The sequence below is a fragment of the Triturus cristatus genome, chromosome 6, assembly GCF_964204655.1.
Source record: "Triturus cristatus chromosome 6, aTriCri1.1, whole genome shotgun sequence".
NCBI lineage: Eukaryota > Metazoa > Chordata > Amphibia > Caudata > Salamandridae > Triturus > Triturus cristatus.
In genome coordinates, this window is record NC_140589.1 from 1,326,695,283 (window position 1) to 1,326,767,371 (window position 72,089).

Below are 72,089 nucleotides of genomic sequence, written 5' to 3' on the forward strand. Positions count from 1 at the left end.
TACAGAAAAGGTTGGAGACTCCTGTTGTAATCCAACAAAGCGCTGGAAGAAGTCACCTTCGAATGTGGGATGGGGAATGGAACACTTCTAATGTTGTGTGGTGAAAGGGTTTCTCCATGGCGAAAATAATTTGTGGTGCTCAGCAATGATTTCTCCTCGGCGAAAATTATTTCTCCGTGGAGAAGTAAAAGTCCAACTGCAAATGAGGAAATGTACTGTGTGTACAGCCTGCGTTTGGAAATAGTATCGTCCATAAATGTTACATGACCAAAATGTCACATAAAATATCCCTTAGCATGTCGGCAAACTAGGAGTGTGCAAAATTAGTGTAATTTTCTTTTTTGCATAATTTTGCAATATTTTACAAAAATTATGCAAAATTACGTAAAATACGGAGCTGGAATTTAGCACTTAACTTTAGCACAAAAGGAGTCTTCACTTTCACTTTGCATGTGAAGATTCAATGTGTGCTAAAAAAAAATGTAAAAACAAACGTACCTCAAACATCAGTTGCTCGCATTCTGGTCATTCGTATTTTTAGGTCTCGCTGAGATAGCGCAAGCTGTCTCTTTGAGACATTTTGTAAGTGGGTTTTCAAAAGTGCTTGTTTTTACTGCACTTCGACCTCTGGGTAAATATCACAAATCATTTAACGCGGTGTGTGAGGCGGCAGGAGTGGCTCGCTGCACCAATGCGAAACACAGCTCTTCCCCTACTCTAAACCTTTCTTGTTCCTGCATATTTTATTTTGAAAACCGCCTCTATTATTTACATTGTTTTCGAAGGCTGCTGGCATGGAGGCGCCGAGGAGGTTGCTGTTTTACTGGCTGATTACTGTAATAGTGGATAGGATTCATGTTTAGCATTATCCTGCACATGTCCAAAGCCCGCGTTTGGAAAGTGAACTCGGATAAGCAGAAGCATGCCGATGCTTTCCTGTCGCTGCCCTCTTTTTTGAACTTAGAGGAACACCATATTGATTTTCAAAAACATGGAACTATTTTGATTAATAGCAAAACACTTGTGTTATTTATCAGGCTACCCTGTCAGGCTGCTGACAAATAGTGGAGATCCCTTCACTAATTTATCACGCTGCTAGGACAATAAAACATATTTTTTGTTTTATCTGATGGAGAAAAGGTAGCCTGGTGGGACATAATGAGTTTTCTAACTGAAAACAAGCAGTGGAAAAGCCAGTAGCTCTTTCCTATGTGATATCGGTGAGCTTTGCCAATGTCTTTTCAGCCATGCTGTAGAGGCAAACAGTTATAACAGGAAAAAAAAGTTATGAACATTTTTTTGCTGCCCGCATCATAGCAGTGTTTTTTTTAAAATAACTTTTATAGCATTTAAAACAAGCATTGGCATAGCCAATAGGTCTCACCTTTGGGACCTTATAAGTGTTTAGCCATGCAACAGTTGATGTTGTTGCACCAAGGATATTGTGCTGCATAACTAAACACTTATAAGGTCCCAAAGGCGAGACCTATTGGCTATGCCAATGCTTGTTTATTTTGTATTTCATTTAATGATGGCGTCCATGCGTCTTGTTGTGCGTGAGTAGCCCAAATTGTTGTTTTTTTCTGAGAAAGGTGCCCACTCCAGTGCTCCTTATTCAGCTCGCCAACAAATAATGTTGGGCACCACAAGATATGTACGTGACCAAACAGTGAGAAATGGCATAAGGCACCATGTGATGTTTAAGAATAACCCTGAATTTTATACCGTACCAAGTCGCTTATTAGTGGGCCAGCACGTGACACTGTATTGGATTTTCATCTGCCATGATGTGCAAGGTGGTGGGAGTGCACATCTGAAATCATGTTGGGTTTGGTTCAGGAAGCACGGACTTAAGGCTGTGTTGGCAGGAGAAAGAGGGACACTGTTTTAAACCCCTGTGAGCAGAAAGGCACATACGGCCCTGTTTGTCTCCCCTCAGGGTTTCCGACTTTATTATTCAAAATACAGTGGTGTGAACTGTAGGCCCGACTACTAGTATAAAAATGCTTCTGTGTATTGTATACAGGGCCAAAGTTTTGGAGAGTACGGGGCTTGTCCAAGGATGTTGCTATCAGGGATTGAGTTAAGTTTCGCATCACCAAGAGGGGCAGACTGTGCATTTTGTACAATGTAAGGAGCTATTGTTACCACTGTGATAGACTTTTCACATAGCCTTTCATCATTCTAAGATTGGTAATGTAAGAACCATTTATTTGAGTAACAGTAATGTGTATGTATGCATGTACATTAGTATATGTCCATAAATGAATGCATATCTGTAAATATGTAAATAGACATGTATGTACTCATGTATATTAGTATATGCCCATATATGGATGCATATCTGTACATAAGTAAATAAACATGTATGTACTTATGTATGTATCTATATTTACAAATGTGCCTATGTACATGTATATGTGTGTATGAATGCATTTACAATCATAATTTATATAGCACAAACTATGGTAAGCACATGTACAGTGCACATGCAAATATTGCCTATTTTTCCAAACAACTCCATTTAAAAAAACATGGGTAAAAGACATTGTCATTTACAACGGCAGTAGCCAAAAATCTCGAAAATTCGAGACCTATTGCATTGCAAATGCTTGTTCTTGCCACTATATATCTGTATGTCGATTTACATAAAAGCATGCACAAAATTGTATGTAGGTATGCAATGCAGCAAGTGTAATATATTGCTTTTGACTGTTTTTGAGTGTGGGGAAGAACTTCGACTCAAGAGAGGCTTAGTCTCCAGCATTGGTCTCACCCAGAGGAGTATTCCTATCTCATCTGAAAAGTACACTAAATCATCCCACTGTTTGTCACATTTAATTCTTTAACTCCTTAATGCATTCTGTGCAGAAAGCAAACCTTTTTGCTACTTTTTTTCCCAGTACTGGCAAATCTAATTTAGTAGGGGTTTCTTCATGCAAGACATGTAAACTGCATTTGTGAACACTTACATCGGTTAGCACATGAAAACCAGACATACTGGTTTTGTCAGTGCTTGTTATGAAAGAATGATGGCCCTAGGTTGCTTTACATAGTACTGCCCAGTAGTTTAAATGTGTCTTGGGCCCATTGAGGGCCCCGGTGGGCTCCTTATAATATTCCTTGGTAGTTAAACAGGGCCAGTAGCAGGGCTGGTCTTCTATCGCTTCAGGGTAGACCTCCTGTAAGAAACTGGATTATTAATTGGGTGGGTGATTACCTACCTCAAGGCATAGTCACACCCTTGTCAGGGTGAACTATTAAAACCACTAAATGAACCTGACCTCAACCCTCTGTTAGGTATGGCACACAGCAGACAGGATTAATTTAGGGCAATGTGGAAAGTATTTATTCAGTGCTAAAACATAATAAAGTCAAAATGCAATACAATAAAAATTCTAACTCAAATTCGAAAAACAGAGCAAACTTAATAAACAAAATAATACCACTATGACAAAAGTCCAATATGGGGTACTGAAGGTATGAATTTGTAAAGCTTTAATTAGGAATAGTGCAGAGATGCATAAAGTGGCAACACTAGCCAATAGACAAGGTAAAACGGGACAAGGCGCAATTTGACACTGACCACGATGAAATGTGGGTCAGATATACCAACCAGGTTCATCCTGGTTAAAGATTTTACCTTCTGACTTTAGTCCTTGAAGTCCAAATCGACCACAGCAGTACACTTCTAAAGCCCACAGGACCTCAGGGAAGGCACAAAAGCTCACAAGGTGTGAGGCAGAGGCCAACAGCAAAATCCAGTCCCGGGCCAGTTACCACTAGTCAGCTGGGCAGTTGCAGGAAAAAGTTTCTTGTACCTTGTTGTGTCCTTGTAGCTTCAACAGGAGGTCAGCCTTATGACCCTTGGAATACACTTCTTTGTTCTGGATACAATAAAGAGCAGGCCCAGTCCTTTCGAGCTCTTCTGAGGTCGCAGATAGCAGGTTCAGTCATCTTCTGATCTTCCTCAGGTCCAGAAATGCTCTAAAGTGAGTGCTTGAGGTGCCACATTTAATTCTGACACGAGCAACTGTGTGGGAATGACTCCTGGACAAGCCCTAACCGATGGGGTAAAAGTTCTTGTGTCTAACCCTGCCCACTTTGGGCATTTTCAAGAAGGTGGAAGTATTCTGCCGCACACAACTTGGGCTTTTAGGCCTGGAAGTGTGTGTGGGGAGGCTATAATGGTACTGCTATGCCCTCCCACACCTAACACAAAAATCCAGCTTGGGTCCATCACTGCACCCACAATAAACCTAGAGACAGAAATCTGGTGGAAGAAAGCAGGGTTTTCCAGCAACCAGACAGTACATACACAAGAATTTTTTGGCATCTTGTCTTCCCTTCCTTTCAAGTGCACTCCCTGTGTTATATGTTAGCCCCAGCAGACCTGTCAAGCAGGATGTGATACTCCAGCAGGCTTTGGCGCTGTAATGTCAAAAAAGACCACTGTGCTTGGAGTCTGCCTGGCTGTGGGAACAAACAAGGATCCTGCCCTAGTGTCATGCAACATTTGCCTGTGACAGGTAAAGCCTCTTTAAAGTTAATCTAGTTCCTGGGACTAACTCCACTGGTTATCCTGTCAAGGGAGCAACAACATCTCTCCACAACCAGGCCCTTATTCTCTGCTCTGGGAGCAGTTTTAACAGCTCTTCAAAAGCTAATAAATGGCTGTCAGAAGGGAGAGAGCAAATGCACATTTAGCCTCCAGTAACTTCAGGTAGTGAAAATGTAACTTTCTAAAAGTTGCTCTTTCTCAATATATATTACAAATCCGACTTCACCATTGAATTGGATTTTTAATAACTGAAAAATATTTGTCGATTTTGTTTTCTACCAGTCCCATTCCAGAGATGCAGCATTAGGATTTTGAATCTGTATTTTGGTTTTCTACTTGGACAGCTAGCCTGCAACAGTGAAAACTAGTTTTGGGGTGCTAATCATTGTAAGTACATGTTAGCCACTACATTTCTACATGTCATTCTTTTAAATACCATGCATGCTGCCTTCTCAGTGAGAAGGGATAGAAAGGGGTGACTTAATAATATCTATAAGGGAGGAGGAGCCTAGCGCGCAACCAAGATGGCCGCGTAGGTGCGAGGCTCCCGAGGACCTCCGCGACCTCCTACGTTTATCCTGTCTTCATCCTGCATCGGTTGAGGGGACTGTGTCGGTGAGCCTGAGCCGAGGTGGTACCCGTTTCCCGTTCTCGAATCGGACCTCGGGTGCCGGAGTGAGCACCGATTGAAGTTTGCGGCCTCCTTCGCTCCTGACCCCGGACTCGCGTTTGGGGCGACCCGGTGGCAAAGTGAACAACAACGGCAGGCTGGGCCTGGCGAGTCGCGTACCCCGCACTTTCACTTTCACTTTCGCGCCCCCTTGCCGTCTTTGCAAGTGGGATCGCGGCGCTCTTTGTGTTGGGGTGGCCTCGCTGGGTGACCCAGCCTGCCTGCCTGCTGTGGCCCGCTCCGCCGTCCTGGGGTGACCCCCCGGACCCTGTGGCCTTGATTGCTTGCCTTTTACTGCGTGGCTGGTGAGGGGGTGAGACCCGCGACGATGGCCACGAAACAAGATGGCGATCGGTTGAAGGCCAAGTCGACCCGGCGTGGCACCGCACATCAGGCCAACATCATGGACCGCTACACCCTCCCGAAAGGATCTCCCGGTGGACCGCACAAGTCCTCTGAGTGCCCTCCGGATGCCCCGGATTCGCCCACAGAGTTGACTCTGCAAGACGTCATGGGCGCCATTGCTGAGATGAAGGCCTCGGTGGGCCAGCGGTTTGACACCTTAGCCCATAAAATCGACGCGATCCTAGTGGATGTCAACCTGGTGAGGGCTGATCTCTCCAAAACCAACGACCGGGTCGATTCTTTGGCCCACACCGCGTCGGGCCTCACGACTGAGGTGGCGGCCCTCCAAACGGAGGTGCGCCGACTTCGTCAGGCGAGTGTGCTTATGGATCGGCGCCTGGAAGATTCCGAGAGTCGGGCCCGGAGGAATAACATCCGCATCATCGGAGTACCCGAGGGACGGGAGGAAGCGGCGGCGGATCTTTTTGTAGAGGACCTGATCGTTACCCATCTCCAGCCTAGGGGACTGAGTAAATTCTTTGCAGTGGAGAGGGCCCACAGAGTTCCCGGGGGAAGGCCGAAGGTCGGAGCCCCTCCGCGGCCTCTCATTGCCCAGATTTTTAACTTTCGGGACAGGGACGCGATCTTGCAAGCCTCCAGACTGCAAGGGCCGATGAAGCTGGAAAATATGGAGGTGAACTTTTATCCCGATTTCACTCAAGCGGTCCAGAAACAGAGACTGAGTTTCCTGGGTGTTAAGCGCCGGCTCCGGGACATGAACTTAAAATACGCCATGCTCTTCCCGGCCAAGCTGCGGGTAGAGGTGGATGGTCGCACGCACTTTTTTGATCGTCCCGAGGCGGCCGGGGACTGGCTGGACACTCTGTCTGGGGGTAGTGCTCGGGATGGTGGGGGGGGGCGGCGGGAGGAGTCGGCCTACTGGATCGGGACTGAGGGGTGGATATTGGACCTCACTCTGGATGATTATGATGCCACTTTCGACCAAAGCTTCTGTCTTTGTTCTTTCCCCTCTTTTGGAGGTTGTGTGGGGTCTAGAAGGGGTGCTCTTTCCTCCTCTAGGGGGTCTAGCTAGTTTCACTATATAGGGGCGACAGGCACACTGCAAGTTGGGGGGGCTGTCTGGGCTCATGCAGGGGTGCAGGGAGGGGGGAGTTTTGTTGGGGTGGGTGGGTTGGGGTGGGGTGTTGTTCGTTTCTACCACAAGGCAAAAACATCGTTGTATCATTTCTAAGGTGCTCTCTGGGGGACGAGTGATGGCTTCTGTTTATGATGGGGGGTAGGGGACTGAGCTTGTTGTCCTGGAATGTTAATGGATTGGGGCACAGGATAAAACGAGGTGTGGTCCTGCAGTTCTTGAAGCGAATCTCGCCCGATATAGTTTTTCTGCAGGAGACACACCTCATTGGCAACTCCTTTTGTGCCATGAATAGACGGGGCTACCGCCTTGTGGCCCATTCGGGCTTCACGTCTGGTTCAAGGGGTGTGGGCATTATGGTTAAGAACTCGCTCCCGTTGGAGATTGATGAGGTGCACCATGGCGACAGGGGACGTTACACGGTTTTGGTGGGTAGAATGGAGGGCAGAGTGGTCGTTTTTGTGTCTGTCTATGTCCCGCCGGGGCTGCAGACGACCACCTTTGCGGATCTGGGGCGCCTCCTCCTTGGCCTTCCGGAGGGGATTCTAGTGGTGGGGGGGGACTTTAATGCTGTGGTTTCCGGAACTGTGGATCGTCACCCCCCTAGGGATCTCCCCCGTGCCCAGGCCTGGTTGTCTGGCCTCTTGGATACCTTGGGGCTGGTGGATTGTTGGCGTTTGAAACATCCCACGCAGCTGCAGTACACCTTCCATTCAGGGGCTCATGGTAGTCTCTCACGGCTAGATTATGTCCTGGTTCCGGCGGCGCACGTTGGGAGGATAGGGGAGGTGCGCCATTTGGCACGGGGTATTTCGGACCACTCTCCACTCTTGTTGCACTTTGATATTCTTCCGAGGGGAGAGGGTAGGGTGGTCCCGATTAATCCCTGGTACCTGCGTGACCCCACCATTCGCGCAGAGCTGGTTAAATCCCTTAAGCGCTACTTTGACGAGAATGTGGGGTATGTGTCATCAGCGATCTCATTGTGGGAGGCGTTCAATACGGTACTCAGGGGAGAGGCCTTGTCCCTTATTTCCCATTCCCGGAGGCGCGAGCGGGAGGAGGTGACTCGTATTGAAGCGGAGATAACCGAGTTGGAGGGTGATCTAGAATATGGGGTGACGGATGACAAATTACATGTTCTTCGACTCAAGCAATCGGCTTATAAGGCCCTCGTCACGGAGGCGGCCAGGGGCCTCAGTAGAGAGCAACAGGGGAGATTGTATGATGTGGGTGACAAGGCTGGTAAATTGATTGCATGGTTGGACAAAAAGGAGAGAGCAAGTCGAGTTGTCCCGTTGATTGAGAAACAGAATGGTGTGTGTGTCACTGAACCAGAAGAAATTGTCGCCTGCTTTGCAGACTATTTCCGTGGGGTATATTCCCCGGTGTCCTCCCGCTCTGAAGAGGATTCCCACGCCCTGCTCAGGGATATCGCGCTGCCTTCCCTTTCGGAGGAGGACAGAGTGTCGTTGGACGCTGCTCCAACTTCCGAAGAAATTGCCCTCGCCATACGATCGGTCGCTTCCGGCAAGGCCATGGGCCCTAATGGTCTTCCCATCGAGTTGTATAAGTTGCGGCCGGATACGCCGGCGCCACATCTCCGTGCTATGTTCCTCGCGGCCCACTTGGCGGGTTCCCTCCCGCTAGACCAGCGTCTAGCTACTATCGTGGTTATCCATAAGGAGGGGAGGCCACGGGACCGGGTCACATCCTATCGGCCTATTTCGTTATTGAATGCAGAGCCCAAAATCCTCGCCAAGGTGTTGGCCAATTGGCTGGTCGGTGTAGTGTGTGACTTGATTCACCAGGATCAGTCCGCCTTCATCCCTCATCGCAATACAGCGCTTAACCTGCGGCGTTTGCATGGGGTGCTCGCCCGTGTCCCGTTCATACGAGAGCCGGCCATTTTGGCGTCCTTGGACGCCACTATGGCGTTTGACACGCTTGAATGGCCCTATATTTGGGCGATGCTCGCGAAGTTTGGGTTTGGCCCAGGATTCATCAGTTGGGTAAAATTGTTGTACTCTGGCCCGCTGGCGCAGGTCGTGGTCAACGGTAGAGTGTCGGCCTCGTTCGAGCTGGGCAGGGGCACGCGGCATGGCTGCCCGTTATCGCCGCTCCTTTTCGCGCTCGCTTTGGAGCCCCTGGCGGAGTTGCTGCGGTGGGAACCTTCTATTCGTGGTCTCCGCTGGACCCCCGAGTATGAGGACCGCGTATCTCTATATGCTGACGATATCCTCCTGTACCTGGCTTCCCCACGTAAATCACTGATAGTGCTGGTTGATGTATTGCATTCATTTGGTCTTAACTCCGGCCTTATCATCAACTGGGCTAAATCGTGCGTCTATGTTCTCTCTGGGGAGGACCCTATCCTTCCGCGGGGCTGTCCTATCCAGATCGCCCCGCAGGGATTTCGGTACCTGGGTGTCTTCATTACCCTGGACGCGAAGGCCCGATATAGTCAGAACTTGCTTCCCCCCCTCCAGCGCCTGAAGGAGGATGTTGCGCGTTGGAGGCGCTTGCCGCTCTCGCCGCTCGGCCGGGCGGCATTGTTTAAGATGATGTCACTGCCGCGTTTCCTGTACGCTCTGCAGAACACAATGGACGTCGTCCCGGTGCGCTACTTTCGCGAGGTGGAGAGTTTGCAGCGCCGACTGCTCTGGGAGGGTAGACCGCGTATCGCCTTGGCGAAGCTGACGCTCCCGTGGTATGACGGGGGGATCGCCCTCCCGGATATCAAACGGTATTATTGGGCCTCCCAGCTGGCTGCGATTAATCACGGCCTGTACGGGCCCGCTCTAAACCCGGCTTTTGAAATGGATAAGATTTTACTGCCGGGTGGTGATTATAACCGAGCGCTGTACTCCGGCTCGCTTGACGCACGTCTGACGGGCCCCACTCGTGTCATGGTACGAGTGTGGCACGCGGCTAATGTGGCGATGGGGTGGAAAGGTCGTTTGACCCGGGCGTCGCCACTATACGCATCTGAGCAGTTGGGCTCCCTGTGGACCTCGAAGGGCTTTGAAAAGTGGGACATGATAGGCATCAGCAGGGTGGGTGATCTCTGGACGAGGGGGGGATTCAAAACGTTTGAGATGCTACGGACAGAATTCCAGTTGCAGGACAGGGAGTACTTTCGGTATATGCAGATCCATCATGCGCTATGCTCCGTATTCCCGGACGTTGCCTCCATCCCGGAGTATTCCCCTCTGGAGGATAGAGTGCTAGATGGACATGTACCGGACAGCACAATTTCATTGATCTATAAAAAACTTATCAATGACCGCTCGGGACTGCTGACTAACCTTCGTGAGGCATGGGTGGCCGATGGATTGGAGCTGGATGACGAGGACTGGGTATCGGCGGTGGCCTCCCCGAAAGAGGTGGCCATACCGGCCCGCCTTCGCTTCGTCCAGCTCAAGGTACTCCATAGGGTCTATGTCACGGGGCCAAGGCTACTGCGTATGGGATATGCTGTAGACGGGCTGTGTAAGCGTGGGTGTGGTTCTTTGGGGACCTTTTTCCATATTTTGTGGGAATGCCCGGAGGTGGAGCGATTCTGGCGTGGTGTGTATGAGGTCCTGCGGGTAGTTACGCGTGTGTCGCTGCTGCCCGAAGCGAGGAGATGCCTGTTGAATGTGTGGGAGCCAACCGACTACTCGGTACCACAGACGCGGTGGGTGACTCTGGGATATATGGTGGCCAAACGCGACATAGCTCAACTGTGGGGTTCCCAGAGGTCCCCGACTGTCTCGGCATGGAAGGATAACATGGATTGGTGCATGTTTCGGGAAAAAGTGGTGTATGTTGCGAGAGGTAAGCCTGGGACATGGGTGAACGTATGGGGCCACTGGAACGCCTACCGCGGGGGAATCTGTACCCCGCCGTTATTGCCCGATCCGTCACCGGCCCCATCCCCTTAGCCAGTCTATCTCCCCGGTCCCGGGCACTGAGTCCACCTAATCCCAGTCTTGCCCTTTTTCCCCCCCTTGCTACTCCTATGGATTGGTAGGGTCCCCCCCGCTAGGGGAGCACATGCTGCTGTTTCCGATTGTGGGTTGCCTTGTGGATTTGTTCTTGTGTTGTTATTTATATTAAAATGAAACCGTTATGTGTGCTCGGATGGTGTGGCTACCACCGCTTCTAACTCCTGTGCATTTCCCTTCGCCGCGGCATGGGCGCTATTGTTTGTATCCAATGCTCCTCTTGCTTGCTAGCGGCCGGCCTGAAGGTTGTAGGCCCATCTCTGTATATTTTTTGAATTTTGTAATAAACGGTTTCAAAAAAAAAAATAAATAATAATAATATCTATAAGGGAGGTTTTGACTTGTCAAAAGAGTTTATTTTGACTCACAGTTAAATATGGGTGTATGCCAATTTTATCATGTTGAAAGGAGGAGCACAGGCATCTTATCACTGGTTAGCACAGAGATCTATAGCCAGCAAAACAATCAAGGTAAAAAATCTGTGGGTATACCGCGCAGAAAATGGTCATTCTTATAACTTCATATTAGGGGTGTGCGAAATTCACATAATTTGTTTTTGCGGAACCCCACTAAAAATTCCTCAAAATTTACTGGAAGTTAAGTGGATTCCAAAATGGGCGTTAAGCACTATATTTAACTTATAATAAATAGCCCCAAAAACACAAGTGCTACAAAGAACAGTCGCTTGCGCTCAGGTTTTTCACGTTGTTCCAATGCTCTCACGCTAAAATTGGCCATATATCGCGATGGCATTATTTTGTGAATTTCACCTAACATGCTTAATGTGAAATTCTGCAAATTACATGAGATTACACCAATGTAACGGACATTTCACCTGGGCCTACTCCATACAGTGCTCCCTTGGGTAACACACCATAATGATGAGCAGCAGCATTTTATTAACTGATCATTTGCCCATACGTCAAACCTCATGCACCTCACCCAACATGTCTCAAGTAGGCCAAACTATAAACTGCATCGTTTGTACCTCTTTACTGCTCATTTACAAAGATTGCAGTGCAGACGCTAAGAAAAGCTACAAAACGCAACATGCAACAGTAAAGTGAAAAACAGAAGGTGGCTTTCATTGGTTCGGATGCCAGCTGCTGTTTTAACCTCAGAAGCTTTGTTTGTCTTTGGTGAGAAGTGGAATATTTCCTTGGGGCAGAGCAACTGGTACCACGGGAATAGCCAAAGCAACCAAGATAAAGTTACGTTTAACGTAAGCAAACCTACATGTTAAAAAAGGGTTTGCAAACCTCCAAAATATTGCCTGCCAGCTAATTTCACCAAGTTGAATTGGAGCCCACAGAGATGCAAATTGAAACTCTACTCATCCAGCACACACAATAATACAAAAAAACCTTTCCATCCCACCCACGGCGATGAAATGAGTCCAGGAAGCAACTAAAGCGGGCGTTTATTCAGTGTTAGGGCTTAACCAGAGCCGAAAGAATAGCCCTGTTTGTAAATAGGTTTTCTTTAGTCTGTGGGTTTCTTTTTTTTGTGGAATATAGGTTTCTGGCTGGGACCTAGAAATACGTGCGCATGTAACATTAACTAGTTCTGGCAAAGTCTAATGGTCTGTCGTTAATGGTACAACGTGTGTGAACAGCACTTGCCTTTACTATGCTAATTAATGCACACAAACAGCATCCGTGGAGGCCACCATGCAAAGAGCAGGTGAGCAAAACCAGGACTGGGACCACTTTCTTGGGTGAGTCCTTGACAAGGTGTTGAGCAGCTTCTGTCAGTGAAGGCAAAGCTCAAGAAACTGAAAGTAAAGCATTTGCTAGTATTGTATTGTACTATACCATTTGTATACCGCCTATATACCGCTTATACCTCTATGAGGGGCGCTGAAGCGCTTGCCAAGGAATAATGTGGCCTTCTACATTTAACTGAGAGTTTTGAGAAATAACTGCTAATTTTGTTCACCGCTGTGCGTTGTAAATGGAATGCATGGTTCAGACGCATTCGCTGTTCCACCCATGTTGTTAAGGAACGCGTGGGAAAGGAACACGTGGTTGTGTCATACAACCCCTGCCAGCTTCTACCAGCAACGGTCTAGGGGACACAAAAGATAATGCCACATAAAAAAAGGCAGCAATAAACATTGGGAAATGCAGCAGCACAGCGCCAGCCTTTGCTAAGATAGCGCCCTGGGCGTGGGCGGAGAGAAATGTGGCACCCTTGCTGATGGTAGTGAATTAAATGAGGCAGCAGGGGCTCCCTTTTGTGTTCAGTGGTCAGTACCTGGATGAGCAGGGACTGGCACCTGAACACAAACATCAGCTGACCTCACTGGCGTAACGAAAGTTGAGGGGGACCCCCTTCAAGGTACATGAAGGGGCCCCCACTCCATATTTAATATGGAGCTCACAGTCCTGAGTACGGTGCTGAGGGGGCCCCTTGCTGCTCAGGCCCCCCCCCCCCCCGCACCGCGGGGGCTGCGGGGGCCTGTGTTATGCCCCTGGCTGACCTCCCCCAGCTCACCTAAATCACCGGTAGCTTAGCTGCCTCATGCAGCTCATGGTTTTGTTGATGTGTGCCAGCAGGGGTCAGAGGGTGAAGGGAGAGAAAGGAACGGGGCTAAACCATCTTCTGCCATATCATAATGAAGTACTAAATCCACTTTAAACTAGCAAATCTGATAGAAAAGAAAAGGTAAGGACATTGACAAGGCTGGAGCAAGATGAGAAGGGTGCTCCTGTTGGCATAACCTTACTACACACCGCTCCATGCGCCCCTCAGAAAATTGGAGAAACGTAATTTATACTGCATTAGGTTTTGGACTGGGTGTGTAGAAATTGTTGTAGGGTTATGGTAATTAGTCTGGGAGAACTGCATATTCAGTTGGGTAAGCCATAACGTCCATGAGTTTGTGTCACTCAGGTTTGCGGTTGTAGGGTTGAAGAGGGTCACATGCTTGAGGGTGCTGAAGCATAATGTAGAAAATAAGTGTATGGGGTAGAAAAAAAGAACCACAATTGGGTAATTAAGCCTCCTTTTGGTGAGTGGTGCTAAAATGGAGAGGGTGTGGGTTACAGTCATAGTTGTCGACTATGAAACTAGGGAATCAGGTTTGAGTCTCAGCGTCGGCTCAACATGCTGTGAGTCTGGGCATAGCACTTAATCCACCCGTTCCTGAACAAAGATGAGTGTGACCATCTGTAATGTAACTGGTGCTCATGGAAAGTGCTCCAATACTTTCGATTTGATTTTACACAACATAAAACTGCATAAAAATGTATAGCGCGACTCTCTGGGAATATCTTGTTTTGCACCTCCAGCACAGATCCAACCTTTTTCTCTATTCCTTGTTTGCTGCAGCTTGTGGTTTGGCTTCTGCTTTCCCTCATCATCATTCAAGACTTTCTCTTTGATAGCTTGCTCCTCTCTGCATTTATTTTTAAAGAGCCCTGCCATTGTCTTAGGGACCTCCTGAAATTGACACACAAGAGGAATGTTGTGTTTGTTCAAAGTTTTAGGTGTTTGATGCTCGCCATAGTCTTCTCATAATACCTTTTGACTTTCTTCAGATTTCTACAAAAGTATAAGATGTGATACAATTGGTTCAAAATGGAGTTCGCTTTTCTAAAGAATTTCTTTCTCTATTTTTTTTTATTTAATCAGTGTTATTCCATCCCCCTACTCATTTGCTCTTCTTATTTCTGATGTGCACTGTGTGCCGCCCCTATCCCCAATGACACTTTTCAATTGAATGTATCGCTTGCCCAGAATCACAGGACTGAGAAAGACTGGGTAGTAGTGGTGTGGCTATCGCACCTCCTATTGATCAATGTAATTGTGAGTACGTATAATGAGGAGAAAACTTTGGTTTGGTGCTTATATAGTATCATGCACCCTACTACCAGGGATGGAAACAACAGTGGGCCGAAGGGGTCCACTGCATACATCAATCCTTAATGAAGATGCCATAGCACTCAGGACAGAATAGCGGGATGTTGAACCGACGCCGAGACTCAAACCCGGTTCCACAGTTGGCAGCTCTGAACATGCTAGAGGGAAGTAGAAAGAAGCCACATGAAAGCTCAGCTCATTAGGGGCTAGAGGTCCTGGACCTTGAGCTGAGCCAGAGCCAGGGTTTAGGTTTGAGCCTGCTTCGAGCTTTCAGTTGCCCACCATCCTCTATAAACAGCAATGTGTAGAAATCAGGTATCCATGAATAATTATAATTTGCACATCAGTAAGTAAAGTGTCTTGAATTGTTTTGATGCTATTAAAAAAAAATTCCATCTCACTTCAGAATTACAAAAAAGTGCCTTATTTGTGGAGGGTGCTTAACTTCTGATATATTTTGAAATATTTGTACAGTTCATTAACTAGGTATTTAAATGTTGTGTATTAGAAATAAATAACACCCCACAGCCTTTCCTTTCACACTTCCTGTACTCCAGCAAGATTGTCACATAGTTCACTTTTAAAAAATCCTCTCACTTTGTAGTGACAGAATGAAAAGTAAAGACCAATCTCCGTGTTAAAAGAATAAGCAGCACCTTGGCAGAAGGCATAGCCTGAAATGTGGCCTCTGTCTTTGAATACACAGCAAACATGACCATATAAAGACACAGTTTAAATGTATCTTTATTGCTCATTCACCTTCGGAACTTCAGCCTGTTTGTTTTCTAGGGGTGCTGCTGTACCCCGTGTCTCTTCATCCAGTACCTATGGGGCGACTGTCTTTCTAATGGCAGATGCATAAAGTGTTAAAGGCTAAGTGGAATGCGTCCAAACGGATTCGTAGTTTTAGGGGATGCTCTTAGACCTCTGCCACCAAACAACTCCTAACATATGCCAATTCGATATTCTTTCCAGGACAGATTTCTAATTTGATGCCAACATGTTTTTATCTGCTCTTTTTCCCCAGGAATTTAGAGAGCCTTGCTCGTGGCAGATGTGAATTTCATCTCCAAACATTGCAATAGAAGATCTCGCAGGGAATGTACTAACACGAGAACCCTCCTGCTTACTTTTGGATGGAAATTCTTTTCCAGGCGTTGTGCCATTTGTGGTCAATGTTTTATACAAACCCAAGAATGCCACCCGCTGCTATTCTTTCCTGTTCTTTAATGTAAGTGGTCTCAGTTTGTTGCCTGAGGCTACTCGATCATTGTTTGCACAACTACTCCCTTAAGGTAGCACATGTGCCCCCGGCAGACATCTTGTGCCTTTCTTGTTTTCTTTATCTGGCTCAATGCCCAGGTGTCACGCCATTCAGCGGCTACTGTACGTATTCCCAGACTGTGCCCAGGAGTAAAGAGACAACCATACAACAGAAGGCTATAAGGCATTGGTTCCAGCTTAGGAACAACTTGAAGGATCTTTTGCAGGTCACTCGTAATTCACACTTATCTTCGCACTCTACTTCTCGTTCAGATGGCGTTTTGACCTCAGCTGAACTTGTGCCATTGTGAGGCCTTATCTTAGGGTTGTAGGGAGGGAAGTGGTACAAGGTGGCATCTAGGCTGAGCACTGGTGAATAACACTGGAGTACCAGGACATCCAGTACTGGTGCACTACAGCTGGATAACCAACTGACACCCATTTTAGGTCTAGATAGACAAGGAAGCTGTCTGTATCACATACTGTCAACAGTGATTTAAAAGTATACATAGAGTTGGCTACGCCAAGTGGTGTATTACTGTCTTACCTCATGTTTAATGTACCATTCAACCTTCTCTAGAGTGTTTGCCTTGCACTGCCCAAGAGACTATTTTATATCAGCATGTATTCACTTATTTAGCTCATATGTACATGTTATATAGAAAACATTTTATTTTACTGCATTGACTTTTGACGATGTATTTGCCAGGGCAGTGTGAGCCTGCTCTAAAGATGGCCACTACATTGTGATTCCTTTTCACAGTTCGGGATTACTTGACTCCAAAATGTCCACCTTCATTTCATAATATCTCTGCTCAACTCCGATACCCTACTTACTGTGGCTGTTGTGCGGCATGCCCGCTGCATATACGCTCAGTGTACCTGGCAGCTCAGGTGGCCAAGTTCAAGTGTATGGCCAAGTTCAAGAGTACAAGTGTAATGTGGTGCATACCTTGGAGAAGTGTAGCTCACTGGTTAGAGGAGGCATACCCTGAAGCAGAGGTCAGACCCGGGACCAGGGTTTGATTCCCGACGCGGCAGGGTCTGGAGCCCAATTGTCCACGGACTCAATAATTCTCGCTTCGGTGCCCACTCTAAGCACGAGTTCACACTATGCAGCTCTGGGCAACAAGCTTGCTTAATCTCCACAACGGCCCCCCCGCGGCGGGATGCCTGGCTTTCACCTTGGGGATGCCCAGTACGGGTTATCTCACAGGGAAAAACCAGGATGGGTTCCCAATGCAAGCGCTGAGATGCCCCAGGGTAAGTCAAGCGCTATATAAGAACTCACATACGCATACATACATACCTTCTTTACTGCATTTGACAGGTTATGGCCACTAAAGTGTATGGCCAAGCTCAAGTTCAAGTGTAATGTCGTGCCGAATTGCCTTGCAGCCTTCGTCATGTTGATGCCGCTAAAGAGTGATGCTGTAATAATTTTATATCCAAAAAGTATACTGTTACTCTCATGTTGGTCCCTGGTGAATTACCTGGTTTGTGAATATAAAGGCTATACCATGAACAACATGCTCTGATTCTGAGAGTTCTTGGGAAATTGGGAGGAGTGAATGTCACGTTGTGCGCGTACTATGCTCTGTGCTTATGACTCCAGCTCACACCTTCCTGTTTCTTACAATGCCTCTTCTGCTGCTGTTCGGCTGCATATTCTTATTGTATTGTATTTTAATTACATTTATATAACACTTACTACTCCTGACGAGGTGTCGAAGCGCTTTTTCGGCGAGTAACATGCTACTCCGGAACCCATAAAGGATTTGTGGTGAATCAGTATAGTGAAAAACGAAAGTAATTTAAGTTATGGATATTTTAATCAGTTATGTGGATTGAGAAGTATAGTGGAGGGATAGAAGAGAGACAAAGGTTTGCATGTATTTATAGACAACTGAAAAGCCCCCCAATGCTGCCCTATTGTTCCTTCCCATTGAGCCATTACCTTCATTTCCATTATCACCACCATTACCACCACCACCATCAGAGGTACTTTAATGTCATTCCTCATCCCGATTAAAGGGCTGTGCTGCATCTCAAAAGTGTAAAACCTTGCTTGCACTTCCTCTTGTCCCTTTTCTTTGCATGCTCCTTACATGTCTCGTGTGTTGCCTATCGTTCCAATCCGGTGACTGTCTTCAGTTAGATTTCCTTCTTATGCGGTCATCTTTTAGTCTGACTTTACTCAAGGTTCCCTACTTATTGATGTACCAAAGGCCAAAATGAGCGAAATATGCTAAAATAAGCTTGGAATGAGAGCAACTACTCTATAAATGTCTGAAGCTTGTCCTGTCGAATGGGAACCCCAAGACAGCCCTTCTGAAACGTTTTCCACCTTATGGGTTTATCATTTCAGTCCAGGTAGTGACTATTTGATGAATATTTGATGGCCGGGCCGGATTGGCCATAGTGGGCATCGGGCCTTTCCCCCGGGAGGCTGGAAGGGTGGGGGCCGGTTTTTCATCCGTGCTGCAATATCGGCCCCCAATAACAAGAGCAGCAGTGCTTCACACTTGCACTCCCCACCCCCTTCTGGGGGTTGGTCTGACAAAAATGCCAGGGCTGCTTTGGGTTCCCTGTTTGAGGTAGGTACTGCTCAGCAAGTATTTGCTGGCTTATCTTGCTAACCACTTTCAACAACCCGTACAGAAAAGCACACGCTTGCTAGATTCTCAGCTCCATCCACTTAAGGCAGTCCTGTCCAATTGCCTCCATCCATGTTGGAGTCAGGCAAGTACTAATCCTAACATGACTGCCATACTAGTGTAAGTAAAGTGCTAATAATAGTAGGTTTAAAGTTCAGTTACTTAAAAGCATTGCAATGAACAATAACATGTGGAATGTGAACAAATTCCAAGTCAGAAGGTGTTCTAAACATTTTTATATTTAACAAAACAGCATTAAAAGCTGTAGTCATGTGAGCTGTCTTAAATGGACTGGCCAGAATGTCTTTTGGACTTTTAGCAGTTGGCAAAACTCCAGGCCCTGACAACTGCTCCGGTGCCTAATAAAAACAAAGTGCAATGTGCAGTGCTTGAAATGGAAAAATAGAAGTGCTGGTACTCTCCAATTAAACGTATAGCATTTCTCTTGAGAAGTGCCAGTACTCAACGTCTCAAAATAAAAAAGTGCCGGTACTCCGTACCGGACAGTACCGGCCCATTTAAAGCACTGGGTCAATGTGCAATAAAAGATAAACAACAACATTTATCAGCAGGTCGTGGGCACGCGGTCTAATGTCCGCACCTAAGGCAAGCGCGCAGTTTGAATTACACCTTTAACGGTTGTGTTAGAGCTGTCAACTGTTCCGGTGGCTAGTCTAAAGCAAAGTGCGAAATGCAGCGACAAAATGAGAGAATTTATGAACGAGTTCAGCATTAAAGATAGCGCTAATGCAGATAGCTGCTCCCATGACTTATAGAAACAAAGTGCAAAGTGCAATGTGTGAGATAGCAGCAAGTGTTACAAAAGTAGGGAAAATAAATAAACAGCGGTAAGACCTGGAGCATTACAACAAAAAAAACGCTTAGATTTGGAGAGCAGTGACTAGAGTAAGAACCTATAAAAAGCTTCGACCTGTAGCTAAAGTCACAAGGTGCAGAGTGCAGTGTGAAAGATGGCAACAGACTTTGTGCTCACGCCTCAGACAAACACCAAGTTCACAATTTATTTCCAACTTTGGAGCTAGTACAAAAAACTGCTCCAATAGCTAATAAGAGCAAGGTACAAGGTGCGACCAATAAAATAGCAATAAAAGTTTCATGGACAGAGTCAGCTGTAAACGAGTGAACGAATAGACATCCCTGTTGGCAAGAACATGCACTGAGCTTCCTTAAGCTGGAAGTGATGTGATAAGAAGGCGTGCCTTTATAGCCTGTGGTGCTAGCGGTCAGTCCTGTGAGATACACGGGCAATCAGCAGGGGCCGCACCAGACGTTGATGCTCCCGGGCATAACTTCTAAACTGCTAGAGCCGCAAACTTGACCAGCGAGATGTCCAGAGTGGTGTTGTCAGGGTTAAGGGCATTGATAATTGCCTGCCAGCATGAACGTGTGCCTATTTTATTCCGTTCTGATTTCAGGAGTTTTTTCCATTCTTCAAGCAAGGCTAAGCTGCTACAAACAATGTGTGGAAAAGATCTGTTGTACTTTCCACAGCCTCTACACGCTGTTGGTTCCAGAGTTTGGCGTCGCTTGGCTATGTCTTACAGGAACTGCCATTCCCGAGCCTGAGGGCCATGAATCTTGCTTGTTTATATTGTGGGTCTGTGCAGGACAGGTAAAGCTGGAATTTGCCTGGGTTGGTATGAGTTGATAACTGCCCATGCATGACTGCGCTTTGCTAGATCATCCATGTCAGCCTTACGGGAGATCACTCGCTTTTTGATGCATTGTTGAAAGGCATTTTGGCTCACGTGGAGTGCCCAGAGTTCTCCGGCATTCAAGATCCCGCAGCATTCATCGAAATACAGAAGATGAGATCTCTTAGTGAGCCGAAGTTTGTGGCAGAGATTTAGGAGCACACCTGCCCTTGCCATCCGCTGGTCGAGAAGGTTGAGTTCCAGCCAGATCTGGACACCTTAGGATGAGCTACGCAGTCATAGAGCAGGCTTGTAGATCTTGGTGAGCAATTTGTTTAGAATTTTGCTGTCCTTCCCCAGCAAGAATTGGCTACCGCAATCCAGGGATGGAATGATTTTTGCCCTCATTACCTTCAGGAGCGGAACAAGACTCATCCTCCACAGAGAACTTGATAGTTTTGAGAAGGATGACAGGAGGGCCAGGGCTTTGATTTCTAATGCCTCCATATGTCGAACAAAGGAGCATCTTGCATCAATGGTGACACCTATATATTTGTATTTCATTCCTTCAAGATCTTTCTGTCATTGAGGTACCAATTGCCAGGGCCGGCTCTAGGGCGGTGCGACCGGTGCAACCGCACCGGGTGGTGACCTTAGGTGGGGGCGTCGTGTTTGCAAGTATATAATAGTTTTCAAAGCACCTTCTGCCAGCGTTCTGGCCTCCAGCAGTTTTCAGCCGTCAATAAAAATGTCAAGATAACTCCGTAATTCATTTTCTTCCTACAGAAAGATCGCAGGTTTGACTAGTGGACTGCTGACAACGCCGAACCTGTTTTGAACGGGGCCACTCACCGTGTCCTTGGCATCCCGCGGAGGGTCCTGCTGCTCTGCCGTGTCCCGCGCCTCTCTCCCGCCGTCGCACACCAACGCGACCGCTGTGTGGGGAGGAGCGCCAGAGGGGACTACAATACCCAGGGTCCCCAGCGTGACACAAACCGGAAACGGAGCTGTTTGCGCGCCGGAGGCGCTATTTAATCGAACCTGCCCTCGGAAGAGTGCTGACTGCTGACAACGCCGAACCTGTTTTGAACGGGGCCACTCACCGTGTCCTTGGCGTCCCGCGGAGGGTCCTGCTGCTCTGCCGTGTCCCGCGCCTCTCTCCCGCCGTCGCACACCAACGCGACCGCTGTGTGGGGAGGAGCGCCAGAGGGGACTACAATACCCAGGGTCCCCAGCGTGACACAAACCGGAAACGGAGCTGTTTGCGCGCCGGAGGCGCTATTTAATCGAACCTGCCCTCGGAAGAGTGCTGACTGCTGACAACGCCGAACCTGTTTTGAACGGGGCCACTCACCGTGTCCTTGGCGTCCCGCGGAGGGTCCTGCTGCTCTGCCGTGTCCCGCGCCTCTCTCCCGCCGTCGCACACCAACGCGACCGCTGTGTGGGGAGGAGCGCCAGAGGGGACTACAATACCCAGGGTCCCCAGCGTGACACAAACCGGAAACGGAGCTGTTTGCGCGCCGGAGGCGCTATTTAATCGAACCTGCCCCCCGCGTCGCGGGGCCGCGCGCGGGCTAAGCCCGGGCAAAGGGCGGGCCCTCTTAGGCCCTCAGAGGCCTGAGGAGACTGGACTGGGCCAGAGACGCTGGCCGTATCATTGTGTATGCATTGGACATCGTAAGCACACTAGCGCTATTATTTATTACTACATAGACAGCTATTTTTCAATGTTATATGTCGATGTGGGTAGGCTTGATAGATACAATAGATATTGGCGCTCCCCTTTCATCGTCTTAAAAGGAACTCTATTGTTTAACTATCATTATTATTATTATTATTATAGCAAATAGTTAAATACATCTAAAAGATTGTTATTATCTATTTGTGCTTAGTTACCCCGATCATATTGATATGATGTCACGTGGAACTAGAAGCAGTAAAGCTGTGTCAGGTAGTTCCAAACTCACTGGAACTTTAGATGATTTTATAGTTCGCACAAATACACTAATAGATCAGGGTATTGTCCTTATGGAAAGGAGGGTTTCCCAAGATCTTGCCTTAGCTAAAAGGTCTTCCATGGGTCACATTGCTACAGTTCGAACCCCCGAGAAAATCCCAATCAATTCTAATACACTACATGTTAATGCAGAGGCTCATGGTACTACCAGTGTAAATTCTGATACTCAAGACTGTAGTACTACTGATTTACAGGAGCTGGCAATTATAGAAAACACCTCGGTAGCTCCCCAGTCAGATAGTCAGATAACTGACAATAACATTTCAAGAAAAGGGATAAGGGAGGGAGCAATCCCCAAAAAAAGTACAAGTAAGCGATTCCACAAAAAACACCCCGCTACCAGAACTGCCAAGGCTACAAAGAGCAAAGAAAATAATAGATCCAATGTAAGCGCAATAAGGGAAAGACAGGGCCAAAAACCAGGGAAAGGAGGGGTTGTCCTTAAGACATTACCCATGAATATTGTAGACGATAGCTTTTTAGACAATTCCCTAGCTGATATTCTTTCTGTTAATTTATCAGCTGATAGTACAGGCATAAATATAGGGAATGAAGATTCCCTTATATTGACCTTGTCAAAAATATTTAAGAAACTGCTTATTCCTATAGAAGAAAGATTAGATGGGATAGAAAAACAACTTATTGAACTGAGGAAAGAGAAAAAAGACGAATACACCAACAAGCAAAAAAAGATAACTCAGATACCAGCCCCTGTTAGCATTGTACAGGTATCTAAAAAACTTGACAATGATGTAGTAATAGAAAGGAGTCCAGTCCCCAAGGGCCCTAATACCAATCCTATCATTACTGATGTGGGTGGAAAAAATGTAAAGTCCATTATGACACGTGGAACAACAGTTGAAAAAACGGCTCCTTGTAGCACGCCTAGACACACTGATGACAACACGCATATAGAAAAGCGCAGGAATGTTAATCTACCTCCTGAAGCATGCGATTATGTAGTCATTTTAACTGGGGTTCCGGAACTAGATCCATCAGTTCTAGAACCATATGAGGCGCTTAAAAACAAAGTCTCACACTGGTTGAATATTAACCATCCATTACCACCAACAATAAGAAGCAATATCCTAATGGTAGAGAGGGTTCCTTGGGTTGGCAACAATAGGAAAAAAATACAAGGGGACTGTGTGATTGTATCATTTGAAGACCCTCGGTCAGTAGGACATATCTGCTTGGGAATCCCAAAGAATAACGGTTCATTGATTGTAGCAAGACCCCTGGCTTATTTTTATCCACCAATGAAATATGAAGACAACGCATGGAGTTGGTTAAGAGATACAAAACAATATAGAGATGGTAATGGGTGTGAGTTATTTGGAAATCCAAACACCAAGAGAAGAGAAAGGGAGGGGGACGATGGTTGGACCATAATACAACGTTGGGCCGGGAGGCCCCGATATGTCAATTCGCAGTTTCATGGAGAATGGACGGGTCCACAGTTCGCACAACCCTTAATTCCATGTTTTAATAGGTTTAGCGGACTGGAGGCTGTTGATTGACTTCCAGTACATGGGGAAGGACATAAATCTCAACCCTGTCAATTAGTCCCACCCGCTACATTACCCGCGTCTCCAACAAGCTCCCTTAGGACACCTGATTTCCCAATTCGCTTACCCCAATTATTACCAATTGGTACACAGGGCGGAAACATCATACCCAAAAAAAAATTCATGGCAATTTTAGAACCAGTACCCAAAGTGGAACAAATAAAGCATCATGAGGCAAATGATCATATTAGTAACAGCTCAGGAATACCGATGACATTAGGTAATTCCTCATCGGTTATTAGCTGCAGCTTAAACCAAGGTCCTTCTATGGCCAAGATTGTGTCATGGAATGTTGCAGGAGTGGGTTCTAAAATAAGTGACCCTGAATGGAACCTTTATATAAATTCCTTTGAAATTTGTGCCCTACAAGAAACTTGGGCTACGACATCCATGTACAGGGTTGGATATAGAACTTACCAGTTGGAAGCAGTTCCATCAGTAAGAGGCCGTCCATCAGGAGGGCTAATAATATGGGTTAGTGTGTCCACTAATATAGCCATACAACAACTAAGAATTGATTCTCTAGACATACTTGGTTTGAAAATGGTTACCGATGATAACCGGACGATATATCTTTTTAATGTATATAATAGACCATGTCCAACACACAAGGAGTCACCATGTATCGATAAATTAGAATCAGTACTGGATACTTTGGGCCCGGAAGTAAGCGTGATCATATGCGGGGATATGAACTGCAACTTTGAACCCATTGTTGGAATGAACAATTTGTATGAGGATGAAGATAATGCTAATGGTATACCATCCTTAACTAGTAATGGGTCAGTTATAGGAACTACCCTAGCTTTCCAAATTACAAGGGTACTGGTAAGCCATGGACTGAGGGCATGTAATGGGCGTTTCCCCTCTGACAGCCCCAAGGTACCGACTTTCACGAGACGTCATTGCCAAAGCATAATTGATTATGTTATTATTTCCATGGACTTATGGCCATATATAAAAGACTTGATGGTCAAAGATAGATTTGATAGTGATCATCATTCCCTGGAAGTCAGTTTTGTAAAGAGCTTAATAATGGGACCAGAAGTCAAAGAGGGAGGACATCAACCAGTCCCAGATAATGTTATATTAAGCAATAATCGTCGGTCCGTTAAATGGGCTTATATCCTGGGACAAGAAGACCTAGTGGCAAACATCTATAACTGTCTCTCTAAAGTATTCGATACCTATAATCCCTCCGAAAGTGAATCTGGTCAATTTCTTAAATTACATAAGGAGTTCTTTAAAGAACTATTAGAATTCATGACCAGAAGACCAAAAAAAGGATCGGGTGCTGTGAAATTGCAGCCTATAGGTAAACCATGGTTCAACAAAGAATGCCGAACAGCAAAATCAGCCTTGATAGAGTCGGTAAAAATTAAAAACTCTTTGGCAATTAAAGAAAATAGGAAATTATATAATAAGGTGCTGGCCAATGCAAAGTGTACATGGGACGAGGAACTGTGGTCATGTATGCTGATGGCAGCTAAAATGAAGGACCAAAAGCTATTTTGGGAAACAGTGGCTAAGGGTAACCAAAGGGAGAAGGGCTCAAGAGAGGTTTTCCTTGACGAAGTAACCTGGATAGACCATTTTACGAACCTGTACGCCGACCAAGGGGCTGAAAGTGTAGTACAGGAAGATCATGCTCTGTTGCTTGCAGAGGCTGAATCGATACATATAGTTTTTGATCTAGAGGAAACAGAATTAGCTATTAATTCTGTCAAATCTGGGAAAGCCCCTGGGCTGGACAAAGTACCAGGTGACCTGTTCAAGCACGAACTTGATGTCTGGGTTCCTTATCTTAATCATTTGTGCAATACTGTTGCTGCTGGGGAGACAATTCCGGACACATGGAACGGGGCGGAAATTATTACTATTTTTAAAAAGGGCGATAGAAGCAATCCTGCTAACTATCGCCCCATAAGTCTTTTAGATATTACTCAAAAAATCTACGCTAGGCATATTTTAAACCGTATAAATTCCTGGTTGGAAGAAGAACAAATTTTAACGAAATATCAAGCAGGTTTCAGAGTAAAAACAGGAACCACAGACCAAGTCCTAAGGCTCTGTTGCTTGTATTGGAAATACGTTACTCTACGTAAAGGTCATTTATATGTGGCATTTGTAGATCTACGGGCCGCATTCGACCTTATACCGAGAGAACTTTTGTGGGAATCACTGAAATCTCAGGGGCTCCCGCTAGGCCTACTAAAATTGGTTATTGGTTTACACAAGGACAATTACGCAAAGGTCAGGTGGGGTCCTACTGGGGAACTTACAAAAGCTATCCCTATAAAAAGAGGAGTACGCCAGGGGTGTGTACTGGCGCCAACCCTATTCTCCCTGTTTGTCAACGATATACCATCTTACATGGAGTGTAGTGATAACGACGCACCGAGACTAGGGGGCGAACGGGTTTCTGCACTTTTGTTCGCAGATGACACCATCCTCATTTCTCAAACACCACGGGGCCTCCAAAATTTATTAAATAGATTCCAGTCGTATTGTTCCTTGAAGGGCCTAGAAATCAATACTAAAAAAACGAAATACATGGCACTGAGCCCACATAGGAATTTTAAGAAAAATTTAATGCTAAATGGACAGAAGCTTGATTATGTGCAGAATTTTATATATCTAGGTGTCTCTATAGACTCTTCTTTAGCATGGAGACCGCAGTTAGAAAAGAACAAGATTATTTTTAAACAAAACTGTCTACCAATTCTCAAAAGGCACAAAGAATGCTTGAATAAGGCTGTGACCCCTGCCCTAGAGATATTTAAGTATAAAGTACAATCAGCGGTACTATATGGGGCGGAATTATGGGGTCCTGCATGTAGAAATACATTTGAAAGCCATGAGAACAAGTTTCTTAGGGGGTTGTTAAAAATATCTACAAATACCCCACTAACACCACTTTTATTGGATCTAAACCTGAAACGGACAGATCAACATGCAATATTAAGACCATTATTGCTGTGGGTTAGATTGTGGACGACCCCAGAACTAGTAAATTATAAGAAAGGCCTGAAAGAAGTTATGGATCTTGATAGTTGTAACAAAGTTTATTGGTTCAAGCATGTAAAAAAATGGTTAGGCATGATTGGACTAGCCCATTTTTGGAATGACCCTGAGGCTATGAACCCGTGCTCTAAGAAAATTGTTAAACTATCCTTTTGGTCACACGTGAGCCATGAGTCAGTATACACAAGAACCCATGGACCGCTAACAGAAAACTTTTTATTGTTTAAGGATGTAGCATCTTTTGAACCTTTTTTAGACGAGATCCACCCGCCTTTATCAAAAACTCTGTACCTAAAATTTAGATATGGTACTCTTAGAACGAAGGCCCTAGAAAAAAGCTGGGCGAAATCAGGAAGTGATCTTTGTATTTCTTGCACTCATGGTACAAAGGAAGATGATTTACATATACTTCTATTTTGCTCAAGCTATGTAATACCAAGGAAAAAGTGGATAGTACCACTTTGCCATAGAATAGGTTCTAGATCCTACAAGGAGGCTGGTAGAATTTTAAAAACTGACACCAGTCAGGTGATAGTTTTTGGAGTTAGTAGATTTCTTCTCGCTGCTAATTTTATTAGAATAAAGTTGGGTCTACATTTTTTAAAAAAAAAAAAAAAAAAAGGGGGAGGAAAAGTGAGACAACATATCACTAGATAGTTTTAAAAATAAGATTATGATATCAGACCATTTAATTGTTGTTTTATTATCCAACTTGGAGGATGTAGTTGATGTTCTTTTTCTGAATTTTATAAAAAAAAAAAAAAAATGTACTAGCGTTCAGTGATTTAATACTATTTTACGAGTTTTTAAACTATATTTATTATTAATTGTATTTTTAAATTTTAAAATTTCCACCCAGGCGAAATGTGATTGACAATGAATTATGGAAGTATGAAATTGACTCTCGGAAGCAACGGATATTATGAATAGGTTAGCTTACTTGACCCCTTTTTCCCTTCTTGTCTTGAGTTGACAATTGTTAAAATGTATGTAATGTTTTTTTTTATTGTTCTTTTATGATGCAAAAGCGTCGAAATAAAGATTTAAATGAAATGAAATGACTAGTGGAAGCTTTGAGTCATGGCAGGGTAGCGCAGATGGTTAATGTGCCTACTGCAAAGAACCTGTAACAGCAGATCACAACGTGCAGATAATTTAAATAGATCAGTGGGTCATTGCTTTTGTCTGAGAGATCCTTTTATTACTTGCAGTTAATAAGTTAACATCCTAGCATAGACAGTGAGCTATTAACTGTCATTAAAGAGCTGCATGCCACCTGCAAGGCATAGATGAGAGTGTTATGATTTTTATCCCGTCTTTCATTATTCTAATGTTGGAAAAAGGATTAATTTGGATATAAATCAAATCTGATTATTAAATAGACTCCCCAACTATGGTGTTATGTTTTAAATTCTGAGTTTGTGCTTCTCCAGACCAAGTGCTATTAAACTATACTGTCTACCAGTGTGGAAGACATGTGACTCCTACACCTTATAGTCCTCTGTCTTATTTAACATTTCCTATACACTGATTTGCACACCTATGATTGATTGTCTCTATGTAGTGTGTGTGTGATGTAAAGTGCTCTGACACCCTACACCGATATAAGTGGCGCTATACAACACATTAAATGCATCTGAGAGATGGAGTGGTTATGGAGACTTGAGGGGCATTGTTAAAGGGTGCTAGTGAGGGAATCCATGGCAGAGGTGGTCACGGGGGGGGCACCAAAAACCATCGTCACACTGGCCGCCACCAGCGTTAAAGCCGGCACTGCCAATTGCCTTATTGATTATCCTGCCCAGTGTTACGATTTTATTTTTCCTTAGATTGTCTGCCAGGCAATTCACGTTAGAGTAAGAGTGCAGCACATTTCACAAGTCCTGCAATCCAACTCTTGTGTAGCTGTACAATGCTAGGTCGTCAGCATAAAGCAGATTGCTGATGTATTTGCCTCCAATCTTGGGGTGAATTACTATTAATATTGTTAAGAGCGCCAGATAGGTCGGAGACGTGCAAGTTAAAGAACAGGGGAGGCAGCACACCCCTCTGCTTGACATCTCTGCGAAATTGCAATTATCGTAAATAAACTGGTTCCATCACCCAACATGATGCGGATCCATGTGTCAGTGTGCAATTCTATGATTTCCACAAGGAGTTTAGAAGGAATGCCCCAGATCTTCAGCTTCAACCATAGAGGCCCCCTTGGGACACAGTCAAACGCTGCCGTGAAGTCGACAAAGCAGCAGTGCAACCTGGTCCGTGATGTTATCGCCCTTTCAGATAACAATGAAATAGTCAACAGATTTATCAAGGTGCCAGATTTTTCAACAAACCCAGTTTGATTCTTTAGGTTGAGGCCCCTCAGCTCCACCCATTGTTGCAAGTCCTTTAAAAGTATGCTGGCAAAAGAATGAGCTTCATTGTACAGTAGCTCTATCAGTCTGTAATTGCTACGGTCGGATTTAGAACCACCCTTAAAGATAAGTTGAATAATAGCGCCACGCCAGGATTCTGGTATTACTGAGCTCCTTAGGCAATGGTCGAATAGCGGTGTGAGTTTGCTGACTCAGAAATGGATGTCCTGCTCGAAAAGTGTCTGAGAGAGGCCGTTTGGACCAGGGGCTCCATCTAATCTGGTCTTCACCAGGACCTGATTCAGCTAGCGAGTCAAGGGTGGTGGGTTAGTTATGGAGGGGGAGAAGCCTTCAGAGCCTCGATAAGAGGTGGGGGAATTAACCTCTGAAGTGCCATCCAGCTCCCTCGCTGGACAGTGTGGCAGTTTAGGTTGTCGGAATCACTAGGCATTAAGGGCCATATTATCAAGAACAGCGATAACATTATCGCCGCTTTAGCGGCAGAAAACTGCAGCTAATGCAGCGATAAGGGGCTTGATAATATGCCCTCGAGAATTCCAATATAAGCCCAGGTTCTGGTGTGAAGAACCACAAACCTGGGCTTCTATTGGAATTCTCTAGGGCATATTATCAAGCCCCTTATCGCCACTTTAGCGGCAGCTTCCTGACCCTAAAGCGGCGATAATGTTATCGCCGTTCTTGATAATATGGCCCGAAGTGTCTAGAAAAAAAGGTTGACTATTCTAGTTCTGAACTGTGGGCACTGCCAGCTCTGGTTGGACCATTTACCTGTCAATTTACTAGAGCCCACAATTTCTGGTAGTTGCTTTTTTTTACTCTCTTACAGTAGTATTGCCCAGAACTTGTCAGTACAACTGGTCCTTTCTGCTCATACACCATGCTTGAGGCATTTTTGCACCAGCTGAAGTACAATCGATAACTCTTTTTGTTGCCAGGATTTTTACAGGCTGTTCCCAGTGCAGTGTTCTGAGATTTCTTTTAAGTTTGAGATCAAGGTGATGGGAGGGAATCATTTGGTATAGCTTTGTGACTGTGCTGTGGCTGCTATTATAAGTGGGAATTTCATTAGTAGCAGAGTAATGAAATTATACCACACAGTAATGATTGAAATATTTCTAAGGGCAGCCCCCTCTAGAAGCTCTTATGCATTTGACCATGATTTTACCATTGGAATTGTCCCACCATCTAAGTATCCTGAGGTTGTCAGTTGAGGCTCCTTTGCTGGTAATTCAAGTGAAAGTGTGTTGTTCCAGGTTGGTGTTTAATCTTATGACTTGGGGCAGTCATCCCTCTTGGAGCGGGTTGCTATGCAGTAGCTTTCAATTAATTTGAGCATTTCCACATGTAATTAAAACAATTGTACAGTTATATAAAATTCATGTGGTCAAAGATGACTAATAAGAAATATATTGCACATACATTATTAAAACATTATATCAAAAGAGCTCTTTAGTTGATGTTAAATTTGAGGAACGATGAAATATTGAGAAAATAGGGTTTAGATATTTGTAATGGTTGATACATTCAAATTAACATGTATTTTGAATGGAAAATATGTATGTTCTTTTTTATATATCTCTCTTGATATAATGTTTTAATAGTGTATGTGCAATATGTTTCTTATTAATCAGCTTTTACCACATTAATTTTATATAACTGTACAATTGTTTTTATTATATGTTTTATTAAATAGATTTTATAATTGCCTCTTGGGTCCTTTTAAGACTGGTAGTGATGAATATATGTTAGTAAAAGAGTGGAGTGTAAGTTATCTGATTGTTGATCTCACCAAGAAATCTTTTTTTTCATACATTGTTGTAAAAGGAACCCTGTTTCTTGGAGTAGTGGGGCCGCTCTCTTGTTACTGAGATGTAATCGAGGTAAGACAGTGTTTTTTCACCTGATCTTGTCCTGTTGGGCGGGACATCCTCTCCCGCCCTCTGATCGCCCTGTTTGTCCTGCTGCCCTGACGCCGTTTGTTGGTTGTGAGCGACCCGCGGGGGGCGGCCGGCAGGGGCTGCTACATGGTCGTGACTGCGGTGGGGGCCGCTTGTCTTGCGGGCTGTGTTCTGTTCGCTGGGCGGGACTTTGTCCCATGCCTTTATTGCCAGCTTCACCACACCCTGGGGGAGCGGGGGCTGCGGCGGCGTTGTGCATTGAGCGCCGGAAGGGAGGCACGGGGCCCCGTTCGTAGGGCGCATGGCCAGGGGGATAGGCGCTCCCACACCCCCAGCTGTATCCTCGGTGCCACGTGGGTAGGAGGAACATAATCGGGGGCAGAACCTTTTTCGTACCTGTTTCCCGCCTGTTCTGCTACGTCCAGTATTTGTGGTGTTAAGTAGGGCGCTTTCACTGTGCCTTGAGTCTTCCTTCCCTGGGGGGACCGCCTTTTTAGGCAGTTGTTCGCTGAAGCAGGGACAACTGAGAGGCACGAGGGGGCGGGGCGACCTGTGTCAGGCATATGTAACCAAGTTTTCCGGTGCTAGACCGCGACCAGGGGTTTCTGGTCCCCTGCCCCGCCGCTTAACTGTCAACTCCAGTGCTTGTGATGGGCTGTTTTCATGTATCTGTTCTCTCTTCCAGAAGCGCACAGGGTTCTCCAAATGCCACCCTAGGCCTATCAGGCAGGCCTACCAAGACTCGGATCAGGTACAGGGGAAGGGCACACTGGGGTCAGTGTGGGGGGTCTGAGTCAGCATGCCCAGGAATGGAGCGTAACATTTTTTCTACTTGCAGGAACAAGCGGATCAAGCACTCAGGCACCACTCAGAAAAGGGCTGGCTGGGAACAGGAGCAGGTATGGCCAGGGCGTGCCCCAGGGCTGGAGGCTGAATGCGCGTCCACGTATGCTAATAGGAGTGCCAGGGGCTTGGTGACCCGGGGAGGGGTCTCAGGACGCGCCTGGGGCAATGCTAACCTTCTCCTTTTCCTCCTCGCACGCAGAAATACTCACAGTATCGACACTCAAACGCACGCAAGCATAAAAGTACGACACCTTTTCTGAGTAAATAAGTACTAGGTTTGGGGATGGGGGCAGAGCAGTTGGAGGCGTTGGAGTCGTTGAGGCCAACCTAAACTCAGTGTGTAGTCAGTGTGCTCTGTGACACAAATTTTGTTTCCGTTGATTGAGTGGACAGAGGGATCATCAGTTCAGCATGGATGGCCAGGGCTCCCCCCCCCCTTTTCTCGCAGACGTCCCAAGTGGAGGACTCGTTGCCGGACGCCTCTCAAGATGCACAGTGGGCAGCATTTATACAGGTGGCCAAGACCAAGGGTCTGGCTTGGGCCACGGGGATCTTGAAAACCGTTGAGCCGGAGGACTCGGGTGTCGTCAGCGAGCTTCCCACCCCGGAGCAGGAACACAACGCGGAGGCAGGGCATTCGAGGTCCAAGCGGGTTCGCAAGCCCACGACGAAGGACTTCCCGGCAGACCAGCCGCCCGCTAAAACCAGGGCGCTGCCCGCACCCAAGGAGGCTGGGCCCCAGCTGGTCCCCCCCAGTCCTTGGGGCTGGCGACCCCTCCAAACAGTCTAACGGCCGCAGCAAATTACGCAACGCGGGAAGATCTGGGTAAGCTCACGGACACGCTGAGGAACTTTATGGCAGAGCTCAGGGGCGGTCAGGAAGAGAGAGGGGCGCTTGCGGCTGCGGTGGTGTGGGGTAGCCAGGGGAGCACGCAGGAAGCACAGCAGGGGACCCCGCCTCAGCCACCCCTGTGGGGGCTAAGGAGGGTGCGACCACGCCAGGGTCAGGCAAGTCCCCCAAGGCATCGGGAGAGGTTTCACTGTCAGCGACCCCCACCATCCTCTCCCCGTCAACGACGCCTAGCCTAGGGGCAGTGGCGGGCACGGTGGACACGCCGGCCGCAGTGTCAGGGTCACCGACTCTATCCAGCATTGCGAGTGTTAGTTCCTCAGCCAGCAAAGGGGACCCCCTGTCAGGACCACCCTCTTCTCCGGCCATCCCCCTATCCGCAGTTGTTACTCCACTTCAGCTGAGCATGCCTCCTGTGCCAACCCAGCTCGTCGCAGAGGCCCCGCTGCTGTCAGGCCATTGCTCCCTAGCCTGGCAGGTACACCAGGCAGCCAAGGTGGCTATCTGGAGTCGAGAATTGATAGATATTTTCTCCCTGCTCTTGCTTGGTCAGGATGGCATAGATGCCAGAAAAGCTGGAGTGAAGGAGGAGGACAAGAAAGTTACGTTTCAGACTTGGCCCGAAAAGAGCATCGAGAACTGGCTGGATGCTTTTTCTATATTGTCCGCAGTCATCTTGGAAAAACATCCAGAGCTGGGTCAGGGGCTCTTACAATACGGCAGGTTGATTCACAATAAGGCTATGAAGTGGGGGGGACAGGGCTGGTTGAATTACGACAGGGAATTCAGGAACAAAATGTCCATGTGTCCGGAAATGCGATGGGATCAGAAGGAGGTCCAGCTATGGTTAGACCACATGGGATCGCGCAAACTACAGGGCGCAAGGGCGCAGCCTATAGTTCAGGTGAGCAAGGCACCAAGCAATAGTTCCTTCCACACAGAGACGCGCGCGGCCAGGCAGTCTTTTCAGGGAGGGAACAGAGGGGAAGGGAGCAATATGGGGGGCTTCAGAAGGTCACCCCCGGGGACCTGCCGCTTGTGTAACTCGGGGTCATGCTCATGGGGCAAAACGTGCAAGTTTTTGCACGCATGCAACAGATGTGGGGGGCCTCACCCAGCGGTCTCTTGCCACACTCAGCAGCGTGGCACCATCAAAGGAAAGCAAGAACACTGAAGTTGGGGGGGACACATCTAGACCACCCAACACCTCCTTCCCCTCCACAGTCTTCAGCAAATTCTTTGTCCCTGCAAATGCACCAGGCAACACCTCTTTCATCCTCCCCCGCCGTGGGCCATGCCCCGGACCACTTGGGCACATTTAAGGGCCCATCGCCAGTCTGTCTGACCAACCTATTGCCTCTCCTCAGACAGTACCCAAACAAACAAGACAGTTGGCTGCTGCTAGCCGGATTTAGCAAAGGTTTCAAGATCCCTTATGTGGGACCCCAGGGGAGCAGGGATGCCGATAACCTCAGGTCAGCTAGTAAACTACCGGATGTTGTCAGAGCCAAGGTGGAGAAAGAGAGGGCCCTAGGCAGGGTGGCGGGTCCCTTCCTGTGGCCGCCGTTGGACAATTTTGTGGTCTCCCCTCTGGGGGTGGTGCCCAAGAAGGTGCCGGGGGCTTTTCGCTTAATTCACCACCTGTCATACCCGGAAGGCAGCTCGGTCAACCATGGGCTGGAGGAGGGATCCTGCTCTCTGACGTATTGTACCCTGGACGTGGCATTGGACTTAGTCAGGAGGGCGGGCAACGGTGCCTGGTTAGCCAAAGCGGACATCGAATCTGCTTTTCGCTTACTGCCAGTTCACCCAAGCAGCCAACACCTGCTCGGTTTCAAGCTCCAGGGCAGGTACTTTTACGACAGATGCATGCCCATAGGTTGTGCAGTGTCCGGTGCTTACTTCGTGGCTTTCAGCAGTTTCCTTCAGTGGGCTCTACAAACAGGCTATGGGGTCGTAGGGATGACACATTACCTGGACGCCTTTCTTTTCATCAGGGGTGAGGGCACACATGACTGCAAGAAGGCCCTTGGGGACTTTGAAAAGCTGGCCAGTCATTTGGGGGTCCCTCTCGTGCCAGGGAAGACAGAAGATCCGGCGCAGGTGTTAACATTTTTGAGGATTGAACTTGACACCATAGCAGGGAAATCCAGGCTCCCAGCAGACAAGGTCCAGGACATTGCACTTCAGATCCAGTCAGCTATAGGTCAGAACAAGGTCACCCTGGGTTTCCTACAGAGCCTCCTAGGAAAATTAAACTTTGCGGCCAGAGTAATACCAGCAGGGAGGGTGTTTGCGCGTAGGATAGCCAGGGCAACGGCAAAGGTCAACAGGCAGCATCACCTGGTCAGGTTAAGCAAGGGGTTGAAGGAAGACCTGAACATGTGGGTCAGCTTCTTGGAGAGCTTTAATGGCTCAGTCTTATGGAGGGCGCCTTGGGCGGGGACCCCGGAACTGGCATTATTCACAGATGCGTCTGGCAGAGAGTGCTTCGGGATGATCCTAGATAAAGAGTGGTGCGCGCAGAGATGGCCCAATGTGTGGCACAGGAAGAAGGTCGCGGCCAACATTACAGTTTTGTAATTATTCCCGATAGTGATAGCTTTTCACCTGTGGCCCGCGATACTGGCAGCAAAACGGGTCCTATTCTGGTCCGACAACCTAGCTGTGGTGCAGGCCATCACTTCTCAGTCGGAATCTTGTCCCCTAGTCTTGTGTCTATTGAGGGAACTGGTGCGGATTTGCCTTTTTAACAACATTGAATGCAGGGCACAACACATCCAGGGGGTGCAGAACACAGCGGCTGATGCTCTCTCTCGTTTTCAGTGGTACAGGTTCCTTCTGAAACTGAAAGGCGTTTGAGGGGGCTGGGGGAGCTGTCCCTTGCTCCTAGGGCCAGTAAGTGATATAGAGCATGTGTGGCGAAGTTTTGTGCAGTAACTGGCACCTGGGAAGAAGGGAGGTCATCTCTGGAGAGCAAGATTCAAGATTTCATTTTATGGGCCAAAGATCAGGGGAAAAGCCACCCATGGATTGTGGGCCACATGTCGGCAATCAGTCACCAAGCCAGATTAAGGGGGCAGGACGATGCTACAAAAACATTCCTGATCAGGGCGGCACTCAAGGGATGGGCCAGGAGTGAGCTACGGGCACCAGACAACAGGTCACCTATAGATTTTGAGACTCTACAAGGGATGCTTGACTGGGTGCATAGGGCGACCCATTCAGCTTTTGAAGCAGCCACCTTTAGCCTGGCCTTCTTCGGGGCACTCAGAATTGGGGAACTGGTAGCCAGGTCTAAGCAGGACACATTTGGGGTGGCCTTGAACAAGCGGGATGCGGTGATGCCTGGGGATGCCCTCACCATATGTGTAAGAAGATCGAAAACCAACCAAGCAGGGGAGGGGAGGGTGATCGCGCTGAGCAAACTAGATATTGCCAAGTATTGCCCGGTGCACCTAGTTTCGACTTACCTGGCTCTGTGCCCAGCGACAGAAGGTTACATGCTGGTGCATGCAGACAGCACGCCCCTTACTAAGTTCCAAGTACAGCGCATAATGGAAGTTTGCTTGGAGTTGTCAGGCAACAAGGTTCAGGGCAAATGCTTCTGCAGCCATTCATTCCGTATAGGGGCAGTGACCACAGCTTTTAGGCCAGGCTTGCCGGCTGAGTGCATCAAACAACTGGGGCGGTGGGAGTCCCAGTGCTACAAGAGATTCATACGGTCCTGAGGGTACACAGTTAGGCCAGGGGATCATAGGAAGGTGTGGGTTGCGCTGGCAGGATTAAGGGGGCGCGAAGGTAAATGTTGCAGCACCAGATGCCGGTGGCTTGCAGTGGAGTGTAATGAAGTACTTTTGTTTTAGATGTTGTGATGGTGTTCAGTCTTCAAAAAAGCGATTTTGCAAAACTTCACCTCTTTATTTACCAGGAACAAAGGTCTGGGTGATTTTCCATTCAGGCGTCCTGAGGGTGTCACGGTGAGCGGAAAGTAGGAAATGGAAGCACGGCCTTACTGCCACAGAGATTATTTGTCTGGGATTCCCAGACATGCGATGGAATCTTTTGATGAAGAAACTTCAACAGAGACGGGGGGGCGAACTCTCTGCCCAATGTGTTGGTGATTCACCTGGGAGGGAATGATCTGGCTTCTCTGGGTAGAAGGGCTCTGCTGCAAGAAATGAGGGCCACGATGTGTGAGTTGAGCAACAAGCTGGGGACCTGTGGTCTGAAATAACCCCCAGGCAGGTGTGGCAGGGGGCGCACTCAGGGGAAGCCATGGAGACCTCACGCCGGAGGGTTAACAGTGCCATGCGAAAATTCACCGAACAAAGGGGTTTTGGTTTCATCCGGCATGGTTTACTGCACGCCAAGTTCACAGGGTAGTTTGATGAAGACGGGATACACCTGTCCAGGGTGGGAATGGACCTGTTCTTGCTTGATCTGGGGGAGGCCTTGCAATCAGCAGGGTGTAGGTAACTAGGCCTATCGTGGTGGGGGGCCCTGGGGTGACAGTGGCCACACCCAGTGCTGTGGCGGAGTTACAGGGCAATACATAGGCTGTAAGGTACAGAGGGGTACCCTCTGCATGAGCACCACAAGAGTGCAAAGGCCAAATATCCCCAGGGAGGTCCTCGCATTGGACCCTGGTGGAGCGACGGCGCCCCGTTAGTCCTACGGGTGGTTGTGGACCTGAGCAACCAGGGGCTGCCTGCAACGCTCCGCCCCCTTTCTGGGGGGCGTGAGTAAGGGGGTGGACTGGCGATCCACCGGAGGGAGGGGCTATCCCCTACCCCAAATCTGGCAAACACCGGTTGGCTAGGGCCACGGTGTCATTTGGCTCATCAGGTGGGCCTGCCCTGGGAACACCCGTAAGATAACCCACCATGTTGGCAAATTTGTTATGCAAATAAACCTGCAGCAATTTTCTCCACAAAGAATGTGTGGGAGGGTTGGGGAGTGTTGCCAATATTGGCACGAAGGAGAGTGTACCCGAAATACAGCTTGGAGGTGTGCCATGAAAAGTTGCTTTGTGATGTAATATCATTTACCTAAATGCTTCTTTTTGAAATCATCATGAACATGATGTATGTTGTCTTACCGAAACAAAATGGGCATTATCATTTTCATGCATTTTCTTTTGTGTCAACTCTATTCTTCCGTATTGATGGACACAAATATTCACATATATTTCTCAGTCTGTTTATTAATCATTATTTAATTCATTGTACCACAAAGGCGCGCGGGAACCTTGCTCCCTTCCCTTCTCTAGCCACTTCAATGTTAGTTTCAGCATTTGCACCAGCAAAAACTATTTTGCAGGGCATTTTCTTTCTAGTTAAAGTAACTGTCGCAAGTGTGTAAAAATTTAATTTTTTTATGTTATTGAAATGAGTATAGTTATGCAAACGCGCTCTGCATTTATATTTATTCCCCAGTCATTTCACTATTTACACAAATGTTTTCCTGGTTGTTGCAACTCAAATAAACCTCTCATCTTTCTAGCAACACATATTTTGGAGTGCTGCCTGTTCTCTATTTTCATGCTCCTACCAGGAGGCAGCGGGCAGACCTCCAGACGGGCGCTGTCAGCTTTTTATATTAAGAACCTTGAGGGTAAGGAAAAAATGGAGCGCCCAATAGGGACCCGTCTTAGCACCTGCTTTTTAGGTCGAGCCTGGGCAACGCATGTGCTGCTCTGCAAGGCATGCTGTATTTGAGTATGGACTTGAGGCTCTGTCCAATCTCCGCCCATATTTTTCATTGGCTTGTCTCAATGTCCTTTGTAAAAGCTAGCTTCTGATTCGTTAATAGGCTTATCAGTCCCTCTTTCGTACCGCCTGGTCTTAATTTGTAACCTCCCATGAGGACTGGCCCTTTTACTTCTGTTGTTATATAATATGTCTTATTTAGTCTGTAAGCATTATTTTCTTTAACAAGTTTTTCTCACTGCAAGCACAACGTGCTTTCCTGAAACATTCAGCGCACCATGCTCACTTTCGCTTTTCAAGCATCCCGGGACAATGGCGGCTGCCTCTTTCAAATGAAATGGGTCTCGCATTTACAAAAATTCAAGCTATTGGCATTGTAAATGGCAATGCCTTTTATTTATGTTATGGTTTTTAAAACATACATAAAAGGCATTGTTCATTTACAATGCCAATAGCTTAAACTCTCGCAAATGCGAGACCTATTGCATTGCAAATGCTTGTTGTAAAAGACGTGGCTTTTCAAACAAGAACGATTTATCATATCTCTGCCTCATTTTCTCCTCTCTGATTAGTACGCCAGCAGTGCCAAGATGCCTCAGGGCATTTGAGCTCTATATAAAATTATAAAACAAATCAAGATCGGTTGGTGATGCGCTAAGGAGGAATTTCTGCTGTTTTTGTTCCATTGCTTCCAACGGTGCTTCCTCTCTCTCTTACCTTAAGGTGGTGTAGGCCAAATTTGGGCGGTACCGACCATATTAGAAATGGTCTGTGGAATCGTTGCAGTTGCTTGTTCAACAGCAACTGAGTTATTTCGGGGGGGAGTTCCTGAATGGGAGTCTGATGGCAACCAACTTGGGAGGGCTAGGCTAGACTGCTGTGCTATACTGGAAACAGGGCACTCAGCGTTGGGACAATTTGTCGAGAGAGAAGCTTCTGATGCTTGAATTTTGAAAGATTGAGGACACATTACAGCACCCACGGTTAGGCTTTGCCCGGAGCCGACTCTAAAACTCTTGATCTCGGATATAACGGTGGTGAGGAAGACTGGGAGCAATGACATATTATCAACAGCACACTACCTGTACCAAGTTGGAGGGGTATTGGGCTCTGATAATAAGTTTGTTTAGATTATCGAGCTTGTTATCGATCCCGGCAGTGAAAACGGCAAGAGAGTTAAAAAGGTCTACTTGAAGGTCCAGCTTGTCGGAGTGGTAGTTAAGGGCAGTTAGTATAGACTAAAGGGTCTGCAAACTTTTGTGGCCAGATGTAGCACAGCGTAGCTGATGGTGGGCCTGGGGCGGCATTGCTGGTTGAACCATGTTTAAAGGGCTCCTCCGAGAAAGAAGAGCAAGAGCTCCAGAAATCATTTCTGGTTCAGCTCTGGGCACACAGCCTTGGGCTGAATGTAGTCTGTGTACTTAGGTTAGGAGGGCATCATTGGCGATAGCAAGGCTTTGCGCCCCACTGTTAGCTGCTCCCGCTGGGCAGCTGGGGAACTGAAAGGGCATTTCGTGCTCTGATCCAGCTTAGATTCTGGCCGGTGTTGCACCACTGTGTGTGTGGTAATGCCCCCTTGGGGGCTTTGGGAGACTGACCGTATTGTCTGTGCACATGGAGTGACTCTTGCATGCCACATTATGCAGGGCTAGAGCTGATCCATAGATGAAGTGGCCTGGGGTGACGAAAGCAGAGCAAAGACAGTTAGCCTCTGGAGAAACCTGTGGAAACATGGTAGTGATGGGGCCACCGGTAAAATGAACTGTTGATGGAGTGGGCGATAGACGCTGTGTGGGGCTTGGGTAGAATGGATCAGTTGGATCAGATGCATGACCTCTGTGGCAGGCCTTCGAACTTAAATCAGTGTTGCCGCTGCCACCATTCTCACTAGGTGACAGCGGCATCTGCATGAATGATAGTATGAATAGTGACCCTTGTTCACCCTGCCTCAGCCGACACCAGGCGTTCAAGTGTGGAGAGCTTCCCCTCTTGTGGTGGAAGATTGGGGTGGTCGTCCGTGAACCTGTTTGCTCGGCCCTGGACCCAGAGCTGGCCATGCTGAGGCTGGATGCAAAATTTGAAACTGAGACGACCGGCTTGCCTCAAAGTTTGGGTACGAGGGCTCCCCAGTCAAGTGCTGATTTGCCGGGCTTACAGCCTTGATCTTCCTGCACTTGAGAGCCACTGGTAATGCTCACCTTGTCCTACAGGACCTCATCGCCTCACTGCTTATAGAACCAGGAATATAGATCTGTTTGGAATTAAGCACAAACAGGAAAAGGAACATGAACAGGAGCGGTTGTATCTTAATGCACCACTGCTGAGCTCGTTGCGGGGAAGGAATGCAAGAGGGAGGGAGCACACTGGGGCCACAAGCCACACCTGCGCATAGTCATGTAACGGCACCTAAGGACGCACACACCTCTCTGCCCTAGCCCTACCCCCATCCTCCGTCTAGTGATTACTGGTCAAGACAAGTGGCAGGCAGCAACCAGCTGGCAGCCAACAGGCAGCCAACAACCAGCAAGCGCATGGCAGATGTTGAAAAGGGGGGGGGGGCAGACTAGCCTTGCTTAGCTCCTTGATTGCTTGAGGTGGCTCTGAGGTGATTTTACATGATGCAGGAGTCAGGGATCAGGGCTAAATATTGCTCCTCTGTGGCCAGCGGCTGAAGTCCTCTTCTTACTCCCTCCGCCTCATTCCCCTCCCACTCCGTGCTCACCCCTTGCTAACTGGGGGATACTCAGAACTGCAGGACCACTAAGGGCCCCCGGGATTCCACCTTTACTCCTTGATTGCGGTGACCTCAGCCACCACTCAGCTGCCTCCAAATGCCACAAACTGCAGCTGAGGCCGTCCTAGGGCTCCAAGCCGTGAAAACGCTGAGGGTCACCAGGTACACCAGCAGGCTGGCTGCAAGCTGCATGTGCAAACAATGCACACAGAAGGCTTGTTTTCACCCCACCCCGGTGAAGCGCAGGGGGACAGAGGGCCAAGGTTAAGGGGCGGAGTAAGGACAGCCTTCGAGCTGCGAGGCTCCTCCTCCTCCTTTGCGTGCGTGCTGCATTTCGCCAAAACAGAGTCTAGATAGAGAGCATGAACATGAGTGTAAGTAAAGTGCCTGAAACAAACATGCCTGACACACCGGAAACAGACCATTTTTACATTGTGTACCAATATCAAGATAGTGCGTTGCAACATCCTGTAGCCAGTGGTCGAAGTGGGGGGGAACGGAAGGGCACGGCGTGCCCCTACTTCTTCAATTCCAGCGATTCCGTTCCCCTACTTTTTTATTTTGAAAATGCGTCCCGGGACGCAAGAAATCACCATCGCCGATAAAGCTCGGCGTTCGAGCATGGGCGTAGGAAGTGTGGGGGACGCGGGGGACAAGGGTGGGGGGGACGAGGGGACAAAGGAATGCCGCTGCCCGCGTCCCACGCAGTGGGACATCAGCAGGGCAGCTTTCTAGTGGCCGCCCGTCGCAGCCTTCCCCCTCCCCCTGTCCGCCTCGCGAGTGAGGCCACGCCCAGGGAGGGGATCTCCCAATGAGTGTGCCGGTAGGAGGCGGGCCGATAGGGGGGCGAGGCTAGCCCCCCCTACTTAGGCGTCCCTCTCGCCCAGTTCCTCCTCTGCTTCCTGCGCGCCGCTCCTGCCTGGACACGCGTATTCCTACCTGGCCACGCGTATCCCGCTGGGACCCCAAGAAACCACCCACCGGAGTACTTGAGTTACCTCACCTAGATAAACCGGGTGCATAGGTGTCAAATGGTGTCAGGGATCGTCGTTGATTTCAATGGCGATCTACTGCAAAATGCATCTGAGAGAGAGTGTGGTTATGGAGACTTGAGGGGCACTGTTAAAGGGTGGTAGTGAGGGAATCCATGACAGAGGTGGCCATTAGAGGGTAATAACAAACATTAATGCACAGGGCACCGCCAGTGCCCTTGAGGCCAGTCTGCCTCACCCATAGTTAGCTCCATTGGCCTTGTTTCAGAAGTAGTAGCTGCAACTCACCAGGGATTGGCAATGCAGAATTTGGCACGCACACCAAACTAAGTTCGCAAACTTCACAGTTTCTCTGCTTCATTCACAAGCACTTTTAACATGTGCTGCTTGCTGTGGGGCCACTGGAATTAAATATGCAGCAAAGGAGGACACAATTATGCCGCAGTGTTGACTAAATTATGCATTTAAAAAAAGGCTGCAGCGTAATGCAGTATATTTTCTGATATTTTATTATTTTGACGTGTACACATGCTAACAGTCTTTGGAAAGATTTTGCCTTATTAGCACCAGTGTAACATACAAATGCAACAGTGAGAAAGATGATCAGTCAACCTTTGCAATAAGCCATCCACTCCGCAGCAAAACAAGTCACATTTTTTGTTAACTTTTGATACATTTGAGCTATAAACAATTTATTAGTTTAAATGATCAGATCATGCAGCAGATCTTGCATTAGGAGGCAAATATGGCAGAGCCAGAGTTATATAGAAAACATTTGCAAACTAGGATATTTTGCCATTCATGTTTGAACTGCTGTTGTGGAAAAAGGGAGAACTGCTGATGATAAACACCATGGCTCTGCGACAAATGGCTTGTGCGTCCACATTTTATCATATTTGGGACATTCTGTGATTAGGAGCATATCCCACTTTGTGAATGTGTTTAAATGTCAATAACTCATTATAACTTTAAATAATCATGTGTATCCATTGGTTGATTAAACTGGGCAGTGAAATGCCAAACAAATACTAAAAATTGGGATATTTGCGCATTCTGGCCACACCTCTGGCTCCGCCCACTGAGCCAATGCTTGGGTTATTCCCGCCCTCTGATTCTCCGCCCACAGTTCCCCTACTTTTTTCCCCCCACTTCGACCACTGCCTGTAGCACATCAGTTTGCATAACGTTCACTTTCAGAGGTAAGCAAGAACAGAAATGCGTTCCACTCACAATGCCAAGAGCCCATGCTTTTTATATGCGAGTTTCCTTTTAATATCGCTACAACAAAAACCAAAAAGAGACTAAAGTGTAAGACTCCAAGCTTTTCTCTCTGCACCACATGGTATGCTGTAGGAAATTATCTAAAAATAAAATAACTCACTTTGGTTGCGCAAATTACAAGTTAATGGAATACCGTGACAAAGTATGTCAATTTTATAAATGGGGATGCTAAAACCTTTGAAAGTTTCCATGTCAGACTGAAACTGGAGACCTGCAAGAGGAAAAGCCACTTTCTCAATATATGCAAAATACTCAAAATAATATACTCATTATTCTAAATAGCCTCAATAGTCTTCAATAGGCACCTGAAATTATGGGATAGAATACAGATCAGACTCACACGCACATAATGCAGTTCAAGATACACCTTGTCAAGGATTCATGTACAACAGCATCCCTGCAGATTTGAAACTTCTCTACAGACTTCCACATACCTCTCCTCAATGTCATTCCTCTGGACCTCCTCCGTACCAATACTTTGGGCAGTTTCGCCCATTTCTGCTTGTTTGGCATCCCTCTGCCCTGAATTTAAAAAAAACAAGTCAAATAAACCCAAAATGCCGAGTAGCACAATAATTTTTCGTTTTGTGCACTGTGGAATACACAAAATGAGGAATTATTGTAGAGTCTTGCATTGTCTGGGGTGGACAATGTAGTTAATTTCATGGTAATTGCATTACGTTAATTACACTATTCCTCCCCTGGAAGTGCACCAAACCAAGCCCCCAACAGGGAAGCCTAACTCTGCCACCTGTCTCGAAGAGGGGAAGGAAGACCCTACAGGGAGGCGCTCCACACAACAGGAAGTTGCTTTCCAGAGCACTGTTGGGGAACCGGGCATTGTATTTACTTTAATGTAGTTATCCTTGAGGTAGATATATTGCCCGGCCTGTTGTGGTGCTCCTGTGTTAAGCTTTCTTTTTTCGACTGCGAAGCAACCCTTATTCTGCGGTGCATTTGGTAAAATACGAAAATAATTTCGCCTTTTTCAATATCTGTCCAAATGTTCCCCCAGGTTCTCAAGTAGTGAGGCGAAACAGAAGCAGCTATTTGCAACCTTTCTTCATTTCTCTTGATCCGTTGAACTTGTGGACACTGCCCTGCTGTTCCTACTGAGGAAGACCTACATGACATCTACGCAGTCTTAGGGTTAAAGACCCCAACGTCCTCAAATAGCAAGGAGAGTTGTGCATCCTTGACTTTTTTTGATATGTTCTATTGGCTTCCTAATTTATTTATTTATTTTATTTATTTATTTAATGCGTTTTTATATAGCGCGGACTTTACCCGAAGGTGTCAGAGCGCTTCACAATAGGCAAAGTAATGATACATAAGGAGAAAAATTACAAGTGAGCATGTTACAAAACAAACGTTACGTTACATGAGGCAATAGTGACAATTGTGCAAGTATCAAGAGCAAATAAAATACAAGAGGTAGCAAACGATACGTTACAAAAGGAAAAAGTGACGTGTGCAGGTTAAAAGAGCATACAAAGTACACGTAGAGGTAAAAAAATTGCAATAAATGGCAGACACTCAAAACACTAAAACAAAAGTTACGTTACATGAGGCAGTGGTGGCCGTTGTGCATGTATCAAAAGCAAACAAAATACAAGAGGTAGCAAACGATATGTTACAAAAGGAAAGGTGACGTGTGCATGTTACAAAAGAGTACAAAGTACAAGTAGAGGTATAATACTGCACTAATTGGCAGACACTCAAAACACAAAAACACACTGGGAAGGCACTTCTATAGGCATGGAGAACAGAATTTCCTATACTGGAAGGACTTCCTTCAGAAAATAGAGGGCGTGAATTAAATTTGGAAGTGTCTTTGAAGGAGGAGAGCTTTGAGGTCAGTTTTGAAGGCCTGGGAAGAGGCGGTTGTCCGAAGCTGAGGCGGAAGTGAGTTCCAGATTCTCACCGCGTTGCCTGAAAAGGAGTGGGCCATCGATCTTTCCTTCTTGAAAGTGGGAGGTTCAAGCAGTACATTTTCTGCATTACGTGATGGTCTGGAGCCTCCAGAGAGTTTCAGTTTATTCACCAGGTAGCGAGGGGAGGAGGAGTGCAAGGCTTTGTGGGTGATACATGCAGTCTTGTAGGTAGATCTTGCCTCTATGGGAAGCCAACGAAGGGTGGATAAAATGGATGTGATGTGGTCGCTTCTTTTGGCCCCATATATGAAACGAGCTGCTGAATGGAGAACAGACTTCAGGGGGGAAAGGTGGGATTTAGGGAGGCCAGTAAGAAGAGAATTGCAGTAGTCCAATCTGGAGAGAACCAGCGATTGGACCAGGGTTTTAAGATCGTGCTCCGGGAAGAAGCGACAAATCCCCCAAAGAAGGCACAGTTGGTATCGAGCAGACTTTGCAATGGAATCGATGTGGGAGAGTAGATTGAGTTTTTTGTCGAGTATGACACCAAGGGATTTTGCGCTCTCGACAATGATGGGTTTATTGTTCAGTAGATGGATCTGATCCTACCATGATTGCACTGGGCGAGGAGCAAGTGAGGAGGAGAGGAGGAGGAATTCTGTTTTGGAGGGATTCAGGATCAGTTGATGAATTAACATCCAGTTTTGAATGGAGTTGAGAGTAGAGCTAAGGAAGGAGAGATCGTGAGTGGAGGCCACCTTAAGGTAGATTTGAGTGTCGTCCGCATAAAGATGATAGTGGATCCCGGATTTACTCAGGATATTTCCCAACGGTTCTAAATAGAGATTGAACAGTGTGGGTGCAAGTATAGAGCCTTGAGTAACACCTTGACTGACCGCTAAAGGAGAAGATAGACTGTTCACTATTTTGATCATTTGGGATCTATCAGTGAGGAAGGAGGCAAACCATTTGAGCACAATGCCCTCCATGCCCATTCTCTGTTGAAGAATGTTAAGGAGAGTGTTGTGATTGACAGTGTCAAAGGCTGCAGAAAGGTCAAGAAGAATTAGAAGACAAGACTCCCCTGAATCGAGTATCCGCAGCGTGACATCAATCACTAGCAGCAGGGCTGTTTCAGTGCTGCAGTTTTGAATGAAGCTGGATTGGAAATTGTCAAGAAGATCATTGTCCTTGATATGGCGAGAGAGTTGTTTCGCTACACATTTTTTTGTGATTTTCGCAAGAAAGGGTAGGTTAGTGATGGGACGGTAGTTGTTGAGGTCGTTCGGATCAGCGGTGGGTTTTTTAAGCAGAGGGGTGACCTGCCCAGTTTTGAAGGAAACAGGAAGGGAGCCTTGACTGAGGGAGAGGTTGACCAGAGTGGTCCAATACGAAAGAGAATGGGTATAGAAGTCAATGGCAATGGCACTAGGGATGGGGTCAAGAGAATGGTTAGATGGCTTTGTATCGAGGATGCATTTAAGGAGGGCATCATCAGAGATGGGGTCAAAGTTTTGCCAAATGGTTAAGGATTTGCGCTCCTCTGTAGGGGTCAGATGAATGACCTGATCTACAAGTGATTTCACCTTTTCGTCAAAGAATATAGCGAATTCCGCTGCTTTCTTTGTGGAATCCTCCAATTTGGAGGTTGGGGGAGAGCTGTTTGGGTTCTTGATGAGGTCGAATAGTTTTTTGGGTCTATTTATGGCTGAGTCAAGGAGGGATTTGAAGTGCGACGCTTTTCCAAGGAAGATGTGCTTGTGGTACTTGGATCTTGCTGAACGAAGCGTGGCCAAATTTTCGGTGGAGGGCGCTTGTCTCCATTGTTTCTCAAGGGCTCTTAGGAACTTCCTTTCTTCATAGAGGGATTTGTTGAACCAAGGTGCTGAGGGAGTGGGCCTTTTATTTTTGCTTTGGAGAGGAGCGACATTATTGATTTCGACTGCAAGGACTGTGAGGCATTGGGAGGTGAGTTCGTTAACATCTAGGTCCGGGTCTAGCCTTGGAAGTGATAGCAAAGCAGAATCACAGGAAGTACTGAGGTCAATATTTTTAGTGTCACGGAACCAGAAAGTAGCCCTCTTAAGCTGGCCAAGAGTTATAGAGTGTGATAGGTGAAGAGAGAATGGGATGAGGAGGTGGTCAGACCAGTCTACATGAATAGGGGTAGCGATGGTCAGCAAGCCTGCTTTAGAAATAACAAGTTCCAGAGTTGAGCCCTTAGAGTGTGTTGTTTCAGTGCAGTGTTGGATAAGATCGTTTGCAGAGAGGAAGGGGGCCAGCAAATTCGCATAGGTGTCTTGGGGCGAGCCCCAGTGGACATTGAAGTCACCCACGAAGATCTGATTGTCACTTTGCGAGTATTGGTCGCTGATGCAGTCCGTGAGTTCCTCCATAAACGAAGGGCTGCTACCAGGCGGGTGGTAAATAGCATGGAGTCTGAGAGGTGAGCGGTGGTGCAATTGAAGCTCAAGAGATAGGCATTCAAAAGTATGGAAGGAGCTGTTAGGAAGAGCCTTAAGTTGAAGGGAGTTTCTAAAGATGACTGCAACACCTCCCCCAACTTTGTCAATTCTGTCATTTCTAAGTATAGAATAACCTGTGGGTACAAGGAGATCAAACATAGAGTGAGAGGTATCGTTGAACCAGGTCTCTGTGAGGAAGAGCATGTCAATATTGTGCAGGTTGATGGTATCGGAGATTTCACGTTTGTGTTTTATTGCAGATCTGCAGTTGTGGAGCATACAGCGCAGCTCTGTCGCGACTGTTTTGGTGACGGGGGCACTTGGGCTATGAGGGATGATGGGGATATTGTACCTGTATGAGGGTGCTCTGGAGGGTTTAGGTGGACGAGTAGTTCTGACAGAGGAGATGGTCGGAATAGTGTAGATAGCAGGGTTACTGGGAAGTGAAAGTGGAGGAAGGGTGGTATTCGAGTGCTTCTGAGAATTTGCAGATGACAGGCTATGCTTAGCTATTATGGGGTGTGGGGGCGAGGTGCATCTCGTGGGAGGGCGAGTGTTTTCCAAAGGAATTGAGGTGTATGGAAAAGTCGAGATCTTGGAGTTTAAAGCTAAAATGGTAGCTTCAATATGGGAGATGGAGGTGATTAGAGAGCCTAGCTTATTTTCCAGTGAGAGTAATGCAGAGCACGGCATGGTGGGTGGCTCGATGGAGACAGGAGGTGGTGCACTTGGCGGTGGAAGGCAGGGAGAGGTGGGGGAACGGGAGGGGAGTAGGGGTATAGGGTTCAGAGGTGGGGAAGGGTGTTGGATGAGAGCAGGAGTTGGTGCACCAGGGGTGGAAGGGGAGTTGGCTCAGCAATCTGCCAGACCACGGAGTGTTCTTTATGTTTTTGTTCCCTCTTCAATAGAGCGGGGGCTCTTTTGGACCAAGCTTGAGCCCAACGTGCATCCCCTTGTAACAGTGGGAAGAAGCCTATTAGAAGATTAAACAGGTGTGCGGGTTTGCTTTTTTTCTGTTTTTCCTTTAGAAGGCCTTGTAATCATCTCCCATAAAATCTGCTCGAACCATAATAACTATGCTCCTTCACAGTCTACTATATGTTTGTAACATGTTGTGTCTGTGTAGTATGAATGTAGGTAAAATATGTTTGTGTGTCCATGTTACTAATCTGGCCTGGATTAGAGAGTTCACATATGTTTTCTGTTTAACCAGGGGTGAGCTGGCACTGCCCTTGGTCCCTCTTACTCTATAGGGGCCTCAACTTTCAACTTGAGTGAAGCATGAGGCTCCCACTAGCTGATAATAGTCATCTTGATTCTGTAATGGTTTGATCCACCCATGTACGAAATACAGTTCTTGAGATATTGTGATTTAAAAGTGCAAATCTTTATTCCTCCAATGCTGGCGGGAACCATCGCTTTGATGGCTACCAATCTCAGTTCGCTTGAGTGGTCGGGTTTTGGGGTTTCTCGAGATTTGGGGGCAAATTGCCAGCAGCTTGCTCTGGAACGTACTGAGTTGTACCTCTTAGCCCCAGAGCAACTAAGAAAGTAAGACAAAGGCAGACAAATCACACCACACCATATATATTTGTAACATTTTGTCTGGCATCTTAATTCATTTTCAAACATTGACCCTAGTAAAGTATTGAAACCTAAAGATTTCGAGAGACTGCTGAGGACTTGCGATAGGCTAACTCTCTACATAGACTCCCATGTCATTTTAATGATGTAATCCTATCACTCTGCTACTATAGAAACGTCTGGCTGGGTATTGTCGTAGGCTCTAAAGTTGATCAGGTCCTGTTGGTTTTTGTGTTACTCTGTTAGAATGGTAGTCTCTAGTTGGCAGAGGTATGCACCCCGGCCAAGTAGAGACCACGACTCTAATGAGGGTAAGTCCGATACACATCCTAAATTAACCTGTGCTCCCCCTCTGGCAGTTTGGCACAGACCAGTCAGGCTTATTTAAAGAGGCAATGTATGAAGTATTTGTGCAACATTTAAAACAGTAAAACAGTAATGACACCACACAAAAATAATCCACACCAGGTTAGAAAAATAGAGCTTAATTTAATAAAACAAGCAAAAGCCAGAGTTATACATTTTTAAAGATTACATTTAAATGTAGTGCTTAAAAGTCAAGAGCGCTCAGGGGTACTTGAGTTCAAACTGGACCGGGTTAAATCTGAAAAGTCAAGCCGACCAGAATACAGTGCAGGTCACATACAGAAGTTACACAGGCCTACTGAAAGCAGCACCTTTCCGGAGGATGTGTTGACGTCGAGGAGCAGCTGCCTCAGTTCCAAATCATAAAGTTGGGTTCCACATTGTCATCGAACCCCTTTACGATGAAGGTACTGCGTCGTCGACGAGCCTCTCAGTTATATTTCACGTCGACAACGACCCCCTTACCATGAAGGTCATCGAGCTTTTCAGTCAAGTCCTGCAAGCTGTGCTGTCGATGCTGTCGAGTCACCGAAGCGGCCCTGCGTCGGGGTCGAAGGCAAAAGAGTTGGTTCTGGCTGGCGCAAAGCAGGCAATATGTGGGTTTTTGTAGAAAACAGCTGCAGAATCCCTTTTGAAGGCCCAGGAATGGTTTGACACCTTTTGGCAGGGCAGAACTCACAGTTGCCAGAGATCAACAGCTGAAGCAGTGTTGAAAGAAGTTCTTTGATGTCCCTGAGACTTCAGAACAGGAGGCAAGCCAGCAAGTCTTTGTAGTCACTTGGTTCTGGGGATGTAGAGTGTCGGGCCCAGTCCTTCTCACCACTAGGCAAGGGGGCAACAGGCAGGAAGGCAGGCACAGCAAAACAGGAGTCCAGCAAATCCAGCAGAGTCCAACAGAGTGTCAGTCCTTTCAGCAGCACAATAGTCCTCCTTCCTGGCAGGTTTTCCCAAGGTCTAGAGTGTATTGTGTTGGTGGTGTCAGGGGTCCAGTACTTATACCTAGTTGTGCCTTTGAAGTGGGGGAAGACTTCAAAAAGGCCTTTGCAGAACACAAGGTCCCTTCCTGCCCTGGCTCTAGACTCACTACAGGAGGGTATGCAATTCTTTGTGTGGGGACAGGCACAGCGCTATTCAGGTGCAAGTGGCAACTCCTCCCTCCTACCTAGTGCAGGAAGACCCATCAGTCTGGTGATGAGCCATCAGGATGTGAATGTCACAGCTCAGCTCCCTTTGTGTGTGACTGAGGGAAAGCACAAAGCATAGCTATCACCCACCCCAGGCGTGCATTCAGATTCAGGCACAGAATGGTTAAAGTAAGAAAATTACAAATTCTCATTATGGTTGATGTGCACTCAAATTACATACTTTGAACCAAATTGTCATGGAGTTTCAACAGTCGAAACAAACTTAGCGTGCAGTGCCGCAACGAGCCCGATCTAGACCCGTGGAACAAATTTTTAAAAGCTAGATCACCAAGGTGTACTAGACACAGCATGCACTGCTCGTGCCCTAGGACTTCATAGTGGTCAAACAACTGGGGCGGTGGGAGTCCCAGTGCTTCAAGAGATTCATACGGTCCTGAGGGTACACAGTTAGGCCAGGGGATCGTAGGAAGGTGTGGGTTGCGCTGGCAGGATTAAGGGGGCGCGAAGGTAAATGTTGCGGCACCAAATGCCGGTGGCTTGCAGTGGAGTGTAATGAAGTACTTTTGTTTTAGATGTTGTGATGGTGTTCAGTCTTCAAAAAAACGATTTTGCAAAACTTCACCTCTTTATTTACCAGGAACTAAGGTCTGGGTGATTGGCCATTCAGGCGTCCTGAGGGTGTCACGGTGAGCGGAAAGCAGGAAATGGAAGCACGGCCCTACTGCCACAGAGATTATTTGTCTGGGATTCCCAGATATGCGATGGAATCTTTTGATGAAGAAACTTCAACAGAGGCTGGGGGGGGGGAAACTCTCTGCCCAATGTGTTGGTGATTCACCTGGGAGGGAATGATCTGCCTTCTCTGGGTAGAAGGGCTCTGCTGCAAGAAATGAGGGCCACGATGTGTGAGTTGAGCAACAAGCTGGGGATCTGTGGTCTGAAATAACCCCCAGGCAGGTGTGGCAGGGGGCGCACTCAGGGGAAGCCATGGAGACCTCACGCAGGAGGGTTAACAGCGCCATGCGTAAATTCACCAAACAAAGGGGTTTTGGTTTCATCCGGCATGGTTTACTGCACGCCAAGTCCACAGGGTGGTTTGATGAAGACGGGATACACCTGTCCAGGGTGGGAATGGACCTGTTCTTGCTTGATCTGGGGGAGGCCTTGGAATCAGCAGGGTGTAGGTAACAAGGCCTATCGTGGTGTATGGCCATGGGGTGACAGTGGCCACACCCAGTGCTGTGGCGGAGTTACAGGGCAATCCAGAGGCTGTAAGGTACAGAGGGGTACCCTCTGCATGAGCACCACAAGAGTGCAAAGGCCAAATATCCCCAAGGAGGTCCTCGCGTTGGACCCTGGAGGAGTGAAGGGTGCCCCGTTAGTCCTACGGGCGGATGTGGACCTGAGCAACCCGGGGTTGCCGGCAATGCTCCGCCCCCTTTCTGGGGGGCGTGACTAAGGGGGTGGACTGGCGGTCCACTGGAGGGAGGGGCTATCCCCTTCCCTAAATCTGGCAAACACCGGTTGGCTAGGGCCACAGTGTCATTTGGCTCATCAGGTGGACAGGCGGCGAGGGGCTGCCTGCCCTGGGATCGCCCGTAAGATAACCCACCATGTTGGCATATTTGTTATGCAAATAAACTTGCAGCAATTTTCTCCACAGAGAATGTGTCTTGTCTGATTATTTCTCCAGGATATTGCTGTGGGAGGGTTAGGGAGTGTTGCCGATATTGGCACTATGCAGGGCTGCCCCGGGCCCACGAAGGGCCCTCCTAAGAGGGCGAGCCCCCTTTGTGCCACAGGATGGCACACGAGTCAGCCACCCAGTGTTTTGGGACCCGCTAGGGTCCCCATGCCCATGTCGCTTCAGGGCAGGAGGGGGGTGGGGGGTGAGGTACTTATACCTCTCCCACCCCCTGGTCGCCCTCTTTGTCCTGCTGTCCTGAAGCCGTTTCCCTCCCCACCGCGTACCCGGCGTACAGGCAGGGGGGGGGTGTGTTTATCTAACGTATTATTTTGTGTTGCAGGCGGAGTTACAGGGCGAACCAGAGGATGTAAGGTACACGGGGGTACCCTCTGCATGAGCACCACAAGAGTGCAAAGGCCAAATATCCTCAGGGAGGTCCTCACATTGGACCCTGGAGTAGCGACGGTGCCCCGTTAGTCCTACAGGTGGTTGTGGACCTGAGCAACCAGGGGTTGCTTGCAACGCTCCGCCCCCTTTCTGGGGGGCGTGAGTAAGGGGGTGGACTGGCAGTCCACTGAAGAGAGGGGCTATCCCCTCCCACAAATCTGGCAAATACCGGTTGGCTAGGGCCACGGTGTCATTTGGCTCATCAGGTGGGTCTGCCCTGGGAACGCCCGTAAGATAACCCACCATGTTGGCAAATTTGTTATGCAAATAAACCTGCAGCAATTTTCTCCACAAAGAATGTGTCTTGTCTGATTATTTCTCCAGGATATTGCTGTGGGAGGGTTGGGGAGTGTTGCCGATATTGGCACGAAGGAGAGTGTACCCGAAATACAGCTTGGAAGTGTGCCATGAAAAGTTGCTTTGTGATGTAATATCATTTACCTAAATGCTTCTTTTTGAAATCATCATGAACATGATGTATGTTGTCTTACCGAAACAAAATGGCCATTATCATTTTCATACATTTTCTTTTGTGTCAACTCTATTCTTTCGTATTGATGGACACAAATATTCACATATATTTCTCAGTCTGTTTATTAGTCATTATTTAATTCATTGTACCACAAAGGCGTGCGGGGACCTTGCTCCCTTCCCTTCTCTATCCACTTCAATGTTAGTTTCAGCATTTGCACCAGCAAAAACTATTTTGCAGGGCATTTTCTTTCTAATAAAAGTAACTTTGTCGCAAGTGTGTAAACATTTAATTTTTTTATGTTATTGAAATGAGTATAGTTATGCAAACGCGCTCTGCATTTATATTTATTCCCAGGTCATTTCACTATTTACAAAAATGTTTTCCTGGTTGTTGCAACTCAAATAAACCTCTCATCTTTCTAGCAACACATATTTTGGAGTGCTGCCTGTTCTCTATTTTCATGCTCCTATCAGGAGGCAGCGGGCAGACCTCCAGACGGGCGCTGTCAGCTTTTTATATTAAGAACCTTGAGGGTAAGGAAAAAAATGGAGAGCCCAATAGGGACCCGTCTTTGCACCTGCTTTTTAGGTCGAGCCTGGGCAACGCATGTGCTGCTCTGCAAGGCATGCTGTATTTGAGTATGGACTTGAGGCTATGTCCAATCTCCGCCCATATTTTTCATTGGCTTGTCTCATTGTCCTTTGTAAAAGCTGGCTTCTGATTCGTTAATAGGCTTATTAGTCCCTCTTTCGTACCGCCTGGTCTTAATTTGTAACCTCCCATGAGCACTGGCCCTTTTACTTCTGTTGTTAAATGATATGTCTTATTTAGTCTGTAAGCATTATTTTCTTTAACAAGTTTTTCTCACTGCAAGCACAACATGCTTTCCTGAAACATTCAGCGCACCATGCTCACTTTCGCTTTTCAAGCAGCCCGGAACAATGGCGGCTGCCTCTTTCAAATGAAATGGTTCTCGCATTTACAAAAATTCAAGCTATTGGCATTGTAAATGGCAATGTCTTTTATTTATGTTATGGTTTTTAAAACATAGATAAAAGGCATTGTTCATTTACAATGCCAATAGCTTAGACTCTCGCAAATGCGAGACCTATTGCATTGCAAATGCTTGTTGTAAAAGACGTGGCTTTTCAAACAAGAACGATTTATCATATCTCTGCCTCATTTTCTCCTCTCTGATTAGTATGCCAGCAGTGCCAAGATGCCTCAGGGCATTCGAGCTCTATATAAAATTATAAATCAAATCAAAATTGGTTGGTGATGCGCTAAGGAGGAATTTCTGCTGTTTTTGTTCCATTGCTTCCAACAGTGCTTCCTCTCTCTCTTACTTTAAGGTGGTGTAGGCCAAATTTGGGTGGTACCGACCATATTAGAAATGGTCTGTGGAATCGTTGCAGTTGCTTGTTCAACAGCAACTGGGTTATTCCGGGGGGAGTTCCTGAATGGGAGTCCGATGGCAACCAACTTGGAAGGGCTAGTCTAGACTGCTGTGCTATGCTGGAAACAGGGCACTCAGCGTTGGGACAATTTGTCGAGAGAGAAACTTCTGATGCTTGAATTTTGAAAGATTGGGGACACATTACAGCACCCACGGTTAGGCTTTGCCCGGAGCCGACTCTAAAACTCTTGATCTCGGATATAACGGTGGTGAGGAAGACTGGGAGCAATGACATATTATCAACAGCACACTACCTGTACCAAGTTGGAGGGGTATTGGGCTCTGATAATAAGTTTGTTTAGATTATCGAGCTTGTTATCGATCCCGGCAGTGAAAACGGCAAGAGAGTTCAAAAGGTCTACTTGAAGGTCCAGCTTGTCGGAGTGGTAGTTAAGGGCAGTTAGTATAGACTAAAGGGTCTGCAAACTTTTGTGGCCAGATGTAGCACAGCGTAGCTGATGGTGGGCCTGGGGCGGCATTGCTGGTTGAACCAGGTTTAAAGGGCTCCTCCGAGAAAGAAGAGCAAGAGCTCCAGAAATCATTTCTGGTTCAGCTCTGGGCACACAGCCTTGGGCTGAATGTAGTCTGTGTACTTAGGTTAGGAGGGCATCATTGGCGATAGCAAGGCTTTGCGCCCCACTGTTAGCTGCTCCCGCTGGGCAGCTGGGGAACTGAAAGGGCATTTCGTGCTCTGATCCAGCTTAGATTCTGGCCGGTGTTGCACCACTGTGTGTGTGGTAATGCCCCCTTGGGGGCTTTGGGAGACTGACCGTATTGTCTGTGCACATGGAGTGACTCTTGCATGCCACATTATGCAGGGCTAGAGCTGATCCATAGATGAAGTGGCCTGGGGTGACGAAAGCAGAGCAAAGACAGTTAGCCTCTGGAGAAACCTGTGGAAACATGGTAGTGATGGGGCCACCGGTAAAATGAACTGTTGATGGAGTGGGCGATAGACGCTGTGTGGGGCTTGGGTAGAATGGATCAGTTGGATCAGATGCATGACCTCTGTGGCAGGCCTTCGAACTTAAATCAGTGTTGCCGCTGCCGCCATTCTCACTAGGTGACAGCGGCATCTGCATGAATGATAGTATGAATAGTGACCCTTGTTCACCCTGCCTCAGCCGACACCAGGCGTTCAAGTGTGGAGAGCTTCCCCTCTTGTGGTGGAAGATTGGGGTGGTCGTCCTTGAACCTGTTTGCTCGGCCCTGGACCCAGAGCTGGCCATGCTGAGGCTGGATGCAAAATTTGAAACTGAGACGACCGGCTTGCCTCAAAGTTTGGGTACGAGGGCTCCCCAGTCAAGTGCTGATTTGCCGGGCTTACAGCCTTGATCTTCCTGCACTTGAGAGCCATTGGTAATGCTCACCTCGTCCTACAGGACCTCATCGCCTCACTGCTTATAGAACCAGGAATATAGATCTGTTTGAAATTAAGCACAAACAGGAAAAGGAACATGAACAGGAGCGGTTGTATCTTAATGCACCACTGCTGAGCTCGTTGCGGGGAAGGAATGCAAGAGGGAGAGAGCACACTGGGGCCACAAGCCACACCTGCGCATAGTCATGTAACGGCACCTAAGGACGCACACACCTCTCTGCCCTAGCCCTACCCCCATCCTCCGTCTAGTGATTACTGGTCAAGACAAGTGGCAGGCTGCAACCAGCTGGAAGTCAACAGGCAGCCAACAACCAGCAAGCGCATGGCAGATGTTGAAAGGGGGCGGGGGGCAGCCTAGCCTTGCTTAGCTCCTTGATTGCTTGAGGTGGCTCTGAGGTGATTTTACATGATGCAGAAGTCAGGGATCAGGGCTAAATATTGCTCCTCTGTGGCCAGCGGCTGAAGTCCTCTTCTTACTCCCTCCGCCTCATTCCCCTCCCACTCCCTGCTCACCCCTTGCTAACTGGGGGCTACTCAGAACTACAGGGCCACTAAGGGCCCCCGGGATTCCACCTTTACTCCTTGATTGCGGTGACCTCAGCCACCTCTCAGCTGCCTCCAAATGCCACAAACTGCAGCTGAGGCCGTCCCAGGTCAGGCTCCAAGCCGTGAAAACGCGGAGGGTCACCGGGTACACCAGCAGGCTGGCTGCTAACTGCATGTGCAAACAATGCACACAGAAGGCTTGTTTTCACCCCACCCCCCACCCCGGTGAAGCGCAGGGGGACAGAGGGCCAAGGTTAAGGGGCGGAGTAAGGACAGCCTTCGAGCTGCGAGGCTCCTCCTCCTCCTTTGCGTGCGTGCTGCATTTCGCCAAAACAGCGTCTTTAGAGAGCATGAACATGAGTGTAAGTAAAGTGCCTGAAACAAACATGCCTGACACACCGGAAACAGACCATTTTTACATTGTGTACCAATATCAAGATAGTGCGTTGCAACATCCTGCTGTAGCACATCAGTTTGCATAACGTTCACTTTCAGAGGTAAGCAAGAACAGAAATGCGTTCCACTCACATTGCCAAGAGGCCATGCTTTTTATATGCGAGTTTCCTTTTAATATCGCTACAACAAAAACCAAAAAGAGACTAAAGTGGAAGACTCCAAGCTTTTCTCTCTGCACCACATGGTATGCTGTAGGAAATTATCTAAAAATAAAATAACTCAATTTGGTTGCGCAAATTACAAGTTAATGGAATACCGTGACAAAGTATGTCAATTTTATAAATGGGGATGCTAAAACCTTTGAAAGTTTCCATGTCAGACTGAAACTGGAGACCTGCAAGAGGAAAAGCCACTTTCTCAATGTATGCAAAATACTCAAAATAATATACTCATTATTCTAAATAGCCTCAATAGTCTTCAATAGGCACCTGAAATTATGGGAGTGAATACAGATCAGGCTCACACGCACATAATGCAGTTCAAGATACACCTTGTCAAGGATTCATGTACAACAGCATCCCTGCAGATTTGAAACTTCTCTACAGACTTCCACATACCTCTCCTCAATGTCATTCCTCTGGACCTCCTCCGTACCAATACTTTGGGCAGTTTCGCCCATTTCTGCTTGTTTCGTATCCCTCTGCCCTGAATTAAAAAAAAACAAGTCAAATAAACCCAAAATGCCGAGTAGCACAATAATTCTTCGTTTTGTGCACTGTGGAATACACAAAATGAGGAGTTCTTGTAGAGTCTTGCATTGTCTGGGGTGGACAATGTAGTTAATTTCATGGTAATTGCATTACGTTAATTACACTATTCCTCCCCTGGAAGTGCACCAAACCAAGCCCCCAACAGGGAAGCCTAACTCTGGCACCTGTCTCGAAGAGGGGAAGGAAGACCCTACAGGTAGGCGCTCCACACAACAGGAAGTTGCTTTCCAGAGCACTGTTGGGGAACCGGGCATTGTATTTACTTTAATGTAGTTATCCTTGAGGTAGATATATTGCCCGGCCCGTTGTGGTGCTCCTGTGTTAAGCTTTCTTTTTTCGACCGCGAAGCAACCCTTATTCTGCGGTGCATTTGGTAAAATACGAAAATAATTTCGCCTTTTTCAATATCTGTCCAAATGTTCCCCCAGGTTCTCAAGTAGTGAGGCGAAACAGAAGCAGCTATTTGCAACCTTTCTTCATTTCTCTTGATCCGTTGAACTTGTGGACACTGCCCTGCTGTTCCAACTGAGGAAGACCTACATGACATCTACGCAGTCTTAGGGTTAAAGACCCCAACGTCCTCAAATAGCAAGGAGAGTTGTGCATCCTTGACTTTTTTTTATATGTTCTATTGGCTTCCTAATTTATTTATTTATTTTATTTATTTATTTAATGCGTTTTTATATAGCGCGGACTTTACTCGAAGGTGTCAGAGCGCTTCACAATAGGCAAAGTAATGATACATAAGGAGAAAAATTACAAGTGAGCATGTTACAAAACAAACGTTACGTTACATGAGGCAATAGTGACAATTGTGCAAGTATCAAGAGCAAATAAAATACAAGAGGTAGCAAACGATACGTTACAAAAGGAAAAAGTGACGTGTGCAGGTTACAAGAGCATACAAAGTACACGTAGAGGTAAAAAAATTGCAATAAATGGCAGACCCTCAAAACACTAAAACAAAAGTTACGTTACATGAGGCAGTGGTGGCCGTTGTGCATGTATCAAAAGCAAACAAAATACAAGAAGTAGCAAACGATATGTTACAAAAGGAAAGGTGACGTGTGCATGTTACAAAAGAGTACAAAGTACAAGTAGAGGTATAATACTGCACTAATTGGCAGACACTCAAAACACAAAAACACACTGGGAAGGCACTTCTATAGGCATGGAGAACAGAATTTCCTATACTGGAAGGACTTCCTTCAGAAAATAGAGGGCGTGAATTAAATTTGGAAGTGTCTTTGAAGGAGGAGAGCTTTGAGGTCAGTTTTGAAGGCCTGGGAAGAGGCGGTTGTCCGAAGCTGAGGCGGAAGTGAGTTCCAGATTCTCACCGCGTTGCCTGAAAAGGATTGGGCCATCGATCTTTCCTTCTTGAAAGTGGGAGGTTCAAGCAATACATTTTCTGCATTACGTGATGGTCTGGAGCCTCCAGAGAGTTTCAGTTTATTCACCAGGTAGCGAGGGGAGGAGGAGTGCAAGGCTTTGTGGGTGATACATGCAGTCTTGTAGGTAGATCTTGCCTCTATGGGAAGCCAACGGAGGGTGGATAAAATGGATGTGATGCGGTCGCTTCTTTTGGCCCCATATATGAAACGAGCTGCTGAATGGAGAACAGACTTCAGGGGGGAAAGGCGGGATTTAGGGAGGCCAGTAAGAAGAGAATTGCAGTAGTCCAATCTGGAGAGAACCAGCGATTGGACCAGGGTTTTAAGATCGTGCTCCGGGAAGAAGCGACAAATCCCCCAAAAAAGGCGCAGTTGGTATCGAGCAGACTTTGCAATGGAATCGATGTGGGAGAGTAGATTGAGTTTTTTGTCGAGTATGACACCAAGGGATTTTGCGCTCTCGACAATGATGGGTTTATTGTTCAGTAGATGGATCTGATCCAACCATGATTGCACTGGGCGAGGAGCAAGTGAGGAGGAGAGGAGGAGGAATTCTGTTTTGGAGGGATTCAGGATCAGTTGATGAGCTAACATCCAGTTTTGAATGGAGTCGAGAGTAGAGCTAAGGAAGGAGAGATCGTGAGTGGAGGCCACCTTAAGGTAGATTTGAGTGTCGTCCGCATAAAGATGATAGTGGATCCCGGATTTACTTAGGAGATTTCCCAACGGTTCTAAATAGAGATTGAACAGTGTGGGTGCAAGTATAGAGCCTTGAGTAACACCTTGACTGACCGCTAAAGGAGAAGATAGAGTGTTCACTATTTTGATCATTTGGGATCTATCAGAGAGGAAGGAGGCAAACCATTTGAGCACAATGTCCTCCATGCCCATTCTCTGTTGAAGAATGTTAAGGAGAGTCTTGTGATTGACAGTGTCAAAGGCTGCAGAAAGGTCAAGAAGAATTAGAAGACAAGACTCCCTTGAATCGAGTATCCGCAGCGTGACATCAATCACTAGTAGCAGGGCTGTTTCAGTGCTGCAGTTTTGAATGAAGCTGGATTGGAAATTGTCAAGAAGATCATTGTCCTTCATATGGCGAGAGAGTTGTTTCGCTACACATTTTTTTGTGATTTTAGCAAGAAAGGGTAGGTTAGTGATGGGACGGTAGTTGTTGAGGTCGTTCGGATCAGCGGTGGGTTTTTTAAGCAGAGGGGTGACCTGCCCAATTTTGAAGGAAACAGGAAGGGAGCCTTGACTGAGGGAGAGGTTGACCAGAGTGGTCCAATAGGAAAGAGAATGGGTATAGAAGTCAATGGCAATGGCACTAGGGATGGGGTCAAGAGAATGGTTAGATGGCTTTGTATTGAGGATGCATTTAAGGAGGGCATCATCAGAGATGGGGTCAAAGTTTTGCCAAATGGTTAAGGATTTGCGCTCCTCTGTAGGGGTAGGATGAATGACCTGATCTACAAGGGATTTCACCTTTTCGTCAAAGAATATAGCGAATTCTGCTGCTTTCTTTGTGGAATCCTCCAATTTGGAGGTTGGGGGAGAGCTGTTTGGGTTCTTGATGAGGTCGAATAGTTTTTTGGGTCTATTTATGGCTGAGTCAAGGAGGGATTTGAAGTGCGACGCTTTTCCAAGGAAGATGTGCTTGTGGTACTTGGATCTTGCTGAACGAAGCGTGGCCAAATTTTCGGTGGAGGGCGCTTGTCTCCATTGTTTCTCAAGGGCTCTTAGGAACTTCCTTTCTTCATAGAGGGATTTGTTGAACCAAGGTGCTGAGGGAGTGGGCCTTTTTTTTTTGCTTTGGAGAGGAGCGACATTATTGATTTCGACTGCAAGGACTGTGAGGCATTGGGAGGTGAGTTCGTTAACATCTAGGTCCGGGTCTAGCCTTGGAAGTGATAGCAAAGCAGAATCACAGAGGGTACTGAGGTCAATATTTTTAGTGTCACGGAACCAGGAAGTAGCCCTCTTAGGCTGGCCAAGAGCTATAGAGTGTGATAGGTGAAGAGAGAAGGGGATGAGGAGGTGGTCAGACCAGTCTACATGAATAGGGGTAGCGATGGTCAGCAAGCCTGCTTTAGAAATAACAAGTTCCAGGGTTGAGCCCTTAGAGTGTGTTGTTTCAGTGCAGTGTTGGATAAGATCATTTGCAGAGAGGAAGGTGGCCAGCATATTCGCATAGGTGTCTTGAGGCGAGCCCCAGTGGACATTGAAGTCACCCACGAAGATCTGATTGTCACTTTGCGAGTATTGGTCGCTGATGCAGTCCGTGAGTTCCTCCATAAACGAAGGACTGCTACCAGGCGGGTGGTAAATAGCATGGAGTCTGAGAGGTGAGCGGTGGTGCAATTGAAGCTCAAGAGATAGGCATTCAAAAGTGTGGAAGGAGCTGTTAGGAAGAGCCTTAAGTTGAAGGGAGTTTCTAAAGATGACTGCAACACCTCCCCCAACTTTGTCTATTCTGTCATTTCTAAGTATAGAATAGCCTGTGGGTACAAGGAGATCAAACATAGAGTGAGAGGTATCGTTGAACCAGGTCTCTGTAAGGAAGAGCATGTCAATATTGTGCAGGTTGATGGTATCAGAGATTTCAAGTTTGTGTTTTATTGCAGATCTGCAGTTGTGGAGCATACAGCGCAGCTCTGTCTCGACTGTTTTGGTGACGGGGGCACTTGGGCTATGAGGGGTGATGGGGATATTGTACCTGTATGAGGGTGCTCTGGAGGGTTTAGGTGGACGAGTGGTTCTGACAGAGGAGATGGTCGGAATAGTGTAGATAGCAGGGTTACTGGGAAGTGAAAGTGGAGGAAGGGTGGTATTCGAGTGCTTCTGAGAATTTATTAATAATTAGCTATTATGGGGTGTGGGGGCGAGGTGCATCTCGTGGGAGGGCGAGTGTTTTCCAAAGGAATTGAGGTGTATGGAAAAGTCGAGATCTTGGAGCTTAAAGCTAAAATGGTAGCTTCAAGTTGGGAGATGGAGGTGATTAGAGAGACTAGCTTATTTTCCAGTGAGAGTAATGCAGAGCACGGCATGGTGGGTGGCTCGATGGAGACAGGAGGTGGTGCACTTGGCGGTGGAAGGCAGGGAGAGGTGGGGGAACGGGAGGGGAGTAGGGGTATAGGGTTCAGAGGTGGGGAAGGGTGTTGGATGAGAGCAGGAGTTGGTGCACCAGGGTTGGAAGGGGAGTTGGCTCAGCAATCTGCCAGACCACGGAGTGTTCTTTATGGTTTTTTTCCCTCTTCAATAGAGCGGGGGCTCTTTTGGACCAAGCTTGAGCCCAACTTGCATCCCCTTGTAACAGTGGGAAGAAGCCTATTAGAAGATTAAACAGGTGGGCGGGTTTGCTTTTTTTCTGTTTTTCCTTTAGAAGGCCTTGTAATCATCTCCCATAAAATCTGCTCGAACCATAATAACTATGCTCCTGCACAGTCTACTATATGTTTGTAACATGTTGTGTCTGTGTAGTATGAGTATGAATGTAGATAAAATATGTTTGTGTGTCCATGTTACTAATCTGGCCTGGATTAGAGAGTTCACATATGTTTTCTGTTTAACCAGGGGTGAGCTGGTCCCTCTTACTCTATAGGGGCCCCAACTTTCAACTTGAGTGAAGCATGAGGCTCCCACTAGCTGATAATAGTCATCTTGATTCTGTAATGGTTTGATCCACCCATGTACGAAACACAGTTCTTGAGATATTGTGATTTAAAAGTGCAAATCTTTATTCCTCCAATGCTGGCGGGAACCATCGCTTTGATGGTTACCAATCTCAGTTCGCTTGAGTGGTCGGGTTTTGGGGTTTCTCGAGATTTGTGGGCAAATTGCCAGCAGCTTGCTCTGGAACGTACTGAGTTGTACCTCTTAGCCACAGAGCAACTAAGAAAGTAAGACAAAGGCAGACAAATCACACCACACCATATATATTTGTAACATTTTGTCTGGCATCTTAATTCATTTTCAAACATTGACCCTAGTAAAGTATTGAAACCTAAAGATTTCGAGAGACTGCTGAGGACTTGCGATAGGCTAACTCTCTACATAGACTCCCATGTCATTTTAATGATGTAATCCTATCACTCTGCTACTATAGAAACGTCTGGCTGGGTATTGTCGTAGGCTCTAAAGTTGATCAGGTCCTGTTGGTTTTTGTGTTACTCTGTTACAATGGTAGTCTCTAGTTAGCAGAGGTATGCACCCTGGCCAAGTAGAGACCACAACTCTAATGAGGGTAAGTCAGATACACATCCTAAATTAACCTGTGCTCACCCTCTGGCAGTTTGGCACAGACCAGTCAGGCTTATTTAAAGAGGCAATGTATGAAGTATTTGTGCAACATTTAAAACAGTAAAACAGTAATGACACCACACAAAAATAATCCACACCAGGTTAGAAAAATAGAGTTTAATTTAATAAAACAAGCAAAAGCCAGAGTTATACATTTTTAAAGATTACATTTAAATATAGTGCTTAAAAGTCAAGAGCGCTCAGGGGTACTTGAGTTCAAACTGGACCGGGTCAAATCTGAAAAGTCAAGCTGACCAGAATACAGCGCAGGTCACATACAGAAGCTACACAGGCCTACTGAAAACAGCACCTTTCCGGAGGATGTGTTGACGTCGAGGAGCAGCTGCCTCAGTTCCAAATCATAAAGTTGGGTTCCACATTGTCATCGAACCCCTTTACGATGAAGGTACTGCGTCGTCGACGAACCTCTCAGTCATATTTCACGTCGTCAACGACCCCCTTACCATGAAGGCACAGCATTGTCATCGAGCTTTTCAGTCAAGTCCTGCAAGCCGTGCTGTCGATGTTGTGGAGTCACCGAAGCGGCCCTGCGTCGGGGTCGAAGGCAAAAGAGTTAGTTCTGACTGGCGCAAAGCAGGCAATACGTGGGTTTTTGTAGAAAACAGCTGCAGAATCCCTTTTGAAGGCCCAGGAATGGTTTGACACCTTTTGGCAGGGCAGAACTCACAGTTGCCAGACATCAACAGCTGAAGCAGTGTTGAAAGAAGTTCTTTGATGTCCCTGAGACTTCAGAACAGGAGGCAAGCCAGCAAGTCTTTGTAGTCACTTGGTTGTGGGGATGTAGAGTGTCGGGCCCAGTCCTTCTCACCACTAGGCAAGGGGGCAACAGGCAGGAGGGCAGGGACAGCAAAACAGGAGTCCAGCAAATCCAGCAGAGTCCAACAGAGTGTCAGTCCTTTCAGCAGCACAACAGTCCTCCTTCCTGGCAGGTTTTCCCAAGGTCTAGAGTGTATTGCGTTGGTGGTGTCAGGGGTCCAGTACTTATACCTAGTTGTGCCTTTGAAGTGGGGGAGACTTCAAAAAGGCCTTTGCAGAACACAAGGTCCCTTCCTGCCCTGGCTCTAGACTCACTACAGGGGGGTATGCAATTCTTTGTGTGGGGACAGGCACAGCGCTATTCGGGTGCAAGTGGCAACTCCTCCCTCCTACCTAGTGCAGGAAGACCCATCAGTCTGGTGATGAGCCATCAGGATGTGAATGTCACAGCTCAGCTCCCTTTGTGTGTGACTAAGGGAAAGCACAAAGCCTAGCTATCACCCACCCCAGGCGTGCATTCAGATACAGGCACAGAATGGTTAAAGTAAGAAAATTACAAATTCTCATTATGGTTGATGTGCACTCAAATTACATACTTTGAATCAAATTGTCATGGAGTTTCAACAGTCGAAACAAACTTAGCGTGCAGTGCCGCAACGAGCCCGATCTAGACCCGTGGAACACATTTTTAAAAGCTAGATCACCAAGGTGTACTAGACACAGCATGCACAGCTCGTGCCCTAGGACTTCATAGTGAATATAATTAATCAAGATATTCGAAATAGTAAAATGATACAATCCAAAGAGAGTTGAGCCAATAGTGCAGTTATACAAAATTGTTCAATCAATTGCTTGTTGCATTGTTACAAATGTTGTGTCACACTTGTATGGGATGAAAAAACGACATTCTCAACTTGAGAGTAAATTAATGGTTGAAAAACATGACCCCATGCATTTCGGGTGGGAACACTCTTCATCAAGGGTAACTGTGAATTTGAGAACGAAAGACTGTACATAAACATACTCAGGTTCAAAAACAGGCAAATTTCTAGTAGAAAAGAAAGAAAATCAGCCATTCAAAGTCCTGAAGAGCATTATCATGTACCAGTCAAGCAGAAAATGTCTGCGTATAACCAACCCAGTGTGGCAAAATGAATCAATGTTACGGGTCTGCAATGAGTAGCAAAAGATGGTGAAACACAAGAAAACAGAGGCTGCCTCTTTAGTGAGGAAAAAGGAATGGAAGAAAACAAGAGATAAATATGAACGACATTTAGCAGCATGCAATAACACTGGTGAAAAATAATCCAGACATCTTGCCGGAATCAACCACTGTCAGTGATCACAAACTAATTGTGCTAGGGTTAAACTACGCATAGGAAGCCTATAAAGCATCTGTTTGAGGTGAAGAGTGGTCATTAAGAGTGGAAGGCTTGACACATGCAATAAAGATCTGAAATGCACCATGAACACGTGCTGTGACAATGAAATTACATGCCAAAGGGAAAAACAAATAGATCAAGACGAACGACTTCCTCTGATCGCATAATAAGGTGAGACAAAGGAGTCCCCTAAATACAGCATGTAAGCAATGCTATAAAATGGGTGGTGATAAGTGGCACAGACACCAAATCCGCGAAGGAAATAAATAAAATACCTTGAGGGGTAAACATGGTGTTCAGGTGTAGCCAAGAACCATAGCACAGTTTTGATTTACTGGCTCTCCGGACTGCCATACATGGTTCGAAATTCCATGGTGGTGGATAATAATGCAGCGAGGAACGATATCACAAATTATGATGTACCTGTAAGACGTAGTGAATCCAAGCCCTCGTACAATGATGCAACTCCATAGAAAATGGGTGTGCCCCAAGGAGTGTTTTGAAAGTTTTAAAATGCTGGAAAGTGATGTCACGATACGCCCGAGTGGGTAAAAACAGGCAACAGACTCTCTAACAACTAAAATGTCAACCGAATCAATATAATATGAATGACGCATAGTATTGTCATGGACTTGATAAATGTGTGGCATGTACAGTCATTATATATGCGGAAAGGTGAACATAAAAAGAATAAAGAGCGGAATGGTGATTTCAACGGAAATTATGAACAGTAAAGTGAAACCCAATAATGCATAAAAATTGCAATACAAGTCAAGCGAGGAACACAATATAACAGTTTATACAAAAAACTAGTGCCATTATGTGCATGAAATGACAAAACACTAGAAGGCCCATTAGAATGTCGGGCGGATCGCCACCGCCCGCATGGCGGTGGCGATCCGCCCGACATTCTTTCCCGCCCGCATGCCAATTCCCCAAGCCATATTACTATGGCGGGGGGGACCCCGGCGGACGGAAAGACCGTCCGCCGGTTTTCCGCCGGAAGGCAATCCACCCAATTGCCTATTGGGCGGAAAAGCTATCAACATGGTGGTGGTGTCTGGTAGACACCGCCATCCATATTAATATGCAGGTAGGGGACGTTGCCACCACGGAAAGGCATGCAGACTTCGACATTGGGGGCCCGTAGCGGGCCCCCAGGGATTCTGGGGGGTTGGGGGTGCACATGGGGGGTACCTATGGTACCCCCCTGCATTTCAATGCACAACGTGGCAGGCACCGCTTGGTGCCTGTCACGTTGTGCATTGAAAGGTACAACTTGCTTTTGTGTCATTGCGGCAGGCGGTGCTGAAAGCACCACCCACTGCAATATCATGAATGCAGGATGCGCCCGTCAGTGTGGCGGGCACATCCTAATTGTAGTTGCAGGACCGCCGCATGCATTGCGGGCGGTCCCGTTTCCCGGGGGTATGGCGGGCGGACAAAGCCTGCCTGCCATACTAATGACCCCCTAGGTGATTTACATCATGTGGCGTCAGTTTGAACATGATGCAGATAATGACGCAATACATGATGTACCACAATTTACACATATTGGAGAGAAAAAAATAGTTAGATTTTGTGTAAAATACAATCACAGCAAAACTACTGACTCCATTCCACCAATATGTCAAGAATTAAATAGACATAAAAAAATGGTTGCATGTCTTTTACTTATAAGAAAGAAGAAATGAATGTCAAGGAGTGCATGAACATAAAAATGGTTGCATGTCTTGTACTAATGTGGTCATCATCAGAAAGGAAAAAATGAACATGTCACAGTGGATCAATATCTACAAAAAACAAACCATTTCTAGTTTAGCATTAAGGACTGTTCAGATGCTTGAACCAATGGGTTTCATGGTGTGATAACTGCTTTTGGGTGTTGATCTCAGGATTTGGCATGGGGGTTTCCAAAATGTAAACCGAAGTTGAGCAATATTGTGTTGATGATCCATCCAATGTACCACAAAGGATATATTTCCTAATCATACGCTTGTGTTTCACTCCTTGATGCATCTCTGTTTTGTCCACATATATATATAGTAAGCTGCAAGGGCACCTAATGGTGCAAACTGCTGTTACAGTTCACTATATGTTTAAGTTGAATCGGTTTGACTGTTTGTGGATGAGAAATGGTGTTGCCTGCAATCACAATTCTGGCACTTCTTCATCCCTTTGTGCAGAATGACATCCTTCTGTATGGTGGACGATAGAATTTCTTTCAAATTCATTGGCAAATAAGGGGTTGTTACAGAAAAGACCCTTGAAAACTGGTTCAGTTTGAAGGAGTTCTCAGTGTTGGTAGATAATACGCCTGATGGCGCTCAACTGAACTGAGAATTTGGACATAAAAACTCCACGCGATGGTTTCACAGTCTGTTTCTTTTGCAACAAGATTGGGTGGTCCAAAGTAGATGTACATTGTAGTGCAGAATTCAGCACTTGTTCTGGGTACCCAGTTTTGATAAACTGAGTTTTGAATGAAGAAAGTGTTTGAGTACAGTTATTGGAGTCAGATGTGATCCGTTTCACATGTATGAATTGTGAAAAGGTAGCACTGACGGGAACAACATGTTATTATTCAGTAGCTTTCACCCACCATCATTGAAGTGGCATTTACCCTTTTCACAATTCATACGTGACTCGCAGAATGCAATAACCAGATGCTGGACAGCTAAATATACAAGTTTGTATTGGTACTAAAGTCTTAAAGGAGGGTATGTGGAGGGCTGGCCCAGAGGCTAATGATGATGCAAAAATCTGGAAAGTAATGATGCTCAGTGCTGAAGGTCCCGGAAAGTCTGAATGCTGGAATCCCTTCGTAACTTTGCCAATCTGGTGAATGTAGTGTCCCTCCTTAGTGGCAGGATAGATGCTTCATAGAGGATGTGATGCTCCTCCCCAAGCACACACTCGACTGATGCCTCTACCACACCCTCAACCGCCATGACAGCCCCAAACACCACCACACCCTCAACCACCACCATAGCCTCAACCATGACAACACCCTCAACCACCACCACACTTTTAACCACCACCACACTCTCAGCAAAACACACACATCACTCAAACAAACCACACCCTCAGCAAAACACACACTATCACTCAAACAAACTATATCACAGAAACACACACCCAAAGACACAATATCTAATAACACCACACCTTCACTAAATGCAAACCCTCACTCACAGTGCAGCACACACCCAAACACACATCAACATTCACAACCACAAATGAGGCTAAAACATCAGACACACACTCATCTTAACAACATACACTTCCACATCAACAGCAACAATCCCAGCACCCTCTACCTCCAAAACACACACTACAACCATCCATCTACCCTTCCTCCTCCCTCCCAATCCACTAATACTCATCCCAAACTCCTTAAAATGTGCCCCACCCCTTCCCCAATGATTATTTGAGGTGCCTGGCTTCCACCTGCTCTAGGAGTGACTAAAGGGTGACGTTTTATTATGTACCATATAGTTAGGAGGCAAGTTAGGAAGCTGTGAGGCTACCACCCACAGCTGCAGATTGTATTTTTGTTATCTTTAGGATTGTATCATTTTATTGATTTTTAAAGGTACAATATCATTCGCCTATAACCATTGGCCGGCGAAAGAGGAATTAAGGAAGAAAAAACAAGGGAGAGGCTGTGACCGGGTCAAAACATAAGGAGGGGTGGAACAAAACAACCATGCTTGTACATGATAATATCGTTTGGTGCTGTCTTCACCCACATCTGTGAGCACATTAATTGTCAGCCTGAGTGTTGGATGTGAGGCGTAAGATGCACAAGTATTTTGGACAGGTAAGTTCACGAAACATGGTGGAGAGGTGTTTTATGAATGATCCTCAGGTTTTCTCAAATTTGAGCAGAGTTTGATTTATAACCGCTGACAGCTTTACCATACCCACCAGATCCCATAGTTTGTGCAGCCAGTCCATATGTGTTGGGATCGTGTCTGTTCCCCATTTTGATAACAGGACTTGTTTTGCCGCGCATGGTGCCAGGGTGATGGCCCTCCCCCAAGTGGCGCGTAGTGGGAATGTATGATGATACCACGCTAACCAAGACAACGCGGTATTTTACATCGCGGTTTTGACAGCGCAAGTCGTTACATCGACTTGCGTTGGAGGGCGCTGGACTTAGGAATAGTGTGAATTACTAGTCCATCTCCAGTCTACGTACAGTAGGGAAGGTGTTGGAATAGTAATTCATACTATTCCTTAGTCTAGAGCGCCCTCCATTGCAAGTCGACGTAATGACTTGCGTTGTTAAAACCACGATGTAACCATTACACGTTGTAATGGTTGCGTGGAAAAGGATGTTTCCCGCGTAGTGGGTATGTTTGGACGCTGGGCAACTCCAGGAGGATATAACTGGGGAAGCGGGGCAGCTCAGTGTCGAACATCTGATCCACATCTGTCAACACCTTCTCCCAGTAATGGTGTAGCCTGGGACAGTGCCATAGCAGGTGGGAGAGTGTACCGTAATGGCTGCAATGATGCCAGTATTTATCGTCCCTCCCTTTTTGCCACTTGGCCAAAAAAGCAGGTGTGTCATACCAGTAATGAACTGTTTTAAGCAGTATTTCTTTCCCAGAGCCACTTGCAGCTGACGCACGAGTGCGGTGTATAATGTCTGCCCATTCATTGTCTGTAAATCGCGTTCGCATTCTGTTTCCCATCTTTTCCTAGTAGGTGAGCTTAAGGAGTTTGCTTCGGTGTTTAGGAATGTGTATATGTCTGATAGCAACCAACGATCATCTCGTCTAGACAAGAGCCAGCGTTCGAATGGGGTGAGTGTCCTGCTTGCATGAGGCTGAATTGAAGGGAGTGTTACCCAATGCCATACTGCAATATAGCGCCAGTGATCAGAATCCGGGAGGCCGAAGTCCTGCTGTACCCTGTGAAAGTCTAAGAGTCCTTGCTCATCGAATAGGTCATCGATGCAATACAATTGGCTTGTTGCCATCGTGAATATGTCTGTCCGTGCAGTGCCTGTGGGAAATCCTCATTTCCCTTGACTGGGGTGAAGGGAGAGATTGGGGTGGAGAGCTGTTTAAGTATGCAGACCTTATACCAGGCGCCTATTGTGGCCTTAACCACCAGGGAAATATACACTCCTGGTGGACGATTTCTGCGCGGGAGCCAAGGTATCTTCCAGATATGGATTACAGCCACCGCCTGATCTAGAAAATACCAGTGTTTCTCTGTGAGTGGATGTTGCCATTCCACGAGGAAGGACAACTGGGCGGCCTGGTAGTAACGCACCAGGTGCGGTATACCCAGTCCTCCCTTAGCCACCTGGAGATATGTATGGTCCTTGGCCATTCTAGCACGTTTACTGCCCCAAATAAAGGTTTCTTATAGTAGTGACATGTAGTTGTAATGACATCACCTGCATGAAGCACAGGATTTTGGGCAACAGTGACATCTTCACCGCTGCTATCTGTCCCAGCCATGAGATGGGGCCCCCATGTCAGGACTGAATGACAGCCCTCACCGTATTCAGTAATTCGGAGTAGTTGTGCGACACTGATGCATCAATGGTAGGGAGTATGCATATACCCAGGTATGAAATTCCCTGCTTGACCCACGTGAAAGGGAATTCTGTAACAAGTTGTGTTTGTTCATCTTGCGGGATGGTGATATTGAGTGCTTAGGATTTGGTGTTGTTTACCTTGAAACCAGAGACTTCACCAAATACTGTGAGTTCCTCCATCAGTGGGGGCAGTGACTCTCGGCGTTTAGTGAAAGTTAGCAGTACATCGTCTGCGTAAAGGGTTATTTTGTGGGATTGGCCACCCATCCAGACTCCCTCTTTAAGAGGGTGTCTTTGAATGCGTTCCACCAATGACTCCATATATAATACAAATAGGAGTGGGGAGAGTGGACACCCCTGCTGCATTCCCCTGGAGACCGAAAATGTGGGGGATAGGGAGTTATTGTCTCTGACCAGCACTAGCAGGTTCACATAGCAAGCCCAAATCCATTGCTGGAAGTGAGGACCCAGAACAAAAGCTTCCAGAACCGTGCACAGAAATGGCCAGTGTACCCAATTGAATGCCTTTTTAGCACTGATCTATAGAAACAGTGTCGGAGTCTTAGACCGCTGAGTCTTGTCCAGCAGATGGAAAAGGCACTTGGTGTTGACCCACAGGTGCGTCCCAGAAT